The following is a 72089-nucleotide window of genomic DNA, read 5'->3' on the forward strand; positions in this document are numbered from 1 at the left end:
TACTCTAAAATATCTCTTATTTCAGCCCCATTTTCCAATGGTCAGCAAATACGTCCTATTTAGGTGGTGTTATGGGGGTGGGACACCCCATAGACAAAGGGGTGGGTCAAAAGAAATTTTCCATATAAAATTTTATGAACTAGCTGAACCCGGCCCGTTTTGCTCCGCCTTCTTTAACTTTATATTGAGCAAAATTTTCCTTTGAATATTTGTTTTCGACAATTACAGAGCTTATAGTGAAATGCACATAATACGAAAATAGTATATCGCTTGACTAACAGTTTAACAATATAAGTGCCTTTATCTGAATTCCATATGATCTTTATTGGGAGTCAGAATTTAAGTTTGGATGTAGGATGTACTCCATTCTTCAAATACTTTATTTCAGCCCGATATTCTCATGATGTCTGATTTAGGGGTGTCTTTGGGGTGAGGCGGTACCCCTACACATGGCCCGGAAAAAATATCAGCATCGTGCTCTTATCTCAAATTCCATTTATTTAAACCCCATATTGCCATTGGTTTTAAGGGGGAGTTTAGAGGATGAGTCGTCCCCCAAACACACAGTAATAAAATTGGTTATCAAATTCGTTTTCTAATCTCAAATACCTTTCATGTGAGTCACATATTGGAATGGTAAAAAAATTTTTACCCTTTGGGGTGTTTTGGGTAATAGTGATGCCCTAAATACATGGTCCTACATTTAGATCTCAAATTCGTATTCTACTCCCAAATACCTTTATTTTCTACTCCCAAATACCTTTATTTTTTATGTTTGTTTTTATAGAACTTTTAGACTATTTGAAAGTTTGTCCCAGGGTAGAAGGGTTAAACAAATAATACCGAAAACAGTCAAAGGTTAGTTCCTTTTTTTTATTTTTTCGAAGGACAGACAACTGGTCAAAACAGTAGTGAAAAGCATATGATCTACTTTGAACACACCCTCCTGTACCTCTCGGGTTCTTTTTCTTTGTTCAGTTTGGTTTTGCTATTCAAATAATTTCTACACCCAATAGATGGCGCTGAATTTGTTGTTGGTGATGCTCCCTGTTGATTCCCATCGCATTGTTATCATTTTGTCTAATTTTGAATTCAGTCGAATTTCCACTTATGTCGGTCTATCTAATGTCACCGTTGCGCATGGGTAAGTATCTTCGGCTTACCCATGGCATAAATATCAGAAAAAATGTTCGTCACTGGATATTCCTTCAATAAAAGTTGCGACAACAATCATTATCCATTGAAGACTTCAGAACAAAAACTTACGGCCTAGACCACTAAATTTGTTTTTTCTCTTTATACCCTTCACCATAATCTAATTTCCTCATTCCGTTTGAAAAGCATCGAAATAGTATATATGTATATTTATGATCTTCTTTGCATTCCAAGTCGATTTAGCCATGTCGGTCCGTCCATCCGTCGAAAGCATGCTAACTTTCGAAGGGATAAAGCAAGGCGCATTAAAATTTTGCACAAATACTTCCCATTAGTGTAGGTCAGTTGGGATTTTAAATGGGACATATTGGTCTATGTTTTGATATAGCTGACATATAAACCGATTTCGAATCTTGACCTAAACGCCTCAATTCTTTTCCGAATTGTCTCAAATTTTGTATGAGAGATTTTATTATGACTTCCAACATTTGTGCTAAGTATGATTCAAACCGGTTAAAAACTTGATGTAGCTCCCATATAAACCGATCTCCTAATTTCTCCCTCTCTCTGGGCTTCTAGAGGGCGCAATTCTTATGCGATTTGGCTAAATATTATTTTAACGAATTCTCCTATGACCTTCCACAGACGTGCCAAATATGGTCTGTATGAGTCCATAACCTGATATAGCTCCCATATGAACCGATCTCCCGATTTTAATTCTTAAGCCACTATAGAGCTCAATTCTAATCCAATTTTTACTGACATTTTGCAATGACATTTACTATGGTCTCCAACAGCCAAACCATGCATGTTCCGAATTGGTTGATAACCTGAAATAGCTCCATAGCTTTGCTATTTTTATCCATTATCCTTTGTTTGCCTATAAAGAGATGATAAATGAGAGCCATGGTAGAGGGTACGTAAGATTAAGCCCGGCCGAACTTTACACGCTTTTACTTGTTGTCACTCGATTCGTTCATCAAGTCATTGAAAACAGCTATTTTCCCTCTATAAAATAAGCTATTTTCAATGACTTGGCGAGCGACAAAACGAAAAAAATGTGTGTTCATCGGCATGCCACTTGGGTTCGGCTATAAAAAGGAGGCTTCTTTTTCAATCAAACCGGATCCTCGATATAACGTAGCCTACTCTCCAATAGTTCTGATTCTGTGTACGTTCGTTGAGCCTTCCCCTCTAACAGTTTAACACAAATTTGGATATTCGCACTCTACTAAATATGTTTTTATCTATGGCAAAGATAGCCACATAAGCTACCTGAATTATCTATCTTGCAAAAATAATACAGCAAACAAACGCAGCGAAATTCCTAGACTTTATTTTTCTTTATTTTACGGACCGATAGGTTGCCATAACAGAGATAAATGCTGCATGATCAATTTTTACCACTCTGCACCCTCTCTGTTCGTAGTGGCGTCTCCATTCAGTTGATCTATTTGCAAACGGAATAGATGGCGTTTATTTAAATGTTAGTGCTGCCATCGATACCCAAAATGTTAACAAAATAACTTAAAAGTTCTCCGTTCCATGCCGCCCTGGATGCTTGCGCAATCACATATAAACGACTGAGAAATGTACATTTCTCCCATCTGTTCGAGCTTTTTTGAACATGTGTTATAAATCTGTAAATTTCCTTTGTTTATGCTGCTACTCGCTTGGAGCGGCTCAGCGCCTACAACATTGATCATCATGTGTTAGTTGTCTATAACTGACTATACGGCTACCTGTTGTATAGTCATTACTTAGTCTTTTTATACCCTCCACCATAAGATGGGGGGTATACTAATTTCGTCATTCTGATTGTAACTACTCGAAATATTCGTCTGAGACCCCATAAAGTATATATATTCTTGATCGTCGTGAAATTTTATGTCGATCTAGCCATGTCCGTCCGTCTGTCCGTCCGTCCGTCCGTCCGTCCGTCTGTCTGTCGAAAGCACGCTAACTTCCGAAGGAGTAAAGCTAGCCTCTTGAAATTTTGCACAAATACTTCTTATTAGTGTAGGTCGGTTGGTATTGTAAATTCGCCATATCGGTCCATGTTTTGATATAGCTGCCATATAAACCGATCTTAGGACTTGACTTCTTGAGCCTCTAGAGTGCGCAATTCTTATCCGATTGGGATGAAATTTTGCACGACGTGTTTTGTTATTATATCCAACAACTGTGCCAAGTATGGTTCAAATCGGTTTATAACCAGATATAGCTGCCATATAAACCGATCTTGGGTCTTGACTTCTCGAGCCTCTAGAGTGCGCAATTCTTATCCGATTGAAATGAAATCTTGCACAACGTGTTTTGTTACGATATCCAACAACTGTGCCAAGTATGGTTCAAATCGGTCTATAACCTGATATAGCTGCCATATAAACCGATCTTGGGTCTTGAATTCTTGAGCCTCTAGAGTGCGCAATTCTTATCCGATTGGAATGAAATTTTGCACGACGTGTTTGGTTATGATATCTAACAACTGTGCCAAGTATGGTTCAAATCGGTCCATAACCTGATATAGCTGCCATATAAACCGATCGTGGGTCTTGACTTCTTAAGCCTCTAGAGTGCGCAATTCTTATCCGATTGGGATGAAATTTTGCACGACGTGTTTGGTTATGATATCCAATAACTGTGCCAAGTATGGTTCAAATCGGTCCATAACCTGATATAGGTGCCATATAAACCGATCGTGGGTCTTGACTTCTTAAGCCTCTAGAGTGCGCAATTCTTATCCGATTGGAATGAAATGTTGCACGACGTGTTTTGTTATTATATCCAACAACTGTGCCAAGTATGGTTCAAATCGGTTCATAACCTGATATAGCTGCCATATAAACCGATCTGGGGTCTTGACTTCTTGAGCCTATAGAGTGCGCAATTCTTATCCGATTGGAATGAAATTTTGCACGACGTGTTTTGTTACGATATACAACAACTGTGCCAAGTATGGTTCAAATCGGTCCATAACCTTATATAGCTGTCATATAAACCAATCTTGGGTCTTGACTTCTTGAGCCTCTAGAGGTCGCAATTATTATCCGATTTGCCTGAAATTTTGTACGACGGATTCTCTCATGACCATTAACATACGTGTTTATTATGGTCTGAATCGGTATATAGCCCGATACAGCTCCCATATAAATCGATCTCTCTATTTTACTTCTTGAGCCCACAAAGGGCGCAATTCTTATTCGAATTGGCTGACATTTTACACAGGCCTCCAACATATAATTTAATTCTGGTCCAAACCGGACCATATCTTGATATCGTTTTAATAGCAAATCTTTTCTTATATCCTTTTTTGCCTAAGAAGAAATGCCGGGAAAAGAACTCGACAAATGCGATCCATGGTGGAGGGTATATAAGATTCGGCCCGGCCGAACTTAGCACGCTTTTACTTGTTTTTAATCAAATCAAATTGCCATATTAAACGATTCTCAGTGGTAAAGAACTAATTTGCCAGTCTTTATATTAGGTGGGGTGCGACAGTTCTTAGTAATTTACGCATATAAAACTTTTGAACAAGAATGTGTTGCCCAGCAGCAAGTTGTTTGGACTTGTCTAGGAAAAGTAGGCTCTTGTCGATGAGCTAAATATGGCGGCTACCTTGACATAAGGTTTGCAACTGCTCTTATCACACTGAACGTCATAACTTTGGGGGTACAGTGGCAGTGTCCTGTTAGGTCATTATAATTGATCAACTGTTTCGAGGTGAGGTGGTCCGCTAGATATATAAGCAGAATAAAGATATCATATTCGCAGTCCACAACCTTATACTGTGAATTTAACCCCATATTGTCCTAATTGATGCACACAGCCGTTTCGTGGGGGACGCCTCACTCCATCTGCCACTTGAGCATAAATTTAAATGACGCACTCCACTTAAAAATATCTATTTCTTGATCCCCCATTGTTTCGATAGGGAGGTAAAGCACCACCTAGATTCTTGGACACAAAGTTTAATGTCATATTCGATATATGCTACCAAATGCCTTTAATTTGAGGCTCATCTAGCTAGGATCGAATTATACTCCCATTTGAGAGTGGGGCGACCCCCAATTACTTGGAACTCATTTTTTATGTCATATGCGTAATCTAGTCATGAATATCTTTAATTTGAGTCCCATATTAATATTTACGTCCAATATGTTTGTTTGGGGGAGTTTTTAGGGTTGGACGACCCCTCGCTTACTTCATCACAATTTTTAATACCTTCATCACAATTTTTAATACCTTTCATTTGATACCCATATTGTTCCTATTGGTCCACTTTTGATTTTAGGTGGTGCTTTTGGGGTAACGGTAAGGGGGGTCCGCCCTCTTCCAACATCAACACACTAAAAAGCCTTTTCCTCATTCCTGACCATTTTCGTAATCTGCTCCCACATACCTTTCGTTCGAGTTCCATATTGTCATTATAGCCCAATAAACCTATCTTAGGGGGTTTTGGGATCGGGGCGGCCCCCAAGTTACTTGGATCCAATTTTTAATATGAAATTCGTAGTCTAGTCTTGAATACCTTTCATTTGAATAGCATATTGTCCCGATCGGTTCACTTTTATTTTGGGGTCGTACTTTTAGGGTAAGGGGGAGGGTCAGCCCCCTACCGATATCAATAAATTATATAGCCTATGGCTCCTTTCCTACCACTCCCCTCAATCTGCGAAAATTTGAAAGAAATCGGTTCAGCCGTTTTTGAGTCTATACGGAACAAACAAATTGACAAACCCACAAACAAACATACAAACAAATAAACACAAATTGATTTTTATACCCTCCACCATAAGATGGGGGGTATACTAATTTCGTCATTCTGTTTGTAACTACTCGAAATATTCGTCTGAGACCCCATAAAGAATATATATTCTTGATCGTCGTGAAATTTTATGTCGATCTAGCCATGTCCGTCCGTCTGTCCGTCCGTCCGTCCGTCCGTCCGTCTGTCTGTCGAAAGCACGCTAACTTCCGAAGGAGTAAAGCTAGCCGCTTGAAATTTTGCACAAATACTTCTTATTAGTGTAGGTCGGTTGGTATTGTAAATGGGCCATATCGGTCCATGTTTTGATATAGCTGCCATATAAACCGATCTTGGGTCTTGACTTCTTGAGCCTCTAGAGTGCGCAATTCTTATCCGATAGGGATGAAATTTTGCACGACGTGTTTTGTTATGACATCCAACAACTGTGCCAAGTATGGTTCAAATCGGTCCATAACCTGATACAGCTGCCATATAAACCGATCTTGGGTCTTGACTTCTTGAGCCTATAGAGTGCGCAATTCTTATCCGATTGGAATGAAATTTTGCACGACGTGTTTTGTTATGATATTCAACAACTGTGCCAAGTATAGTTCAAATCGGTCCATAATCTGATACAGCTGCCATATAAACCGATCTTGGGTCTTGACTTCTTGAGCCTCTGGAGTGCGCAATTGTTATCCCATTGGAATGAAATTTTGCACGACGTGTTTTGTTACGATATCCAACAACTGTGCCAAGTATGGTTCAAATCGGTCCATAACCTGATATAGCTGTCATATAAACCGATCTTGGGTCTTGACTTCTTGAGCCTCTAGAGTGCGCAATTCTTATCCGATTGGAATGAAACTTTGCACGACGTGTTTTGTTATGACATCCAACAACTGTGCCAAGTATGGTTCAAATCGGTCCATAACCTGATACAGCTGCCATATAAACCGATCTTGGGTCTTGACTTCTTGTTATATATATATATTTTTAGATTAACAATGAAATAGAATTTAGTTCATGAGCTCTAGTGAGTATGAAAGTTTTCTTAATCTTGGGATATTCTCCTTTTCTATTTTCGCAATACATAAATTTAAGACATTTGTAATGTCATGTCCTTTTTTTCGGGCACGGGTACATATAAGACTGTTCCAATATCAACAAACTAAAAAGCCTTTTCCTCATTCCTGACCATTTTCGTAATCTACTCCCAAATACCTTTCATTCGAGTCACAATATGGTCCAATAAACCTATTTCAAAGGGTTTTGTGTTTGGGGCGGCCCCCAGTTACTTGGATCCAATATTCAAGAGTAGACTACTTGGATCCAAGTAGTCTACTCTTGAATATCTTTCATTTGAATCCCATATTGTTCCGATAGGTTCACTTTCATTTTGGGATCGTACTTTTATGGTATGGGGGAGGGTCCGGCCCCTACCGATATCAATAAATTATATAGCCTATTGCTCCTTCCGAACCACTCCATACAATCTGTGAAAATTTTAAAGAAATCGGTTAAGCTCTTTCTGAGTCTATACGGAACAAACAAATTTACAAACCCACAAACATACAAACAAACACAAATTAATTTTTATATATATAGATTTGTCACCATTGAACAGAAATCTTTGAGTATTATATATTGGGTTGCCAAAAAGTAATTGCGGATTTTTCATATAGTCGGCGTTGACAAATTTTTTCACAGCTTGTGACTCTGTAATTGCATTCTTTCTTCTGTCAGTTATCGGCTGTTACTTTTAGCTTGCTTTAGAAAAAAAGTGTAAAAAAAGTAAATTTGATTAAAGTTCATTCTAAGTTTTATTAAAAATGCATTTACTTTCTTTTAAAAAATCCGCAATTACTTTTTGAGCAACCCAATATATCAGTAAAATATCAATAACAATTGGGTACAAAATAAAATAAAAATTTCTTAATTTTTCGAGCATGTCAGCAAAAAATTTGCCGAATTCGAAAAAGTTTTGTAAAGGAATGTTAACCAACTTAGCCCTACTGGTGATTATAATGCACTAGTCCGGTTCTGCAGGGACGCAGGATCTCTTTCTAGGAGGGCGGTTTTCTGCGATTGGGGTAATCTTGCAACATGGACTGAACAGGATTCCTTGGACGGGGACTGCAATGGGATCCGGCGAAGGCACATACGTGCTTACGTGAGGGATAGGAGTTCACCCCTAAGCTTTTGCTCCCTATTCTTCTTTTCTTCATTTATGTACATCCTCTATTATGATCCGAGGTCTCACCTCTTCTTCTCTATCCCTTCTCTCTAGGGTATCACAATGGGCCAAACTGGCGTCCGAGTGAAATCACCTATGGTGGGTAATCCATTGAACCTAACCCACACAGACAAATGTTTTTCTTTTCCAAATATCAAAGATTCGAGCCAAAGATGAGCTAACTTCATTCAAAGATGATTAGTTTTCCAACTTCATAAGGCGAAAGATATTTTCCTTGATATTGATGATTTTTTATTTAAATGGTAGGTTAATAGATTCTTAACTTTGCGTCTTGTTTTTAAAGACAATAATCTTATATATAACAAGTAAAAGCATGCTAAGTTCGGCCGGGCCGAATCTTAGAATCGCATGTGTCGAGTTCTTTACCCGGCATCTCTTCTTAGGCAAAAAAAAGATATAAGAAAAGATTTGCTCTGCTATTAGAGCGATATCATGATATGGTCCGGTATGAACCACAATTAAATTCTATATGAATTGCGCCCTTTGGGGACCCAAGAAGTAAAATAGAGAGATCGATTTATATGGGAGCTGTATCAGGCTATAGACCGATTCAGACCATAAAAAACACGTATGTTGACGGTCATGAGAGGATCCGTCGTACAAACTCGGTAAATCAGGCAAATCGGATAGGAATTGTGCCCTCTAGAAGCTCAAGAAGTCAAGACCCAAGATCGGTTTATATGGCAGCTATATCAAAACATGGACCGATATGGCCCATTTACAATACCAACCGACCTACACTAATAAGAAGTATTTGTGCAAAATTTCAAGCGGCTAGCTTTACTCTTTTGGAAGTTAGCGTGCTTCCGACGGACGGACATGACTAGATCGACATAAAATGTCACGACGATCAAGAATATATATACTTTATGGGGTCTCAGACGTATATTTCGAGTAGTTACAAACAGAATGACGTAATTAGTATACCCCCAGCCTATGGTGGAGGGTATAAAAATCAATTTGTATTTGTTTGTTTGTCAGTTTGTTTGTATGTTTGTGTGTTCCTTATAGACTCAGAAACGGCTGAACCGATTTTCTTGAAATTTTCACAGATGGTGCATAATGACCCCGTGGTGAAAATGGGGTACTACATTTTTTGATATCTGAAGGGGGAGCGGACCCTCCCCCTTACCCTAATTTTCAGAAACGCCAAATCTCGGAGATGAGTGGTGCGATTTAAGCGAAATTTTGTAGGCTCTCATATAGTACCCTAAAAATAAAAATTTTGTATCCAAATTTCGGATGGGGTACCTAGGGGGGCTGCCCCACCCTAAAACCTTCCAAACATATATTTAGACCAACCACGACAATATGGGACTCAAATGAAAGGTATAAAGGATAAGAAAACGTATCTGATATCCAATGGTCGGACCAAGTGCAAGGGGGACCACCCCAAGCCCCAAAACACCCCTAAATCGGACATATTTACCGACCATGGCAATATTGGACTCAAATGATAGGTATTTGCGAGTAGAATACGAATCTGATAAACAAATGTGGGGCCACGTTTCTGGGGGTCCACCCCTACCCCAAAACACCCCCCACACAGGACTTATTTACTGACCATGGGAATATGGGGCTTAAATAAGAGGTATTTTAACGTAGAATACGAATCTGATATCCAAAAATGGGACCAAGATTTTGGGGGGCTGCCTCTCACTAAAAACATCCCCCCAAAGGGTACAAATTTACAACCATAGCAATATGGGGCTCAAATGAAAGGTCTTTAGGAGTAAAGCATGGGGGGCATATGGGGCCACGCCACCCCGCAACACAACCCAAATAGTAAGTATTTTTTGACTATTGCAATATGAGGCTCAAATAAGAGGATTTTTAAAGTGGAACACGAATCCGATCAAGGCCAACATCACTTAGTGGTCGCCAATGCCGGTCTTGTTTGCAGACTATGGAAATATGGAGCTCAAATTAAAGGTATGTGGGAGTAGACCACGTATCTGATATCAACATTAGGGGCCAACTGTCTAGGGGACGTCCCACCACCATAACAACCCCCAAATAAGACGTATTTGCTCGCCAAGACAATTTGGGTCTTAAAGAGAGTGGAACTAAATATTTTTAGTTTTTAGGGCCAATACCCCAAACCGGACATATTTGCTGACTTTTGCAAAAAGTTGTTTAAATGAAATTGGAAAACAAATTTGATATCCAATTTTGAGGGCAATGGCAATAGAGCACGTCGCTGATATATTTTCCGGGCTTAGTGTTTGGGGGACCAATCTTATTCCCAAAACACCCATAATTCTGACATATTTACCGACTATATCAATGTGGAGCTTAAATGAAAGGTATTGGGGGGTAGAGCAAGAATTGATACCCATTGTCGGGACCAATTTTCTGGGGGTCTACCCCTTTCCCGAAATACCCCACAAACAGCATTTCTTTTTTGTGACCATCGCAATATGGGGCTCACATAAAGGTATTTGGGAGTAGAATACAAATTTGATATCCAAATGTAGGACCATGTATTTAGGGCATCACCCCTTCCCCAAAGGGTTAAAATTTTTCGACCATGCCAATATGTGGCTTAAATGAAAGGTATTTGAGATTAGAAAACGAATTTGATAACCTTTTTTTGGGGCCATGTGTTTGGGGGACACCTCATCCTATAAACTCCTCTTAAGCCAATGGCAATATGGGGTTTAAATAAATGGTATTTTAGAGAAGAGCACGATGCTGATATTTTTTCAGAGCCAAGTATCTGGGGGAAACACCACTTAATCATGAGAATATCGGGCTGAAATGAAGTATTTTAAGAATGGAGTACACCTTACATCCAAACTTAAATTCGTAGACCAATAAAGATCATATGGGATTCAGACAAAGGCACTTATATTGTTAAACTGTTAGTCAAGTTAGCATGGTATTTCACTAAAAGATCTTTAATTGTCGAAAATAAATAATCCAAGGACACTATTGTTCCATATAAAGTAAAAGAAGGCGCAGCGGAGCGGGCCCGGTTCAGCTAGTCTTATATAAAGGTCCAAATACCGTTGAAAGTTAGGAAATTAAATTTGGGACAAGACCTTAGTTAGAGACGCAAAATGGTCTTACAAATAGGAGGGTCTCTAAATAGTTAGCTTTTATACCCACCACCGAAGGATGGGGGTATATTCATTTTATCATTGCGTTTGCAACACATCGAAATATCGTTTTCCGACTTTATAACATATACATATTCTTCGTCATTGTTCAAATGTAAGACCATCTAGTCATGTCCGTCCGTCTATCTGTTGAAATTACGCTACAGTCTTTAAAAATTAAGGAACATTGAGCTGAAACTTTGCACAGATTCTATTTTGTCCATAGGCAAGTTATATTCGAAGATGAGCTATAAGGGACTATATCTTGATATAGCCCCATATAGACCGATCTGCCGATTTAAGTCCTTAGGCGCATTAAAGCTACATTTAAAGGCTGATTTTTTTAATCCGTCTACTGTCGAAAGAACGCTAACTTTCGGGGGTGCAAAGCTAGGCGCTGGAAGTTTCGCACACAAACATCCTAGAAGTGTAGGTTACTTCAGATTGTTAAAGGGCCAATCGGCTCTTTGATATAGCTGAAGTATAAACCAATCTTGGGTCTTGACTTCTTGAGCTTCTATAGGGCGCAATTTTTATCAGATTTGACTGAAATTTTGCACGTGGTGTTTTGGTATCACATCGAACAATTTTGCCAAGCTTGGTTCAAATCGGTTAATAACCTGATATAGCTGCCATATAAACCGATCTCCCGATTAGACGTCTTGAGCTTGTAGAAAGCGTAATTCGATCTGGCTGCTATTTTGCACGTGTTTTGTTATCACATCCAACAATTGTGATAAGTATGGTAAAATCGGTTTAAAACCTGACATAGCCGCCAGATAAGCCGATCCCCAGATTAGATTTCCTGAGCTTTTAGAGAGCGCAATTCCTATCCAATTTTGGTTTAAGGTATTGATTATACCGTTTTGGTATGCTTCCTACAATTGTGCTAAGTATTTTAAAATCGGTTGATAACCTGATATAGCTGCCATATAAACCGATCTTCCAATTTGACTTTCGGAGCATGTGGAGGCCGCAATTAATAGTTTTTTTATGACTTCTAACAGCCATGAAAAGTACGGCCCATATCGGTCAATAATTTGATATAGCTCATATATATTTAAACAAGTAAAAGCGTGCTAAGTTCGGCCAGGCCGAATACCCTCCACCGTGGATCGGATGTGTCGAGTTCTTTACCCGGCATCTCTTCTTAGGCAAAAAAAAGATATAAGAAAAGATTTGCTCTGCTATTATAGCGATATCAAGATATGGTCCGGTTTGAACCACAATTAAATTCTATATAGGAGACCTGCGTAAAATGTCAGCCAATTCGAATACGAATTGCGCTCTTTGGGGACCCAAGAAGTAAAATAGAGAGATCGATTTATATGGGAGTTGTATCAGGCTTTAGACCGATTCAGACCATAAAAAACACGTATGTTGACGGTCATGAGAGGATCCGTCGAACAAAATCGGCAAATCAGGCAAATCGGATAGGAATTGTGCCCTCTAGAAGCTCAAGAAGTCAAGTCCCCATATCTGTTTATATGACAGCTAAATCAGGTTAAGAACCGATTTTTTTGACACAGTTGTGCCAAAATTCACTCAAAACGGATAAGAATTGCGCCCTCTAGAGGCTCAAGAAGTCAAGACCCAAGATCGGTTTATATGGCAGCTATATGAGGTTATGGACCGATTTGAACCATACTTGGCACAGTTATTGGATATCATAACAAAACACTTCGCGCCAATTTCATTCCAATCGGATAAGAATTGCGCACTCTAGAGGCTCAAGAAGTCAAGACCCAAGATCGGTTTATATGACAGCTTTATCAAAACAAGGACCGATTTGAACCATACTTGGCACAGTTGTTGGATATCATAACAAAACACGTTGTGCAAAAATTCATTCCAATCGGATAAGAATTGCGCAGTCTAGACGCTCAAGAAGTCAAGACCAAAGATCGGTTTATATGGCGGCTATATCAAAACATGGACCGATGTGGCCAGTTACAATACCAACCGACCTACACTAAGAAGAAGTATTTGTGCAAAATTTCAAGCGGCTAGCTTTACTCTTTCGGAAGTTAGCGTGCTTTCGACAGACAGACGGACGGACGGACAGGCGGACGGACGGACAAACGGACGGACGGATGGACATGGCTAGATCGACATAAAATGTCACGACGATCAAGAATATATATACTTTATGGGGTCTCAGACGAATATTTCGAGTAGTTACAAACAGAATGACGAAATTAGTATACCCCCCATCCTATGGTGGAGGGTATAAAAAGTCATTCAAAGAATTTGACAAATGCGATCCATGGGCCGTACAAATGCGATTCATGGGCCGTATATGATACAGCCCTGCCGAACATAGTACGCTTTTACTTGTTTTATCTCATTAATGTTGTTACACCTTTTGTTTCTTCTTTCTCTCACTCTTCTTCACAGATACTTATTATATTATATTGGTAGTTGGGGATTGCAAATGGGCCATATCGGTTCAGATTTGGATATAGCTCCCATATAATTTGTCTTCTTGAGCTCCTGGAAGCCGTAATTTTCATTCGATTTGGATAAAATTTTGCACAAAGCATTCTGTTATGACCTTCAACAACTGTGTCAAGTACGGTTCAAATTAGTCAAATCAGTAACCTGGAATAGCTCCCATATGAACCGATATCCCGAATTCATTTCTTGAGCCCCTGGAAGCCACAATTTTCATCAGATTTGGCTTAAATTTTGCACATTGCATTCTATTATGACCTCCAACAACGGTGTTAATTACTGTCCAAATAGGTCTGTAACCTGGAATAGCTCCCATATAAATCGATCTCCCGATTTGACTTCTTGAGCCCCGGGAAGCCGAAATTTTCATTCCATTTGGCTGAAATTTTGCACATTCAATTATGTTATGACCCCTAACAACTGTGTTAGGAACGGTTCAAATCGCTATGTAACCTAGTATAACTCCCATATGATCCGATCTCCCGATTTGACTGCTTGAGCCCCTGGAAGCCACAACTTTTGTCCGATTTGGCTGAAATTGTATATGCGGTGTTCTGTTTTAAATTTCAACAACAGTACCAAGTATGTTCTAAATCAGTCTATAACCTGATATAGCTCCCATATATAACGCTCTTCCGATTATCCTTGCTGGTTTGAGAGAAGTTTGGTATGTACAATAAAATTATGCCCATCAACTAAATTTAATTTGTATACATTTTTAGTAGACTCCATGGTAGTGGGTTCCCGAGATTCGGCCCGGCCGAAGTTAGCATGCTTTTACTTGTTTATTATATTTTTTCTTTAAAACGTTCCATGTTGAATTGCTTTATGTGGGTTTTCAGTTTTGTCTTGGACACGATGATGGAATGTTCCACCCCTGAAATCGTAATAACTCCAGGTGTTGCACTTTTAGGAATGTAGCTATTAGAAATCTAAGAAATAGGCAAAAATTTAAAAAATCAATTAAACGTCATGTTGAGGGTGAAATTCTTAACCGTGCATCGATTCCGATTTGGATATAGTTCCCATACAAACTGGTCCTTCGGCTTAATTTCTTGAGCCCCTAGAACCCGAAATAGTTGTCCTATTAGGCTGAAACTTTGAACGTTGTGTTCTGTTACGGCTTCCAACAACCGTGTCAAGACGGTCCAATTCGGTGTATAATCTGATATAGCTCCCATGTAAGCCTATCTCCCGATTTCACGTCTAGTGTCTTTGTAACATTTTCAATTCGGGTGTTCGTTTCGTTATCTTTATATTTACATTGATCTTAGTTTCCGAAGCATAATACATTATTTTATATACATTTCCACATTAGAATTTGATCTTGAATAATACAGGTATAATTATGTACATATTTGTGTTGCAGTTTCCGTATGATAATATAAATTCTATTTTAATCTGATTTATAATTTATTATTTTTCGAAACTTTGCCAGGCATTCGCGCAATGTATCATTTTTCGTTTCGGGCATGGCAACTATGGCCAATGCGAAAAAGACCAACGACAGCGCCCCGACGGTGTAAAAGTAATCGGACAGGTCGTACACATTAAATCGCCAAGGCTCTGAATGTACAGCAATGATCACTATATGAATAGCCATTTCCGCGATGAAGGCAAGCGCCACATAGAAAGATTTAACTGCCAATGGAAAAGCTTCGGTTAGGTACACCGCTGACGATGCTGTGGACAAGCCAGCAAAGAACTGATAGGCCATCAATAGGTACATAACAGCTGTCATAATATCCTTATCTCGTACATTTTTCTGGTTATGCAAGAGACCGCCCAGGATGAAAGCAATAGAGCATGTGAAGAAAAAGCCCACAATCATTGGTGGTTTGCGTCCCTTCGAGTCTAAGGTGAATAAAACCAGCATAGGCCCAAGCCAAGCACACAATCCGTATATGTACATAGGCCAAAAATCATCGGGTGTGTATATGACGCTACTGGCATAAGATACTGCGAAAAATGAGTAAAATGAATAGCTGGCCGCCGTAAAAACGCGATAGAAGCTGAGCTTAATCAAGGCAGGCAAACCGATTAAGGCACTCTTGAGTAGCGTATCTTCTGCACTTTCAGCCACATAAAGTTTATGCTCTGCCAATTGTTCGTAGGTCTCATGCGTTATAGTAAACGGTCTTTGAAGGCGTCGCAACACATCAATTGCCATCTCTTCCTGGCCTCGCTGCAAATAGAAAACGGGCGATTCCAGTTGCAATGTAAAAGCAATGATGAAACTGATGAAGCCCCAAAAAATTGATAAAGTGCCCATCATTTGTGTACCGTCGAACGAACCTTCGGGCCAGATGTACATGTAACAGATCTGCAAAAATATGCCCAGACTCAGACACATGGAGGCCATAGCAGCTGCATTCATTCCACGCATATATTTCACAGTTTCTTCGCTTATCAAGACCATTGTCAAGGGGAATACGAGGCCCAAAGCTCCACCATTCAAATAACGAGCTGCAAGCAGTGCATCATACGAATCGGAGTCCGCAATTAGTAGTATTCCTGATATTGTGACCAGAAGCGAAGCGAAGCACTGTAAAAACGATATCGTTATATCAGATTTTGTTTTTTGTAGATTGCTATACATCCACCACTTACGGTTATCAATTTCTTGTAAATTTTATTGCAGAGCACTGACCCAATAACGGCACCTATTATAGCGCCAATAAACCAACTCATTGCTAAATGTTTACATGTGAAGTATTCAGGTTTGCCCTGATCTGCCAAAAACATTCCTCCAGAGACGAACACCATTGCCGCTGAAAACAAAAACATATTACTCAATAAAATTTTAATTTAAGTAGATGAAAATATTTTAACACTTATCACCAGATTTTTTCAAAATCGAAAAATTGCCAACAATTTTTCTGTTACTGTGAAATTGGCAACGATACATTTTACACTACATTTTTTATTGATTGGTCGCTACTGGGTGCAAGTAGTGACCCATCGGCGTTGATACTGCTTGTCAGCACTCTATTTAGAGGCCGACACTAATCTTTCAAATTCTTCAAATGAGCTTGTCTTTGTGAATATAGAATCGGCTTCAATATTGGATTTTTTATACCCCCCACCATAGGATAGGGGGTATATTCATTTAGCCATTCCGTTTGCAACACATCGAAACATCAATTCTAAGACGATTTAACGATGTCCGTGTGTCTATCCGTCCGTTCATCTATATCTAATTGTCATATAGACCGATCTCCTGATTAAGGGGCTTGAGCCCATAAAAACCGCAATTATTATCCGATTTCACTGAAATTTTAAATAGTGAATAGGACAACTACCTTGGAAAGACTCCACCAGTGCAGTCGTTATCCTGTTGACATTGTCGTGAACGTCTTCTATGCTTGGAGAATATGAATTATCTTGCCCAAGTCTTCGTCTGAGTCGTCTTCCGAATTTGGCCAGTTGGTTTTCTAATCGGATTCGGCACTGGCCATGCTATTCTAAACCTAATGCAGCGATTGTCTGAGAAGAAATGCTCCATGCAGACCCTCCAATCCTGAACCTAATCGATAAGATTTTCCGAACATATTGTCACATCTAATTCCTCCTCCCTAATCCTAATAACAAAGGTAGCGGTGTTACCAATACTAAGTGTTATTAGGTCGTTAGTGTTCAAGAACTCGGCCCATGCTTGGTCCAGCTGATTAGTGTTGGTACTACCCCACGAAATGTGGTGAGAGTTCACATCGCACCCAATTAGTACCTTATTTTCTGTGTGTTTATCCACTCCTCACTAGACGTTACAGCTGCGTATTACCGCTTTTGATAGGTTCCTACCAAAATTGGTAGGTTTTTACTCTCTTGGTAGTTTGGTAGGCTGACCTCAGTTTTTGGTTTGTTTTTCCAACATAAGTAGTACTCAAAATCATTTTACTTTCCGTACTTTAAACCATGGATGTCGAGAAAATGGCGTAATTCCTGATATTGACTGTAGCTGGTACGAATGTTAAGGGAACTCTTTCAAATTTCGTAAATTTTGAATAAGAAATAAGGCTTTTGAGCGTTCAATGCCTTCAGTCGGACAACAGGGCTATATGGCAACAGCATGCAGATCTGGTCCATACTCATATTTGGAAGGGTTAATGCAACTCACTGTAACGACGAAAATGGGTAGTAAAGGTTCATTTCTGAGCTCACACTATTAAATCGCGAGATGGCTGTATTCCCACTCGGCACGTTTGTTCATGCAAATCAAGGCAATAAGATGACTTTTATGAATTCAAGATTTCTTATTGGGAGATCGGTATAAAGGATGCAACATCAAGATATAGGTCATCTTTGAGCTTTAGGCTGCATAGCTATTTCCACAAACAAACGGACGGACAAGTCTAGATCGTCTATGAGTATAACGACAATCTAGTTTGTGTACGTTGTAGGGTTGAGGATGTATAATTAGATGTGTTTTAATTCCATCCATAAATGCTCCACTGTCTCCCTGTTTCATCACCGTTGCATCCGACGTTGACAACTCTGAAAAATAACGCAGTTCATCGGACGACTACCAGTATTAGCAGAGAATAATTGGTAGTTGATATTGTAAAGTCCTGAAAATTTGTTCCGGGTAGTCCATGTCTCCTAAATTAAGGCAATAAGACCGCATTGAGTTACCCCTCACAGCACTGCCAGATGTGTCCTTTTCGCTAGGCTGTATTGAGTTTTATGTTCGTAAGGCGGCATTGAGTCACCTGCCACTGCACGGTATTATGTCTCAATAAGAGGATCCTTGCCTATATTAGTCTTCCAAATTTTAAGTATATGGGCTGCTTGGGAGTAGGTGATGGTTTCATCGTCGGCTCGGTAAGGCTGCATTGAGATTACTGTCAGTGCACTGCCTGATGTTTCAATATTAGGATCTTTGCCTATCCTAGCCTCCGAACCTTGAGAAAGTCAGTGATGGTTCCATTGTTGGGTCCCCGTCAGGCTGTGTTGCTTATCCTAGTCTTCTCAATATTAATGGAGTCGGTCTTGTCGCCAGCCCCCTATTTGTTAGGCGGTATTGAGTAACCTGCCACTGCTTGGCATGATGTCCCAATATGAGGATCTTTGCCTATTGTAGTCTTCACAATCTTGAAGAATTTTCTGACCCATCTCTCGATGAGGACCGTTGCCCTTGTGAGTTGGGAGATGTCCATCTTTCTCAGCAGGTCGAGATTTGCGCAGCAGGGAGTGTGGATACTTTTGACAGCATCAATACATTCCGCCTACGCAAAGCGCAGCATTGATATGTCCCCTCTATACTCTCAGCACATCATTTGCATGGGTGGACCTTCTTCAGAGTTCCACATATGTTCGAAAATCCGTTAACCAGATCTCCCACTTCGGACCGATGATTTGGGAGAATTCAACCGGGTGCACTGTCCATACCGATGACTGCATAAGTCTGCTCATCTCTGTTATGCTTCATTGCCACTCTGGCGTAAGAGGACGGCGGCTTAACTTTTCCAGTGATCATCTTCCCTTTCCGTCTTGGCTGTGGCGTCCCATTGGAAGTCACAGTCCTCCATGAACACTCAAGGGCCGTGCGCGCTTCCTTCGACTTTGTTTCCCTCCGCAAGACACTGTCTGGGGTCTCCATTGCGGAAGGGCTGGCTTGGTCTTTCCACAGTTGTTGAAAGCGGGGAGCTCTTTTTCTTCATCAGTATTTTAGCATTGTTCGGGAGATCTGATTCTCTTTCGAGCTTCCGTCGAAGTGCTTGGAATCTCACTTCTATCCCTACCAGCAACATTCACTTAAGCTCGATTGCGCTGCCGGTGCGTACTCCTCAGTCTGCTTCGTTGTGCCCCGGATTGCTCTCTCGGGGCTTAGCAAAGCCCTCGCTTACTACTGCCGTCATGCCGCTGTCGTCATCTCTCGATTCGGCTGCGATGACTGCCTAATTGACACTATCGCTGTCTGAATCTAAAATACCATATTTATTTAAAAGCTGCGCAGTTCGTCAGCGCATCCCTCTGTTTTATCCGTTCCTTCCTCATTTGTATGTCTGACGACTGGTTTTGCGCTTGAAGAATTACTCTCCACTACAGGTGCCAACGTAGCGGAGAAGTTAGCATGTCCGCCTATGACCCTGAACGCCTGGGTTCGAGTCCTGGCAAGACCATCAGAAAAATTTTTCAGCGGTGGTTTTCCCCTCCTAATGCTGGCAACATTTGTGAGGTACTTTGCAATGAAGGACTTCTCTCCAAAAAGGAGAGAAGAGGAGAGGAGGAAGCACTATGGCACGCCGTTCGGACTCGGCTATAAAATGGAGGCCCTTATCATTGAGCTCCTTATTGGAATTTTCATGGGCAAAATTTGCAATTGCATTTACAGGTGCCTTGGAGGGTCGTAGAACACACACCACCACAGATGTTGGGTCCTTGGAGCCATGTTGAGCCTACTGTTGAATGGCTTTAAAATTTGATTTTTTTCTTTGTGGAGCGAATTGGAAACACGTCCGCTCTGCTCAATGGTTTCTTCTTTACAATAGTTAATACTATCTTATTTTAATAGTGTTTTTTTTTTAATCCATATAGATATTATTAAACTGCGCCGAGGGGAAGATAACATATGTGGATCTAGATTTCGTTGTTTTGTATGCAAAATGCTAAGATAGGTATTTGTTACGACTAATTGTAAATATACATGAATTTCTTTATAATACTCTTCACAGACCATGTCCCCGTCAATAATGTAACGCAATTTGATCCAATTTATTTTTATAAAAAAGTAAAAAGAAAATTGAAGCTTGCAAATAATTGGTTTGTGGAGGTTATACGAGGGTTGAATTTAAAATTTCGTGATTGGACAGCTCTTGTGTTGCAATTTGCCAACGGACATCTCTATCGTAAAGCTTGACATTTTTGAGGCTGTACGTATTTAGAATGTTTTAACATACGAGGGTTTCATTTTATATTGCGGGATTGGACAACCCTTCTGTTGCAATCTGCCAACTGGCAGCTCCATCGTAAGGATTGACATACGAGCGCTATTTGTGTTGTTTACAGTAACTTAAAAGATTTATCTCGCCCAAAAAAATAGAACTAAATCGGGAACATTTTCGGGCGATTATTTTTTACAACTTTCGACGTGGTTTAACTCAATAGCAGTGGATCGACGGACTTAATTTAATTTTTGGCGATGAAGCTCCATCAAGGACCAGTGTTTATCGATGGTATGGTGAATTCAACCGAGGTCGTGGTTCACTCCAAAAAGAATTTCAAGAAGGTCGCCCAAAATCAGTTTTTGCTACAAAAACCATTGATGCTGTGCGCCAACTGATATTGCAAGATCGTCATGCAGACAATCTTAGGCATTAGTGGGACCAGCATACCCACACAACTTGTCATTCACTCTAAAAAGGCTAGTATCGATTAGTCGAAAGGAATGCTCTAAAAATACGATGGCGGTGCTTCGATGCGTTTGGAATGCATGTTTAGGAGATACCTCAATCAGAGCGGCAAAAGCGCTTCGTCAATTGATTCAAACGCATGCAAAAGTGTAAGATCTATACTGGGGAATATTTGAAAAACAAAAAAACTATTTTCGATGATTAATATTTGTTTTTGGTTTTTAATCCCTAAATATGAAAGGCAACCCTCATATTGCATTTTGTTTGTTTTATATTGTACATATTAACTGGACATTGCAATTGCAAATTTTGCCACCGAAACGCAGAGGTTAGCATGTCCGCCTATTACGATGAACGCCTGGGTTCGAATCCTGGCGAGACCATCAGAAAAAATTTTCGGCGTTGGTTTTCCCCTCCAAATGCTGGCATCACTTGTGAGGTACTATGCCATGTAAAACTTCTCCAAAGAGTTGTCGCACTGCGGGCACGCTGTTCGGACTCCGATATGAAAAGGAGGCTCCTTATCATTGAAGTTAAACTTCAATCGGACTGCACTCATTAATATGTGAGAAGTTTGCCCCTGTTCCTTAGTAGAATGTTTATAAGCAAAATTTGCATTACCATCAAAAGTAGTAGGCTTATTGCCATAAATTTATTATGTTTTTTTTTTTTTTTTTGTATAAAAACTATCAAATGCAACAAGCCACTTAAACGGTTTCAAAAAATTTCGCTCCTAAGAATTTTGAGAAAAATTTTTGTATGATTTTTTTGGATATAAACAATTGCCGACTTTAAAATTTTTTTTCTAAGCTTCATTCGTCTACTTTGCGCCAATCTAAACTTCTTTAGGGTACCTAATTGGAGCTAGAATTGTTCTAAGACAGCGCTTTTATTGGGTATCTACCATATCTATCTACCCATTCATCGTTAATGGGTTAAGTGTATGTGTAGGGTATTAATTAATCAGCACCACCCCTATTTTGCCTTCTGTTACTTGTTTAATTTATACTTCGTGATCTCAATATGAACAAGAGAGACTCCTGAGGCCTGCCACACATAAAGCAAATAGTGACAGTGTCATAATAGAACGCTTTCTTTCCTTTCATAGAGTGTACAATAGTAGTGAAATGCTTGATCACTAAAATGTACATCAACTCACAGCATTATCTTGGCTCCTTGTGCGCTGCATGATATCTTGGGAATTGTTCGTTCATGAAGACTAGCAGGACTTTTTGAGTGCTACTTTAAGGCAAGAATGCGTCATACAGACACACACATTGTATTGTAATTAGATGCTTTTGCTGTACTCTAGGATTACGTTTTCCAAGAAATATCCCTATCCATATCAATTTTCATATACCTCAATTTCTCTGTCTCTCAATGCCTTTTTATGGTCGGAGTTGGATGGTTTGATCTTAACAACGTTTACTTTCAACAAGACGGTGCAACACACTACAAAAGCAATAAAACAGTTGCTCTATTACGGGAGAAGTTTCCGGGCCGTGTTATCTCTACAAGAGGTGATCACAATTGGCCACCGAGATCTTGTACGTAATTTAACACATTGGGGCCACGGGAAAGATAAGGTGTACGCCAACAGGCCAGCGTCGATCCGAGACCCAAAAGATAGAATTCATGGAAAATTTCATGAAAATGATATGGTGCTGTAAATGTATCCGATTTGAGCCCCTTTTTACCATAATCCACAAATACGTCCAGTTTGAGGGGTATGTAAGGCATTTTACTATACTTCTAAATACGTTCGTTTTATACCCATATTGCCCAAAGCGGAGAAAGAGTCCTTTTGGTGGCTTTTTGGGTGTGGAGGACCCCCCGAACTCTTAGGGTGAAATTTATATACCATGATCATACTCTAAATACCTTTCGTTTGATACTCATATTGTCCCAATCGGTACACATGTCCGTTCGAGTGGGTTTTGGGATAGGGTGTCCCCCATGTTATATGATTATATGACCCTAAAATTGTATACCAATTTCGTGTTTTTGGGGTACCATAATGTGGTAAACACAATTTCGCATAAATAGTTGGACCCATCCCCGAGATCTGGCATTTTTGAACATTGTGGTAAGGGAGAGGGTCCGCGCCCCCTTCCTTTTCAATTAATCTTCTTAGTTTTTATAGAACTTTTAGACTATTGTAAAAGCTGGTCACTGGGTAGGAGGGTTAAAAAATACAACCGAAAACAGTCAAAGAGTAGTTCCTTTTTTATTTATTCGAAGGACAGACAACTTGTCAAAACAGTAGTAGAAAGCATATGATCAACTCAGCACACCCTCCTGTACCACTCGCGCTCTTTTTCTTTGTTCGCGTTGGCTTTGCTATTCAAATAAATGGTTTTTTTATACCCTCCATCATAAACTACTTTCGTCATTCCGTTTGTAGAGCATCGAATTCTTATTCTTAATTCTGATCCGATTTGATATTTTGATATAGCTCCCATATCAACCGATCTCCTAATTTGACTCTTTGAACAATTCTTATGCGATTTGGCTAAACATATGTGCCAAATATGGTCTGAATGGGTCCATAACCTGATATAGCTCCCATATGAACCGATCTTCCGATTTTAATTCGTAAGTCACTATAGGGCTCAATTCTTATTCAGTTTTTGCTGACATTTTGCACAATGGTCCGAATTGGTTCATAACCTGAAATAGCTCCAATAGCTTTGAAATTTTTATCCATTATCCATTATAAAAAAATGGTAAATGAGATCAATGGTAGAGGGTATGTAAGATTCGGCTAGGCCGAACTTTTCACGCTTTTACTTGTTGTCGCTCGATTTGTTCGCTAAGTTATTAAAAACTGCTATTTCCCTGTTTTCAAAGACTTGGCTAACGAATCGAGTGACAAAACGAAAAAAGTATGTGCTTATCGGCACGCTACATGGGCTCGACTATAGAAAGGAGCTAAATTTTCAAACAAACCCGCTCTACTGAGCTTTCGCTTTCAAGACGTAGAAAAACATCACCTCCGTAAAGTAACCTACTCTCCAATAGCTCTGATTCTGTGTCCGTTAATTGAGCCTTCCCCTCTTACAGTTTAACACAAACTTGGATATTCGCACTCTACTAATTAAATTTTTATCCTGAATCACCCTATGGCCCGTCTTAGGGTGCGAAATTTAAAAAATAATACAGCAAACAACCGCAACGAAATTCCTGTACATTAGTTTTCTTTATTTTACGGATCGATAGGTTGCCATAACAAAGATAAATGCTGCATGATAAAATTTAACCACTCTGCCCTCTCCCTGTTCGTGGTGGCGTCTCCATTCAGTTGATTCATTTGCAAACAGAATAGATGGCGCTTATTTAGATGTTAGTGCTAAGTGCTGCCATCGATACCGATTTGGCCGCACTAAAAATGACGGCCACTTCAAGTTGAGATTTGCAACTGCTCCTATCACACTAAACGTCATAACTTTGGGGGTATGTCAGCAGTGTCCTGTTAAGTCATTATAATTGATCAACTGTTTTGAGGTGTGGTGGTCCGCTAGATATATGAGCAGCACATTGTCATAATTGGTGTATACAGCCGTTTAATGGGAGGCGCCTCACTCCAATAAACTATTGGAGACGATTTTAAGAGGTAAAGCACCACCTAGACTCTTGGACACAAAGTTTAATGTCATATACGTAAGCTAGCTAGGATCGAATTATATTCCCATTTGAGGGTGGGGAGACCCCCAATTACTTAGACCTCATTTTGTAGGACATATTCATAGTCTAGTTCCGAATACCTTTCATTTCAGTCCCATATTGATATTTACGTCTAAAATGTTTGTTTTGGGGGAGTTTTTGGGGTTCGACGACCCCTCGCTTACTTGTTCCGAATTTTTAATACCATATTCATATTCTACTCCCCAAAACCTTTCATTTGATACCCATATTGTCCCTGTCGGTCTACTTTTGATTTTAAGTGGTGTATTTGAGGTAACGAGGGAGGGTCCGCCTCCTTCCAATATCAACAAACTAAAAAACCTTTTCCTCCTTCCAGACTATTTTCGTAATCTACTCCCGAATACCTTTCATTCGAGTCCCATATTTTGATTATCGTAAAATAAACCTATTTTAGGGGTTTTGTCTTTGCCTCTCTTCTTAGGCAAAAAAGGATATAAGAAAAGAGCTATTAAAACGATATCAAGATATGGTCCGGTTCGGACCAAAATTAAATTATATGTTGGAGACCTGTATAAAATTTCAGCCAATTCGTATAAGAATTGCGCCCATTGGGGCTCACGAAGTAAAATAGAGAGAACGATTTATATGGAATCTGCATCGGAATACAGACCGATTCAGACCATAATAAACACGTATGTTGATGGTCAAGAGAGAATCCGTGGTACAAATTTTCAGGCAAATCGGATAATAATTGCGACCTCTAGAGGATCAAGAAGTCAAGATCCCAGATCGGTTTATATGGCAGCTATATCAGGTTATGGACCGATTTCAACCATACTTGGCACAGTTGTTGGGTATCATAACAAAACACGTCGTGCGAAATTCCATTCCAATCGGATAAGAATTGCGCCCTCTAAAGGCTCAAGAAGTCAAGACCCAAGATCGGTTTTTATGGCAGCTATATCAGGTTATGGACCGATTTGAACCATACTTGGCACAGTTATTGGATATCATAACAAAACATGTTATGTATCATGTTGTATCAGGCTTTAGACCGATTCAGACCATAAAAAACACGTATGTTGACGGTCATGAGAGGATCCGTCGAACAAAATCGGCAAATCAGGCAAATCGGATAGGAATTGTGCCCTCTAGAAGCTCAAGAAGTCAAGTCCCCATATCTGTTTATATGACAGCTAAATCAGGTTATGAACCGATTTTTTTGACACAGTTGTGCCAAAATTCACTCAAAACGGATAAGAATTGCGCCCTCTAGAGGCTCAAGAAGTCAAGACCCAAGATCGGTTTATATGGCAGCTATATGAGGTTATGGACCGATTTGAACCATACTTGGAACAGTTGTTGGATATCATAACAAAACACTTCGCGCCAATTTCATTCCAATCGGATAAGAATTGCGCACTCTAGACGCTCAAGAAGTCAAGACCCAAGATCGGTTTATATGGCGACTATATCAAAACATGGACCGATGTGGCCAGTTACAATACCAACCGACCTACACTAAGAAGAAGTATTTGTGCAAAATTTCAAGCGGCTAGCTTTACTCTTTCGGAAGTTAGCGTGCTTTCGACAGACAGACGGACGGACGGACAGGCGGACGGACGGACAAACGGACGGACGGATGGACATGGCTAGATCGACATAAAATGTCACGACGATCAAGAATATATATACTTTATGGGGTCTCAGACGAATATTTCGAGTAGTTACAAACAGAATGACGAAATTAGTATACCCCCCATCCTATGGTGGAGGGTATAAAAAGTCATTCAAAGAATTTGACAAATGCGATCCATGGGCCGTACAAATGCGATTCATGGGCCGTATATGATACAGCCCTGCCGAACATAGTACGCTTTTACTTGTTTTATCTCATTAATGTTGTTACACCTTTTGTTTCTTCTTTCTCTCACTCTTCTTCACAGATACTTATTATATTATATTGGTAGTTGGGGATTGCAAATGGGCCATATCGGTTCAGATTTGGATATAGCTCCCATATAATTTGTCTTCTTGAGCTCCTGGAAGCCGTAATTTTCATTCGATTTGGATAAAATTTTGCACAAAGCATTCTGTTATGACCTTCAACAACTGTGTCAAGTACGGTTCAAATTAGTCAAATCAGTAACCTGGAATAGCTCCCATATGAACCGATATCCCGAATTCATTTCTTGAGCCCCTGGAAGCCACAATTTTCATCAGATTTGGCTTAAATTTTGCACATTGCATTCTATTATGACCTCCAACAACGGTGTTAATTACTGTCCAAATAGGTCTGTAACCTGGAATAGCTCCCATATAAATCGATCTCCCGATTTGACTTCTTGAGCCCCGGGAAGCCGAAATTTTCATTCCATTTGGCTGAAATTTTGCACATTCAATTATGTTATGACCCCTAACAACTGTGTTAGGAACGGTTCAAATCGCTATGTAACCTAGTATAACTCCCATATGATCCGATCTCCCGATTTGACTGCTTGAGCCCCTGGAAGCCACAACTTTTGTCCGATTTGGCTGAAATTGTATATGCGGTGTTTTGTTTTAAATTTTAACAACAGTACCAAGTATGTTCTAAATCAGTCTATAACCTGATATAGCTCCCATATATAACGCTCTTCCGATTATCCTTGCTGGTTTGACAGAAGTTTGGTATGTACAATAAAATTATGCCCATCAGCTAAATTTAGTTTGTATACATTTTTAGTAGACTCCATGGTAGTGGGTTCCCGAGATTCGGCCCGGCCGAAGTTAGCATGCTTTTACTTGTTTATTATATTTTTTCTTTAAAACGTTCCATGTTGAATTGCTTTATGTGGGTTTTCAGTTTTGTCTTGGACACGATGATGGAATGCTCCACCCCTGAAATCGTAATAACTCCAGGTGTTGCACTTTTAGGAATGTAGCTATTAGAAATCTAAGTAATAGCCAAAAATTTAAAAATCAATTAAGCGTCATGTTGACGGTGAAATTCTCAACCGTGCATCGATTCCGATTTGGATATAGCTCCCATACAAACTGGTCCTTCGGCTTAATTTCTTGAGCCCCTAGAACCCGAAATAGTTGTCCTATTAGGCTGAAACTTTGAACGTTGTGTTCTGTTACGGCTTCCAACAACCGTGTCAAGACGGTCCAATTCGGTGTATAATCTGATATAGCTCCCATGTAAGCCTATCTCCCGATTTCACGTCTAGTGTCTTTGTAACATTTTCAATTCGGGTGTTCGTTTCGTTATCTTTATATTTATATTGATCTTAGTTTCCGAAGTATAATACATTATTTTATATACATTTCCACATTAGAATTTGATCTTGAATAATACAGGTATAATTATGTACATATTTGTGTTGCAGTTTCCGTATGATAATATAAATTCTATTTTAATCTGATTTATAATTTATTATTTTTCGAAACTTTGCCAGGCATTCGCGCAATGTATCATTTTTCGTTTCGGGCATGGCAACTATGGCCAATGCGAAAAAGACCAACGACAGCGCCCCGACGGTGTAAAAGTAATCGGACAGGTCGTACACATTAAATCGCCAAGGCTCTGAATGTACAGCAATGATCACTATATGAATAGCCATTTCCGCGATGAAGGCAAGCGCCACATAGAAAGATTTAACTGCCAATGGAAAAGCTTCGGTTAGGTACACCGCTGACGATGCTGTGGACAAGCCAGCAAAGAACTGATAGGCCATCAATAGGTACATAACAGCTGTCATAATATCCTTATCTCGTACATTTTTCTGGTTATGCAAGAGACCGCCCAGGATGAAAGCAATAGAGCATGTGAAGAAAAAGCCCACAATCATTGGTGGTTTGCGTCCCTTCGAGTCTAAGGTGAATAAAACCAGCATAGGCCCAAGCCAAGCACACAATCCGTATATGTACATAGGCCAAAAATCATCGGGTGTGTATATGACGCTACTGGCATAAGATACTGCGAAAAATGAGTAAAATGAATAGCTGGCCGCCGTAAAAACGCGATAGAAGCTGAGCTTAATCAAGGCAGGCAAACCGATTAAGGCACTCTTGAGTAGCGTATCTTCTGCACTTTCAGCCACATAAAGTTTATGCTCTGCCAATTGTTCGTAGGTCTCATGCGTTATAGTAAACGGTCTTTGAAGGCGTCGCAACACATCAATTGCCATCTCTTCCTGGCCTCGCTGCAAATAGAAAACGGGCGATTCCAGTTGCAATGTAAAAGCAATGATGAAACTGATGAAGCCCCAAAAAATTGATAAAGTGCCCATCATTTGTGTACCGTCGAACGAACCTTCTGGCCAGATGTACATGTAACAGATCTGCAAAAATATGCCCAGACTCAGACACATGGAGGCCATAGCAGCTGCATTCATTCCACGCATATATTTCACAGTTTCTTCGCTTATCAAGACCATTGTCAAGGGGAATACGAGGCCCAAAGCTCCACCATTCAAATAACGAGCTGCAAGCAGTGCATCATACGAATCGGAGTCCGCAATTAGTAGTATTCCTGATATTGTGACCAGAAGCGAAGCGAAGCACTGTAAAAACGATATCGTTATATGAGATTTTGTTTTTTGTAGATTGCTATACATCCACCACTTACGGTTATCAATTTCTTGTAAATTTTATTGCAGAGCACTGACCCAATAACGGCACCTATTATAGCGCCAATAAACCAACTCATTGCTAAATGTTTACATGTGAAGTATTCAGGTTTGCCCTGGTCTGCCAAAAACATTCCTCCAGAGACGAACACCATTGCCGCTGAAAACAAAAACATATTACTCAATAAAATTTTAATTTAAGTAGATGAAAATATTTTAACACTTATCACCAGATTTTTTCAAAATCGAAAAATCGCCAACAATTTTTCTGTTACTGTGAAATTGGCAATGATACATTTTACACTACATTTTTTATTGATTGGTCGCTACTGGGTGCAAGTAGTGACCCATCGGCGTTGATACTGATTGTCAGCACTCTATTTAGAGGCCGACCCTAATCTTTCAAATTCTTCAAATGAGCTTGTCTTTGTGAATCGGCTTCAATATTGGATTTTTTTATACCCCCCACCATAGGATAGGGGGTATATTCATTTAGTCATTCCGTTTGCAACACATCGAAACATCAATTCTAAGACGATTTAACGATGTCCGTGTGTCTATCCGTCCGTTCATCTATATCTAATTGTCATATAGACCGATCTGCTGATTAAGGGTCTTGAGCCCATAAAAACCGCAATTATTATCCGATTTCACTGAAATTTTAAATAGTGAATAGGACAACTATCTTGGAAAGACTCCACCAGTGCAGTCGTTATCCTGTTGACATTGTCGTGAACGTCTTCTATGTTTGGAGAATATGAATTATATTGCCCAAGTCTTCTTCTGAGTCGTCTTCCAAATTTGGCCAGTTGGTTTTCTAATCGGATTCGGCACTGGCCATGCTATTCTAAACCTAATGCATCGATTGTCTGAGAAGAAATGCTCCATGCAGACCCTCCAATCCTGAACCTAATCGATAAGATTTTCCGAACATATTGTCACATCTAATTCCTCCTCCCTAATCCTAATAACAAAGGTAGCGGTGTTACCAATACTAAGTGTTATTAGGTCGTTAGTGTTCAAGAACTCGGCCCATGCTTGGTCCAGCTGATTAGTGTTGGTACTACCCCACGAAATGTGGTGAGAGTTCACATCGCACCCAATTAGTACCTTATTTTCTGTGTGTTTATCCACTCCTCACCAGACGTTGCAGCTGCGTATTGCCGCTTGTGGTAGGTTCCTACCAAAATTGGTAGGTTTTTATTCTCTTGGTAGTTTGGTAGGCTGACCTCAGTTTTTGGTTTGTTTTTCCAACATAAGTAGTACTCAAAATCATTTTACTTTCCGTACTTTAAACCATGGATGTCGAGAAAATGGCGTAATTCCTGATATTGACTGTAACTGGTACGAATGTTAAGGGAACTCTTTAAAATTTCGTAAATTTTGAATAAGAAATAAGGCTTTTGAGCGTTCAATGCCTTCAGTCGGACAACAGGGCTATATGGCAACAGCATGCAGATCTGGTCCATACTCATATTTGGAAGGGTTAATGCAACTCACTGTAACGACGAAAATGGGTAGTAAAGGTTCATTTCTGAGCTCACACTATTAAATCGCGAGATGGCTGTATTCCCACTCGGCACGTTTGTTCATGCAAATCAAGGCAATAAGATGACTTTTATGAATTCAAGATTTCTTATTGGGAGATCGGTATAAAGGATGCAACATCAAGATATAGGTCATCTTTGAGCTTTAGGCTGCATAGCTATTTCCACAAACAAACGGACGGACAAGTCTAGATCGTCTATGAGTATAACGACAATCTAGTTTGTGTACGTTGTAGGGTTGAGGATGTATAATTAGATGTGTTTTAATTCCATCCATAAATGCTCCACTGTCTCCCTGTTTCATCACCGTTGCATCCGACGTTGACAACTCTGAAAAATAACGCAGTTCATCGGACGAGTACCAGTATTAGCAGAGAATAATTGGTAGTTGATATGGTTAAGTCCTGAAAATTTGTTCCGGGTAGTCCATGTCTCCTAAATTAAGGCAATAAGACTGCATTGAGTTACCCGTCACAGCACTGCCAGATGTGTCCTTTTCGCTAGGCTGTATTGAGTTTTATGTTCGTAAGGCGGCATTGAGTCACCTGCCACTGCACGGTATTATGTCTCAATAAGAGAATCCTTGCCTATATTAGTCTTCCAAATTTTAAGTATATGGGCTGCTTGGGAGTATTGAGAATATTGTCAGTGCACTGCCTGATGTTTCAATATTAGGATCTTTGCCTATCCTAGCCTCCGAACCTTGAGAAAGTCAGTGATGGTTCCATTGTTGGGTCCCCGTCAGGCTGTGTTGCTTATCCTAGTCTTCTCAATATTAATGGAGTCGGTCTTGTCGCCAGCCCCCTATTGGTTAGGCGGTATTGAGTAACCTGCCACTGCTTGGCATGATGTCCCAATATGAGGATCTTTGCCTATTGTAGTCTTCACAATCTTGAAGAATTTTCTGACCCATCTCTCGATGAGGACCGTTGCCCTTGTGAGCTGGGAGATGTCCATCTTTCTCAGCAGGTCGAGATTTGCGCAGCAGGGAGTGTGGATACTTTTGACAGCATCAATACATTCCGCCTACGCAAAGCGCAGCATTGATATGTCCCCTCTATACTCTCAGCACATCATTTGCATGGGTGGAACTTCTTCAGAGTTCCACATATGTTCGAAAATCCGTTAACCAGATCTCCCACTTCGGACCGATGATTTGGGAGAATTCAACCGGGTGCACTGTCCATACCGATGACTGCATAAGTCTGCTCATCTCTGTTATGCTTCATTGCCACTCTGGCGTAAGAGGACGGCGGCTTAACTTTTCCAGTGATCATCTTCCCTTTCCGTCTTGGCTGTGGCGTCCCATTGGAAGTCACAGTCCTCCATGAACACTCAAGGGCCGTGCGCGCTTCCTTCGACTTTGTCTCCCTCCGCAAGACACTGTCTGGGGTCTCCATTGCGGAAGGGCTGGCTTGGTCTTTCCACAGTTGTCTTTTTCTTCATCAGCATTTTAGCATTGTTCGGGAGATCTGATTCTCTTTCGAGCTTCCGTCGAAGTGCTTGGAATCTCACTTCTATCCCTACCAGCAACATTCACTTAAGCTCGATTGCGCTGCCGGTGCGTACTCCTCAGTCTGCTTCGTTGTGCCCCGGATTGCTCTCTCGGGGCTTAGCAAAGCCCTCGCTTACTACTGCCGTCATGCCGCTGTCGTCATCTCTCGATTCGGCTGCGATGACTGCCTAATTGACACTATCGCTGTCTGAATCTAAAATACCATATTTATTTAAAAGCTGCGCAGTTCGTCAGCGCATCCCTCTGTTTTATCCGTTCCTTCCTTATTTGTATGTCTGACGACTGGTTTTGCGCTTGAAGAATTACTCTCCACTACAGGTGCCAACGTAGCGGAGAAGTTAGCATGTCCGCCTATGACCCTGAACGCCTGGGTTCGAGTCCTGGCAAGACCATCAGAAAAATTTTTCAGCGGTGGTTTTCCCCTCCTAATGCTGGCAACATTTGTGAGGTACTTTGCAATGAAGGACTTCTCTCCAAAAAGGAGAGAAGAGGAGAGGAGGAAGCACTATGGCACGCCGTTCGGACTCGGCTATAAAATGGAGGCCCTTATCATTGAGCTCCTTATTGGAATGTTCATGGGCAAAATTTGCATTTGCATTTACAGGTGCCTTGGAGGGTCGTAGAACATACACCACCACAGATGTTGGGTCCTTGGAGCCATGTTGAGCCTACTGTTGAATGGCTTTAAAATTTTATTTTTTTCTTTGTGGAGCGAATTGGAAACACGTCCGTTCTGCTCAATGGTTTCTTCTTTACAATAGTTAATTAATTATAAATATTATTAATACTATCTTATTGTAATAGTGTTTTTTTTTTTTAATCCATATAGATATTATTAAACTGCGCCGAGGGGAAGATAACATATGTGGATCTAGATTTCGTTGTTTTGTATGCAAAATGCTAAGATAGGTATTTGTTACGACTAATTGTGAATATACATGAATTTCTTTATAATACTCTTCACAGACCATGTCCCCGTCAATAATTAAACGCAATTTGATCCAATTTATTTTTATAAAAAAGTAAAAAGGTAATTGAAGCTTGCAAATAATTGGTTTGTGGAGGTTATACGAGGGTTGAATTTAAAATTTCGTGATTGGACAGCTCTTGTGTTGCAATTTGCCAACTGACATCTCTATCGTAAAGCTTGACATTTTTGAGGCTGTACGTATTTAGAATGTTTTAACATACGAGGGTTTCATTTTATATTTCGGGATTGGACAACCCTTGTGTTGCAATCTGCCAACTGGCAGCTCCATCGTAAGGATTGACATACGAGCGCGAGAGTGTTGTTTACAGTAACTTAAAAGATTCATCTCGCCCAACAAAATAGAACTAAATCGTGAACATTTTCGGGCGATTATTTTTTACAACTTTCGACGTGGTTTAACTCAATAGCAGTGCATCGACGGACTTAATTTAATTTTTGGCGATGAAGCTCCATCAAGGACCAGTGTTTATCGATGGTATGGTGAATTCAACCGAGGTCGTGGTTCACTCCAAAAAGAATTTCAAGAAGGTCGCCCAAAATCAGTTTTTGCTACAAAAACCATTGATGCTGTGCGCCAACTGATATTGGAAGATCGTCATGCAGACAATCTTAGGCACTAGTGGACCAGCATACCCACACACCCACAACTTGTCATTCACTCTAAAAAGGCTAGTATCGATTAGTCGAAAGGAATGCTCCAAAAATACGATGGCGGTGCTTCGATGCGTTTGGAATGCATGTTTAGGAGATACCTCAATCAGAGCGGCAAAAGCGCTTCGTCAATTGATTCAAACGCATGCAAAAGTGTAAGATCTATACTGGGGAATATTTGAAAAACAAAAAAACTATTTTCGATGATTAATATTTGTTTTTGGTTTTTAATCCCGAAATATGAAAGGCAACCCTCATATTGCATTTTGTTTGTTTTATATTGTACATATTAACTGGACATTGCAATTGCAAATTTTGCCACCGAAACGCAGAGGTTAGCATGTCCGCCTATTACGATGAACGCCTGGGTTCGAATCCTGGCGAGACCATCAGAAAAAATTTTCGGCGTTGGTTTTCCCCTCCAAATGCTGGCATCACTTGTGAGGTACTATGCCATGTAAAACTTCTCCAAAGAGTTGTCGCACTGCGGGCACGCTGTTCGGACTCCGATATAAAAAGGAGGCTCCTCATTGAAGTTAAACTTCAATCGGACTGCACTCATTAATATGTGAGAAGTTTGCCCCTGTTCCTTAGTAGAATGTTTATAAGCAAAATTTGCATTACCATCAAAAGTAGTAGGCTTATTGCCATAAATTTATTATGTTTTTTTTTTGTATAAAAACTATCAAATGCAACAAGCCACTTAAACGGTTTCAAGAAATTTCACTCCTAAGAATTTTGAGAAAATTTTTTGTATGATTTTTTTTGGATATAAACAATTGCCGACTTTAAAATTTTTTTTCTAAGCTTCATTCGTCTACTTTGCGCCAATCTAAACTTCTTTAGGGTACCTAATTGGAGCTAGAATTGTTCTAAGACAGCGCTTTTCTTGGGTATCTATCTACCCATTCATCGTTAATGGGTTAAGTGTATGTGTAGGGTATTAATTAATCAGCACCACCCCTATTTTGCCTTCTGTTACTTGTTTAATTTATACTTCGTGATCTCAATATGAACAAGAGAGACTCCTGAGGCCTGCCACACATAAAGCAAATAGTGACAGTGTCATAATAGAACGCTTTCTTTCCTTTCATAGAGTGTACAATAGTAGTGAAATGCTTGATCATTAAAATGTACATCAACTCACAGTATTATCTTGGCTCCTTGTGCGCTGCATGATATCTTGGGAATTGTTCGTTCATGAAGACTAGCAGGACTTTTTGAGTGCTACTTTAAGGCAAGAATGCGTCATACAGACACACACATTGTATTGTAATTAGATGCTTTTGCTGTACTCTAGGATTACGTTTTCCAAGAAATATCCTTATCCATATCAATTTTCATATACCTCAATTTCTCTGTCTTTCAATGCCTTTTTATGGTCGGAGTTGGATGGTTTGATCTTAAACGTTTACTTTCAACAAGACGGTGCAACACACTACAAAAGCAATAAAACAATTGCTCTATTACGGGAGAAGTTTCCGGGCCGTGTTATCTCTACAAGAGGTGATCACAATTGGCCACCGAGATCTTGTACGTAATTTAACACCTTGTGACTTCTTTCTTTGGGGCCACGGGAAAGATAAGGTGTACGCCAACATGCCAGCGTCGATCCGAGACCCAAAAGATAGAATTCATGGAAAATTTCATGAAAATGATATGGTGCTGTAAATGTATTCGATTTGAGCCCCTTTTTACCATAATCCACAAATACGTCCAGTTTGAGGGGTATGTAAGGCATTTTACTATACTTCTAAATACGTTCGTTTTATACCCATATTGCCCAAAGCGGAGAAAGAGTCCTTTTGGGGGCTTTTGGGTGTGGAGGACCCCCCGAACTCTTAGGGTGAAATTTATATACCATGATCATACTCTAAATACCTTTCGTTTGATACTCATATTGTCCCAATCGGTACACATGTCCGTTCGAGTGGGTTTTGGGATAGGGTGTCCCCCATGTTATATGATTATATGACCCTAAAATTGTATACCAATTTCGTGTTTTTGGGGTACCATAATGTGGCAAACACAATTTCGCATAAATAGTTGGACCCATCCCCGAGATCTGGCATTTTTGAACATTGTGGTAAGGGAGAGGGTCCGCGCCCCCTTCCTTTTCAATTAATCTTCTTAGTTTTTATAGAACTTTTAGACTATTGTAAAAGCTGGTCACTGGGTAGGAGGGTTAAAAAATACAACCGAAAACAGTCAAAGGGTAGTTCCTTTTTTATTTATTCGAAGGACAGACAACTTGTCAAAATAGTAGTAGAAAGCATATGATCAACTTAGCACACCCTCCTGTACCACTCGCGCTCTTTTTCTTTGTTCGCGTTGGCTTTGCTATTCAAATAATTGGTTTTTTTATACCCTCCATCATAAACTACTTTCGTCATTCCGTTTGTAAAGCATCGAAATATTCATCTGAGACCCAACAAAGTATATATGTATATTTTTGATCATCTTGACATTCTAAGTCGATTAAGCCATGTCGGTCCGTCCATCTGTCGAAAGCACGCTAACTTTCGAAGGGATAAAGCTAGGCGCATAGAGTAGGTCAATTGGGATTTTAAACGGGTCATATTGGTCTATGTTTTGAAATAGCTGCCATATAAACCGATTTTGGATCTTGACCTCTTGAGCCTAAACGTCTCAATTCTGATCCGATTTGATATTTTGATATAGCTCCCATAACGGGTCATATTGGTCTATGTTTTGAAATAGCTGCCATATAAACCGATTTTGGATCTTGACCTCTTGAGCCTAAACGCCTCAATTCTGATCCGATTTGATATTTTGATATAGCTCCCATATCAACCGATCTCCTAATTTGACTCTTTGAACAATTCTTATGCGATTTGGCTAAACATATGTGCCAAATATGGTCTGAATGGGTCCATAACCTGATATAGCTCCCATATGAACCGATCTTCCAATTTTAATTCGTAAGTCACTATAGGACTCAATTCTTATTCAGTTTTTGCTGACATTTTGCACAATGGTCCGAATTGGTTCATAACCTGAAATAGCTCCAATAGCTTTGAAATTTTTATCCATTATCCTTTGTTAGCCTATAAAAAGATATTGGGTAAAAAATGGTAAATGAGATCAATGGTAGAGGGTATGTAAGATTCGGCTAGGCCGAACTTTTCACGCTTTTACTTGTTGTCGCTCGATTTGTTCGCTAAGTTATTAAAAACTGCTATTTCCCTGTTTTCAAAGACTTGGCTAACGAATCGAGTGACAAAACGAAAAAAATATGTGCATATCGGCACGCTACATGGGCTCGACTATAGAAAGGAGCTAAATTTTCAATCAAACCCGCTCCACTGAGCTTTCGCTTTCAAGACGTAGAAAAAAATCACCTCCGTAAAGTAACCTACTCTCCAATAGCTCTGATTCTGTGTCCGTTAATTGAGCCTTCCCCTCTTACAGTTTAACACAAACTTGGATATTCGCACTCTACTAATTAAACTTTTATCCTGAATCACCCTATGGCCCGTCTTAGGGTGCGAAATTTAAAAAATAATACAGCAAACAACCGCAACGAAATTCCTGTACATTAGTTTTCTTTATTTTACGGATCGATAGGTTGCCATAACAAAGATAAATGCTGCATGATAAAATTTAACCACTCTGCCCTCTCTCTGTTCGTGGTGGCGTCTCCATTCAGTTGATTCATTTGCAAACAGAATATATGGCGCTTATTTAAATGTTAGTGCTAAGTGCTGCCATCGATACCGATTTGGCCGCACTAAAAATGACGGCCACTTGAAGTTGAGATTTGCAACTGCTCCTATCACACTGAACGTCATAACTTTGGGGGTATGTCAGCAGTGTCCTGTTAAGTCATTATAATTGATCAACTGTTTTGAGGTGTGGTAGTCCGCTAGATATATGAGCAGCACATTGTCATAATTGGTGTATACAGCCGTTTAATGGGAGGCGCCTCACTCCAATAAACTATTGGAGACGATTTTAAGAGGTAAAGCACCACCTAGACTCTTGGACACAAAGTTTAATGTCATATACGTAAGCTAGCTAGGATCGAATTATATTCCCATTTGAGGGTGGGGAGACCCCCAATTACTTGGACCTCATTTTGTAGGACATATCCATAGTCTAGTTCCGAATACCTTTCATTTCAGTCCCATATTGATATTTACGTCTAATATGTTTGTTTTGGGGGAGTTTTTGGGGTTCGACGACCCCTCGCTTACTTGATCCGAATTTTTAATACCATATTCATATTCTACTCCCCAAAACCTTTCATTTGATACCCATATTGTCCCTGTCGGTCTACTTTTGATTTTAAGTGGTGTTTTTGAGGTAACGAGGGAGGGTCCGCCTCCTTCCAATATCAACAAACTAAAAAACCTTTTCCTCCTTCCAGACTATTTTCGTAATCTACTCCCGAATACCTTTCATTCCAGTCCCATATTTTGATTATCGTAAAATAAACCTATTTTAGGGGTATTGTCTTTGCCTCTCTTCTTAGGCAAAAAAGGATATTAGATAAGAGTTGCTCTGCTATTAAAACGATATCAAGATATGGTCCGGTTCGGACCACAATTAAATTATATGTTGGAGACCTGTATAAAATTTCAGCCAATTCGTATAAGAATTGCGCCCATTGGGGCTCACGAAGTAAAATAGAGAGAACGATTTATATGGATCTGCATCGGGCTACAGACCGATTCAGACCATAATAAACACGTATGTTGATGGTCAAGAGAGGATCCGTGGTACAAATTTTCAGGCAAATCGGATAATAATTGCGACCTCTAGAGGCTCAAGAAGTCAAAATCCCAGATCGGTTTATATGGCAGCTATATCAGGTTATGGACCGATTTCAACCATACTTGGCACAGTTGTTGGGTATCATAACAAAACACGTCGTGCGAAATTTCATTCCAATCAGATAATAATTGCGCACTCTAGAGGCTAAAATAGTCAAGACCCAAGATCGGTTTATATGGCAGCTATAATCAAACATGGACCGATATGGCGAATTTACAATACCAACCGACCCACACTTATAAGAAGATTTCAAGCGGCTAGCTTTACTCCTTCGGAAGTTAGCGTGCTTTCGACAGACAGACAGACGGACAGATGGACGGACGGACATGGCTAGATCGACATAAAATGTCGCGACGATCAAGAATATATATACTTTATGGGGTCTCAGACGAATATTTCGAGTAGTTACAAACAGAATGACTAAATTAGTATACCCCCCATCTTATGGTGGATGGTATAAAAATTACAATAATACTCTTGGCTTTAAAAACAAATAATCAAGAATTATAAACAAAACAGCTTGAAAAAAATAATTAAAAAAGATCACTTAACAATAAAACAGAATTAAACAAAATGGGAAAAAGGTAATACTAAAATCAATAAATAAATAAATTACCAATAATACGCACGATAAAAAACAATCCGTAAGACTATATAACATAGTTAAAGTTGTTGACAATTTGACACAAAAACAAGTAAAAGCGTGCTAAGTTCGGCCGGGCCGAATCTTATATACCCTCTAGCATGGATCGCATTTGTCGAGTTCTTTTCCCGGCATCTCTTCTTAGGCAAAAAAAAAGGATATAAGAAAAGATTTGCTCTGCTATTAGAGCGATATTAAGATATGGTCCGGTATGGACCACAATTAAATTATATTTATGTTGGAGACCTGTGTAAAATGTCAGCCAATTCGAATAAGAATTGCGCCCTTTGTGGGCTCAAGAAGTAAAATAGAGAGATCGATTTATATGGGAGCTGTATCGGGCTATAGACCGATTTAGACCATAATAAACACGTATGTTAATGGTCATGAGAGAATACGTCGTACAAAATTTCAGGCAAATCGGATAATAATTGCGACCTCTAGAGGCTCAAGAAGTCAAGATCCCAGATCGGTTTATATGGCAGCTAAATCAGGTTATGAACCGACTTGTACTTTATTTGACATAGTTGTTGAAAGTAACAATAAAAAAACGTCTTGCGAAATTTCAGCCAAATCGGATAGGAATTGCGCCCTCTAGAAGCTCAAGAAGTCAAGTCCCCAGATCTGTTTATATGACAGCTATATCAGGTTATGAATCGATTTGAACCATATTTGACACAGTTGTTGGATATCATAGCAAAATACTACGTGCCAAAATTTATTAAAATTGGGTAAGAATTGCGCCCTCTAGAGGCTCAAGAAGTCAAGACCCAAGATCGGTTTATATGACAGCTATATAAGGTTATGAACCGATTTTAGCCATACTTGGCACAGTTGTTGGGTATCATAACAAAACACGTCGTGCAAAATCTCATTCCAATCGGATAAGAATTGCGCACTCTAGAGGCTCAAGAAGTCAAAACCCCAGATCGGTTTATATGGCAACTATATCAGGTTATGGACCGATTTGAACTATACTTGGCACAGTTGTTGGATATAATAACGAAACAAGTCGTGCTAAATTTCATTCCAATCGGATAAGAATTGCGCACTCTAGAGGCTCAAGAAGTCAAGACCCAAGATCGGTTTATATGGGAGCTATATCAGGTTATAAACCGATTTGAACCATACTTGGCACAGTTGTTGGATATCAGAACAAAATACGTCGTGCAAAATTTCATCCCAATTGGATAAGAATTGCGCACTCTAGAGGCTCAAGAAGTCAAGACGCAAGATCGGTTGATATGGCAGCTATATCAAAACATAGACCGATATGGCCCATTTACAATACCAACCGACCTACACTAATAAGAAGTATTTGTGCAAAATTTCAAGCGGCTAGCTTTACTCGTTCGGAAGGACGGACGGACGGACAGACATGGCTAAATCGACATAAAATTTCTCGACAATCAAGAATATATATACTTTATGGGGTCTCAGACGAATATTTCGAGTAGTTACAATCAGAATGACGAAATTAGTATACCCCCCATCTTATGGTGGAGGGTATAATTAGAAGCACTGAAAGTGTAGACGAAGACGATTTGATAAAGATCTTGTTGAAAAACTGAAATCTTTTATATCCGTAGGCAACGAGTTGTACAAACGTGCAACTCTTACAAAAAAAGTACTACTCAAAAAATTATCTACCCTCGGAAGAACCAACTGATTAGTTCTGGTAGAATGACAAAAAGTAAATTCATTAACAAGAAAAATGGGAGACCGACATTTCAATAACTTAAAAAGAAACAAAAGCAAACGATAATTAACATACGACAGGAAATCACAACCGACGACCTACACCGTAAACAAAACGAATCATATTGTTAAAAGCGACCTGAATACGATGCATGCTCGCTTGCGACGCACTCCAGACAATATAAAATGGCCGGCAAAACTAATGCATGCGCCATGCGCTTCCACCTCCTCCTCCGCCACAAAGAGCGGTAAATATAAACTCGTGGTATACAGGCTTCTTAAAGAAAAGTTAACCTTAAACACCACGGAACTAATGTGCCGATCAAACCGAAGCCTGCCATCCAGCTGAACACCAAGGCAATCAATGCTTTGCACAAATTCTATATCTACATTATTATATCTAACACTAACATTATTGTGACAGCCCGAAGATAAAAAGGGCTTTAGTTTTAGACGCGTTAACACTGAACCTATTCTCCGCAACCCACTCACGTAACGACTCCATCGCAAAATTAATTTTCGTCTGAAAAACATTCAAAAATCGGTTATCACCCTTAAAAAGCAATTGGATGTCATCAGCATATGCAAATGGAGTGCACCAACAATCCAGACGAGAAAAAACATCATTGACAAATAACACAAAAAGAAGCGGACCTAATACTGAACCCTGAGGAACACCGCTTCTTACAGAAAGAACACTACTGCATTTACCATCAACACAAACAAACTGGCTCCTACCTGTGAGATACGAGCATAACAATATGCATGCAATGGTCGAAAACTAATAAACGGACTTTAATTTACTAAGAAAAAGGCCATAATCCACTCTGTCAAATGCCTTTTCCAAATCTAAAGACAATAGCACGCAAAATCGTGATCCACCCATGTTTGACAAATAAAACGATTACTTTAGAAATAGCCAGACATTTGACATATAATAACATGCTCGACAATCTTTGAACAAATAGGTAAAATAGAAATCGGACGGAACTCCTTCAGAGCGTGATAAGACTGTTTTTTCCCAAAGGGCACCATTTTGGCTAATTTCCAATCGGACGGAAATGAAGAAGTTAACAAAATAGAATTTACAAGATGTAACAGATGACATGACACAAGAGGATAGACTTTCTTAAGAAATTTTAATGAGAAACCATCTACACCTGCTGCATTGGACTTAATGGCAGGAAATGCCCTATCAAACTCCCACAACTCCACACGTTGGCATTGTCCCGATCGGTTCACTTTTATTTTGGGCTTGTACTTTTAGGGTAAGGGGAAGGTCCGCCCACTACCGATATCAATAAATTATACAGCCTATTGCTCCTTCCGGACCACTCTCCACAATCTGTGAAAATTTGGAAGAAATCGGTTCAGCCGTTTTTAAGTTTATACGGAACAAACAGATTTACAAACCCACAAACAAACAAACACAAATTAATTTTATATATATATATATATATATATATATATATATATATATATATATAGGTAGATAAACACCCGATTATTCATCTCAAAAAACAAAATTTTTCTTTGAACACAAAAGTAACACCTCTTATTGGAAAGCCATTTGGCTGTCATATGAAACCCATCGCCCTATGGTACTTCTTGAGCCCCTAAAGTTCGTAATTCCCACCTGGTTTTGGAATTATATTATGTTCAATGACTTCTTCTATGACCTCCAATATCCGTGTCTAGCATGGTCTGTATCAGTTCATAACCTGATATAGCTCCCATATGAGCCAATCTCTTGATTTGATTTATGAAGCACCTCAGTAAGCAAATCTTATTCATTACTGAACTCCCATTATTATCTCTTTTAGTTTCTGCCTATTCAAAGAAAACGTGCAAAGAACTTGACAAATGCTACCAATTCAATGGTGGAGGTAGTTTCAAAGGTTACTGTATAATACTAAAAGTAAACAACATTTGATCGCAAATAAACAGATTTTATTTTCGCCAAGCATTATGAGCAGTAAATTTGAAACGAAAAAAAACTGATTCTAATTTTTAGGTAAACAGATTCATTAGTGACTCATTCGTGAGTCACAACTTATAGCTCATGTTTAATTTAGTACCCTCAATATTAAAATCCGTAATTGCCCACCAAAGCATTTTTATTGCGAATTGAAACACTCCAGGTCATACAAATAGTGACATATAAAATGAGATAAAAAGCGGCCTGATAAATATAAATTTCACTTAAATAGTGCATGTAGGGTGAAAATTGTGGCATATTGCACGAGTTACTCAAAAATACTTATCGAGAGATAAGTCTCAGCAGTTAAAACTCTATCTTTATTAAGATAGCTAACAAATTGATATACGACACATGCTGGTTCAATGCTATTTGTCATTTCATAAAAATGTATTGATAAATAAATCATTTAGGTTTTCCTTATCCCAATTTTCAAAAATGCCAGATCTTGGAGGTATTTAAACAACTTACTTGAACAAAGACTAATCAATAAAAAAAACTTTTTTTAACCAAAAATGCAAAAATACACTTTTTATACCCTCCACCATAGGATGGGGGTATACTAATTTCGTCATTCAGTTTGTAACACCTCGAAATATGCGCCTAAGACCACATAAAGTATATATATTCTTGATCGTCATGCACGTAGTGTTTTGGTATCATTTTCAACAACTGTGCTAAGTATGATTCAAATCGGTTCATAATCTCGTATAGCTGTCAAATAAACCGATCTTGGATCTTGACTTCTTGGGCCAATAGAGCGCCCAATTCTCATCCGATTTGGCATGAGGTGTTTTGTTATGACTTCCAATAACTGTGATAAGTATGGCGTAAATCGGTATAGAACCTGATATAGCTGCCATATAAACCGATCTGGGATTTTGACTTCTTGAGCCTCTAGAGGGCGGAATTCTCACCCGATTTGGCAGAAATTTTGTACAACGGCTTTTCTCATGACCTTCAACATACGTGTCTAATAAGTTCGGAATCGGTCAATAGCTTGATACAGCTCTCATATAAACTTATCTCTCGATTTTGCCTCTTGAGCCCCTACAAGACGCAGTTTTTGTCCGAATGAACTGAAATATTACACAATGACTTCTACAATGTTCGGCATTCATTTATGGTCCGAATCGGACTACAACTTGATATAGCTCCAATAGCATAACAGTTCTTATTCAATATTCTATGTTTGTCTAAAAAGAGATACCGCGCATAGAACTCGACATATGCGATCAATGGTGGAGGGTATATAAGATTCGACCCGCCCGAACTTAACACGCTCTTTCTTGTTCACATTTGTATAACTTCTATCATTTAAAAACTGTATAACTTCTAACTGAATCAGATATGGACACTTTGTTTATTTTGTCACAAATCAAAATCATGCATAACCAATGAGGAAAGGCAAAAGTCGAGCGGTGCCGACTGTAATATAATCTTTTATATAAAAATCAATTTGTGTTTGTTTGTAAGTTAGTTTGTTTGTTTGTAAGTTAGTTTGTTTGTTTGTATGTTTGTGTGTTTGTGTGTTCCTCATAGACTCAGAAACGGCTGAACCGATTTTCTTGAAATTTTTCACAGATGGTGCATAATGATCCCGTGGTAAAAATAGCGTACTACATATTTGGATATCTGAAGGGGGGGCGGACCCACCCCCTTACCCTAATTTTCAGAAACGCCAGATCTCGGAGATGGGTCGTGCGATTTAAGCGAAATTTTGTGTGATCTCATATAGTACCCTAAAAATAAAAATTTGGTATCCAAATTTCGGATGGGGTACCTTGGGGGGCAGCCCCACCCTGAACCTTCCAAACATATATTTAGACCAATCGCGACAATATGGGACTCAAATGAAGGGTATATAAGATAAGAAAACGTATCTGATATCCAATTGTCGAACCAAGTTCTAGGGGGACCACCCCAACCCCCAAAACACCCCTAAATCGGACATATTTACCGATCATGGCAATATGGGACTCAAATACAAGTTATTTGCGAGCAGAATACAAATCTGATATCCAAATGTGGGACCACGTTTCTGGGGGCCCACCCCTTCCCCAAAACACCCTCCAAACAGGACTTATTTACTGACCATGGGAATATGGGGCTTAAATAAAAGGTATTTGAATTAGAATCTGATATCCAAATATGGGACCAAGTGCTGGGGGGCCGCCTCTCACAAAAAACATCCCCCAAAGGGGACAATTTTACGATTATAGCAATATGAGGCTCAAATGAAAGGTCTTTGAGAGTAAAGCACGAATCTGATATCAATATTCCGGAAAAGTGCCTATGGGACCACGCCACCCCCACAGCAACACCCAAATAGTAAGTATTTTCTGACTATTGCAATATGAGGCTCAAATAAGAGGGTTTTTAGAGTGGAACGCGAATCCGATATATATTTTCAAGGCCAATTCACTGAGTCGCCGCCCATCCCCCAAAACAGCCCCCAAGCCGGTCATGTTTGCCGACTATGGAAATATGCGGCTCACATAAAAGGTATGTGGGAGTAGACCACGTATCTGATATAAACTTTAGGGGCCAAGTGTCTAGCGGACGTCCCACCACCATAACAACCCCCAAATAGGACGTATTTGCTCACCAAGACAATTTGGGTCTTAAAGAGAGTGGAACTGAATATTTATAGTTCTTAGGGCCAATACCCCAAACCGGACATATTTGCTGACTTTTGCAATAAGGAGTTTAAATGAGATTAGAAAACGAATTTGATATCCAATTTTGAAGCCAGTGGCAATATAGGGGTTCGAATAAATTATATATAGATATTTGAGAATAGAGCACGTTGCTGATATATTTTCCGGGCTTGGCATTTTCCAATCACCAAAACACCCCTAAATCGGGCATATTAACCGACCATGTCAATGTGGAGCTTCAACGAAAGGTATTGGGGGGTACAGCAAGAATTGATACTCACTTTCGGGACCAATTTTTTGGGGGTCTACCACTTTCCCAAAATACCCCACAAACAGCAATTCTTTACTGACCATCGCAATATGGGACTCAAATAAAAGTATATGGGAGTAGAATACGAATTTGATATCGAAATATAGGACCATATTTTTTCAGGGCCAAGTGTCTGGTGGACCACCTCACCACCGAAAACACCCCTAGATCAGATATCATGAGAATATCGGGCTGAAGTAAAGTATTTTAAGAATGGAGTACACCCTATATCCAAACTTAAATTCGTAGACCAATATATATCATATGGGATTCAGATAAAGGCACTTATATTGTTAAACTGTTAGTCAAGCGATATACTACTTTTGTAGCATGATATTTCACTAAAAGTTCTTTAATTGTCGGAAATAAATATTGCAAGGAAATTTTTGTTCCATATAAAGTAAAAGAAGTAGCAGCGGAGCGGGCCCGGGTCAGCTAGTACCCTATAAGTACAAGGTGGGTGCTATATCTAATTCTGATGGCTTATTAAACAGTCCGTATCAAATTTCGAGCAAATTTGCTCAAACTATAAAAACTACGGCTGACAAATGACAGTATTATTGCAAATTACCGAAAAACTGACGAACATATTAATGGGAGCTATATTTAAATCTGAACTGATTTCGACAAAACTTTTTAGATATTTTGGTAGTCGTCGAGGAAAGTGTTGTACAAAATTTTGGCAAGATTGGTCAATAAATGCGCTTGTAGTGGCTCTAGAAGTAAAAATCGGGCGATATACATATATGGCAGCTATATCTAAATCTGAACCGATTTCTTTGAAATTCACATGTAATATTAAGAGTCATAAGAAAATCCTTCCTGTCAAATTCCGACAGAATCTGAACCGATTGTTTCAACTTCAATAGGCTTCGCCTCTACGCCAAAAAAATGTATGTGCCAAATTTGAAGACGATTGTAGCCAATCGTGACCTGTAGTTTGTACACAAATTAACATGGACAGCCAGACAGACGGACTGACCAACAGACAAGCAAACAGACAGACAGACATAGCTAAATCGAATCAGAAAGTGATTTTGAGTCGATCGGTATACTCTTCCTTCTGGGTGTTACAAATAAATGCACTAAGTTATAATACCCCGTACCATAATGGTGGTGTAGTGTATAACAATTGATGCCTTTGCAAGCTCTCGGTCAAAATTGTAAAAAAAAATTAAAAGGCAAATATCCCAGAAACAAGTGCAGATAAAATCAATTTTGGAAATCGGAACACAAACGAAGATTTGGCAGCACCAACAAATTTTCGAAATGCTGAGGTGATCAAATTTAGGGCCCTGCCGAAAGGCGCCCGGACAACCTAGGCCCCTGCAAACGAACTCGCTAACATCTCAGCTCTAACCATTCCAAATTTCAAAGAGATATATTTAGCCCTTCTCACACGGCATATGTTTTACCAGTTTTTTTCGATTTTCTCCCACTGTGGATCAGTGCATATGGCAGCAATATGGTATCCAAATCTGAACCGATCCGGGTCATATTCAACAAGGTTGTTGAAAATCGGTATTTCTGATATTGTGGGATCATTATAAAGGTTACAAAATTCTACGAATCTCTAAAACAAAATTATGCAAAATGTCCATTCCTGCAAAAAGTTATTCGCTTCAGAGTCTAAAATTTCCAAAAAAATCACCACTTTACGTATTTTTTTGTAAAAAATATTAACTTAATATTGGGTTGCCCAAAAAGTAATTGAGGATTTTTCATATAGTCGACGTTGACAAATTTTTTCACAGCTTGTGACTCTGTAATTGCATTCTTTCTTCTGTCAGTTATCAGCTGTTACTTTTAGCTTGCTTTAGAAAAAAAATGTAAAAGAAGTATATTTGATTAAAGTTAATTTTAAGTTTTATTAAAAATGCATTTACTTTCTTTTAAAAAATCCGCAATTACTTTTTGGGCAACCCAATATTTCCTTTGTAACTTTTTTCTCTTAGAGTAGATGTTATTTTCTTTTTCATGTTTTACTGAGGACTAAATGTAGATGCGAATAATGTTGCATAAATCCCGATTTGTCCAACCAATGTATATATTAAGGCCAAAGATGACAATTTTTAGAAAATTTTGTTGTGAAAGAATTATGATGATATCCCATTCGTTCCGATTTTATTGTTCCTCAAAGTTACACATCATTAAAAAGCAAGTAAAAAGGCGTTAAATTCGGCCGGGCCGAGCTTTAAATTCCCACCATCTCGAGTATATATGTAAACGACCTTTCGTCATAATCTGGTCATAATCCGGTGAAACGCCCGCATATCGGAATATGGTCCGATTAGGACCAAATTCAACGCGGATATTGAAATTTTGCACAAATACTTCTTATTAATGTAGGCCGGTTGGTATTGTAAATGGGCCATATCGGTCCATGTTTTGATATAGCTGCCATATAAACCGATCTTGGGTCTTGACTTCTTGAGCCTCTAGAGTGCGCAATTCTTATCCGATTGGAATGAATTTTTGCACGAAGTATTTTGTTATGATATCCAACAACTGTGCCAAGTATGGTTCAAATCGGTCCATAACCTGATATAGCTGCCATATAAACCGATCTTGGGTCTTGACTTCTTGAGCCTCTAGAGTGCGCAATTCTTATCCGATTGGAATGAAAATTTGTACCATGGATCCTCTCTTGACCATCAACTTACGTGTTTATTATGGTCTGAATCGACCTATAGCCTGATACAGCTCCCATATAAATCGATCTCTCTATTTTACTTCTTAAGCCCCCAAAGGGCGCAATTCTTATTCGAATTGACTGACATTTTACACAGGTCTCCAACATATAGTTTAATTGTGGTCCAAACCGGACCATATCTTGATATCTTTCTAACACCAGAGCAAACCTTTTCTTATATCCTTTTTTGCCTAAGAAGAGATGCCGGGAAAAGAACTCGACAAATGCGATCCATGGTGGAGGGTATGTAAGATTCGGCCCGGCCGAACTTAGCACGCTTTTACTTGTTTCCTATAATTTTTATGAAATTTGGTATATTATGTTCTATTACCTCTTCCGACATCTGCGCCAAACAGCCGCAGTACAATATTATCAAGTACCTTACTTTCCATATTTTAATGTTCTTGAGTGTAGTTGTTCGTCTATATTTCTGCCAATAAAATTATTAAAAACATATATTCCCGACTACACAATAAAACTTTCAGAGCTACATCGATATGTCTATGTATGTACCACACTTTCCGCAGAGATTTGCCTGGTATGCAAAGCTGAAGCCATAATAGAACGAATACAAATTCCAATGAATTCGAACTACATGGAAATTAGACTTCTGTGGGTTACTGAAAGGCAATCTAAAGATCGATCTGTATAAGGGTTATATCAAAATAAAGTTTGATATCGTCCGCCTTCAAAGTTAACCAGCTTGGGAAAAAATAAATGTTTTCTCACAAGTTTATTTAAAAAAAAAAAACTTTTGGGTGTTTTGATGTCCAGGATTATGTGAAGCTAATGAACAGGCCTGTGCTTGCGTTTGATTTCAATTTTAACAATCATACCTGCTCCAGCTGAATTTGATTGGGGTTTATTTCGGTGGTTCCTCCTACACCATCCATCAGAGTTTTCTGCCCTTTCCAAAGCTGGATAAGTTGGAATCGACGATGGTGCCGGATATGTGGGAGTAGCGTTTTGTTTTGTATCGTTCCACATAGTTAAGGTATTTTTAGAATAATATCCACTTAACTGGCAATGCCTCGTTGAACGACTTACTTAATGTTTCGTTTATTGAGAACTCTCCCATACAACGTTTGATTAAGTACTGATTAAAGCGGGTATTGTTGTTGTTTAACAGAACGCATTTTCATAAACGTAATCAGCTAGTCAACATGAGCTCTTATCAATCAATAAATTTTTATACTGACTACCATAGATTGAGAGGTATATTCAATTCGCTATTTCGTTTGCTGCATTCTTAAATGTTGTTAAGTGCTAAATATGTAATGCTTCGATGATGCCATGTCAGCCCATTTGTCGTATATAATGTTTGATACCAAGTAACTACATACTGTAATTTCAACTTTTAGGGTACACCCAAAACAAAAATTTCTCAAAATAATGCATTTTTATACTCAACACCGAAGGATGGGGGTATATTAATTTTGTCAATTCATTTGCAACACATCGAAATATCCATTTCCGACCCTATAAAGTATATTTATTCTTGATCAGCGTCAAAATCTAAGACGATCTAGCCATGTCCGTCCGTCTGTCTGTTGAAATCACGCTACAGTCTTTAAAAATAAAGATATTGAGCTAAAACTTTGCGCAGGTTCTTTTTTTGCCCATAAGCAGGTTAAGTTTGAAGATGGGCTGTATCGGACTATATCTTGATATAGCCCCCATATAGACCGATCTGCCGATTTATGGTCTTAAGCCCATAAAAGCCACATTAATTATCCGATTTTGCTGAAATTTGGGACAGTGAGATGTGTTATGCCCTAGAACATTCTTCTTCAATTTGGCCCACAGTGGTCCAGATATGGATATAGATGTCATATAGACCGATCCGCCGATTTAGGGTCTTAGGCCCATAAAAGCCACCTTTATTATCCGATTTTGCTGAATTTTAAGACAGTGAGTTGTGTTAGGCCACTAGATATTTTTCTTCAATTTGGCCCAGATCGGTTCAGATTTGAATATAGCTGCCATATAGACAGATCTCTCGATTTAAGGTCTTGCCCCCATAAAAGGCGCATTTATTGTCCGATGTCGCCAAATTTTGGGACAGTGAGTAAAGTCAAGCTCTCGACATACTTCTGCAATATGGCACAGATCGGTCCAGATTTGCATAAAGCTGCCATTTGGACCGATCTCTCGATTTAAGGTTTTGAGCCCATAGAAAGACGCATTTATTGTCCGATGTCGCCGAAATTTGGGACAGTGAGTTGTGTTGGGCCCTTCGACATTTTTCTTCAATTTGGCTCAGATCGGTCCAGATTTGAATATAGCTGCCATATAGACCGATCTCTCGATTTAAGGTATTGGCCCCATAAAAGGCGCATTTATTGTCCGATGTCGCTGAAATTTGGGACAGTGAGTAAAGTAAAGCCCTTCGACATCCTTCTTCAATTTGGCCCAGATTTGGATATAGCTGCCATATAGACCGATATCTCGATTTAAAATCCTGGCCCCATAAAGGCGCGTTTATAATCCGATTTCACTGAAATTTGACACTGTGACTTATGCTAGGCTTTTCGACATCCGTGTCATATATGATTCAGATCGGTTTATTTTTAGATATGCTACTAAAAAGACCAATATTTTGTTATAGACAATTAAACAATGACTTGTATTTATTAGTATTTGGTCCAAATCGGAACATGTTTCGATATAGCTGCTATGCATTTTTCACCGGATTTTGGCGAAAACATAAGATAAACTTTTCAGTGGTGGTTATCCCCTCCCAATGCTAACGACATTTGTTGTGTACTTCGTAAAAACTTCTCCCCAAAGAGTTGTCGTACTGAGGCACGTCATTCCGACTCGGCTATGAAATGAGATCCTTTATCATTGAGTTTAAAACTTGAATCGGACAGCAAGAGTTTTTCCCTGTTCTTAAATGGAATTTTCATGGGCAAATTTGCATAGGTATTTGCTGTTTTGCCATATCCAATATAGAAAATCGTTATACAAATTAAAATATTTTAAATGTCTCAATTTTAATAAGTTTTTAATATGAAACAAATTTGATTTTCTTATAAAACATGTAACAAGTAAACATGAAAAATAAAACGTTTGGGTTATTTTCACCACAAACAAAGTACTTTTATTATGAAGTATTTATTTTATTGTTACTGTGAAATATTTCGCTTCATAATGTTAAACGTTAAAAGGTTGTTGTAAAACCAATGACACAAGTGTCTCGAAAGCTCAATCGATTCGTCGTTAATCGGACCAATAATTATTCTCTTGTGAAAATGGGTGATCATTTGAGCGCATAGACCAGTTTTGGCCAAAAATACTTAAACTATTGAACATTAATGTCTACGTATACAAGAAAATAATCCCAAGCAAGCCTTGCTCATATTTGCAACTAAGAGCTCATATCAAAGAGTGCAGTCCTATTCAAATTTGAACTCAATGATACGGAACCTCCTTTTTATGCCGAGTCCAAACGTCGTGCCGCTTAGAGACACCAATTGTTAGGGAAGTTTAAAAATGGCTGGATACCGTACAAATGTTGCCAGCATTTTGTTTTCTTTGTTGGTTATATTTATATATAAAGGGTGATTCTTTAAGTGCTATAGGAAAATATTTCAAAAAATACTCAAAAATTCAGAAAAATGCAAAAATGCAATCTTTATTTGAATCGATAGTACGGTCCATATAATTTAATGTTTGAAGATTATTTCATGCAAATGTTGGACGTGACTGCGCCTCAAATGGTCAGTCCATCCGTTTAGTCCAATTTTGGCATACTTTTTCCAACATTTCATCCGATATCTCAAGAATAAATGCTTCAATGTTGTCATTTCCAATGCGTCAATTCAAGCGGGCTTGTCTGTATAGACATGAGCCCACAAAATAGTCTAAAGGCGTTAAATCGCACTATCTTGACGGCCAATTGACCGGTACCGAACATTATATAAAATGTTCACCGAACTTGCAAATGCAAATTTTGCCCATGAACATTCCACTAAGGAACAGGGGCAAACTTCTCACATATCAATGAGTGCAGTCCTATTCAAGTTTTAAGCTCAATGATAAGGGGCCTTCTATTTATAGCCGAGTCCGAACGGCGTGCCACAGTGCGACACCTGTTTGGAGAGAAGTTTTACATGGCGTTGTACCTCACAAATGTTGCCAGCATTAGGAGGGGAAAACCACCGCTGACAATTTTTTCTGATGGTCTCGCCAGGATTCGAACCCAGGCGATCAGCGTCATAGGCGGACATGCTAACCTCTGCGCTACGGTGACCTCCGGTGACCGAACTTGGTTTTCAATAAGTCCACGCGAGCTGTGTTGCATGTGGCACCGTCTTGTTGAAACCACATGTATTTTGGAGAAAAAAAAGTTCGATGTCATCTTACGATAGCACTCACCATTCGAAGTTACGTTACGATTCGCATCATCTTTGAAGAAGTACGGTCAAATAATGCCACCAGCCCATAAACCGCACCAAACTGTGACTTTTTATATCCACCACCGAAGGATGGGGGTATATTCATTTTGTCATTCCGTTTGCAACATCGAAATATCAATTTCCGACCCTATAAAGTTTATATATTCTTGATCAGCGTAAAAATCTAAGACGATCTAGCTTTGACCGTCTGTCTGTCCGTATGTCTGTTGAAATCACACTAGTCTTCAAAAATAGAGATGTTGAGCTGAAACTTTGCACAGATTATTTTTTTGTCCATAAGCAGGTTAAGTTTGAAGATGGGCTGTATCGGACTATATCTTGATATAGCCCCTCTATAGACCGGTCCGCCGGTTAGGGTCTTAGGCCAATAAAAGCCACATTTATTATCCGATTTTGCTGAAATTTGTGACAGTGAGTTGTGTTAGGCCCTTCGACATCCTTCGTCAATTTGGCTCAGATCGCTCAAGATTTGGATATAGATGCCATATAGACTGATCCTCCGATTTAGGGTCTTAGGCCCATAAAAGGCGCTTTTATTGTCCGATGTCGCCGATTTTAGGACAGTGAGTTAAGATAAGCCCCTTGACATAATTCTGCATTATGGCACAGATCGGTCCAGATTTGGATATAGCAGTCATATAGACCGATCTCTCGATTCAATGTTTTAGGCCCATAAAAGGCGCATTTATTGTGCGTTAATGCCGAAATTTGGGACAGAGATTTAAGTTAAGCCCCACCACATATTTCTGCAATTTGGTCTTGATCGATCACGATTTGCATGTAGCTGCCATATAGACCGATATCTCGATTTAAAGTCTTGGCCCAAAAAAAAGCTCATTTATAATCCGATTTAACTGAAATTGGACACATTGACTTATATTAGGCTTTTCGACATCGATGCTACTAAAAAGACCAATATTTTGTAATACACAATTAAACAATGACTTGTACTTATATGTATTTGGTCCAAATCGGATCATATTTCGATATAACTGCTATGGGACATAAGGTATGCAATTTTCACCGTATTTTGACGAAAGGTGGTTGACATATATACCCGAGGTGGTGGGTATCCAAAGTTCGGCCCGGCCGAACTTAATGCCTTTTTACTTGTTTTTCTATAAGCAGGTTAAATTCGAAGATGGGCTATATCGGACTATGTCTTGATATAGCCCCCATATAGACCGGCCGGCCGATTAAAGGTCTTAGACCCATAAAAGCCACATTTATTATCCGATTTTGCTGACATTTGGGACAGTGGGTTATGCTAGGCCACTCGATATCCTTCTTCAATTTAGCTCCAAAAGGTCCAGATTGGGATATAGCTGCCATATAGACCAACCTCTCGATTTAAAGTTTTGGGCCCATAAGAAGTGCATTTATTGTCGGATGTCGCCGAAATTTGAGTGAGTGAGTGAGTGAGTTGTGTCAGTCGCCTCGAAATCTTTCTTTGATTTTGCCCAGATCGGTCCAGATTTGAATATAGCTGCCATATAGACCGATCTTTCGATTTATGGTCTTGGGTCCATAAAATACGCACTTATTGTCCGATTTCGCCGAAATTCGCGACAGTCAGTTGTTTTAGGCTCTTCGACATTCCTTTTCAATTTGGTCCAGATCGGTCCAGATATGGATATAGCTGCCATTTAGACCGATCTCTCGATCTATGGTCTTGGTCCCACAAAAGCCGTATTTATAATACGCTTTCGCTTAAATTTGACACAGTGGCTTATGTTGGGCTTTTCGACATCCGTGTCGATCTATTTTTGGATAAAACTACCAAAAATGTCAATATTTTGTTCTACAAAATTGAACAGTGACTTGTGCTTATTGAACTACTTTATGTCCGTGCCGAATTTGGTCCAAATCGGACCATATTTCGATATAGCTACTATGGCGGCATAAATTGTGCATTCTTCACCGGATTATGACGAAAGGTGGCTGGACGTAACGCCTTTTAACTTGTTTCTTGATGCATTTGTGGCTCTTGCAATGCTTCTGGCTGATCTTCACTCCAAAATCGAGAATTCTGCTTATTTACGTACCCATTGAGCCAAAGTTTAGTTTTGTCGTTAAATGGAAAAGGCGCGCGATGAACTTTCTTAACAAAGCACTAATATTGATAATAAAATTCAATAATTTGCAAGCGTTGTTCCTTTGTAAGACGATTCATGGTTAAATTATAGACCAAACTGAAGATGTTTGGTTTATAATTTAGCTGTTTAAACCAGTGTTGCCAAAAAGATAATAGCTAAAAAATCACCCTTTATATATATATATATATATTACAAGATAAAAATCTTATAAATTACTTAAACTAAATAAACCTTTAGAGCACAAAGGACATTATTTTAGTAAATATAAAATATATATAAACAAGTTCTAACTTGCGCGCTAAGTTCGGCCGGGCCGAATCTTATATACCCTCCACCATTGATCGCATTTGTCGAGTTCTATGCGCTGTATCTCTTTTTAGACAAACATAGAGTATTGAGTAAGAACTGTTATGCCATTGGAGCTATATCAAGTTATAGTCCGATTCGGGGCATAAATGAATGCTGAACATTGTCGAAGTCATTGTGTGATATTTCAGTTCATTCGGATAAGAATTACCACTTGTAGGAGCTCAAGAAGCAAAATCGGGAGATAGGTTTATATGGGAGCTGCATCAAGCTATTGATCGATTCGGACCATATTAGACACGTATGTTGAAGATGATGAGAGAAACCGTTGTACAAAATGCAGCCAAATCGGATAAGAATTGCGCCCTCTAGAGGTTCAAGAAGTCAAGATCCCAGATCGGTTTATATGGCAGCTATACCAAAACAAGGACCGATGAGAACCATACTTAGCGTAGTTGTTGGAAGTGCTACCAAAACACCACGTGCAAAATATATATATATATATATATATATATATATATATAAATATATATATATATGTATATATATATATATATATGTATATATATATTTATATATGTATATGTATATGTATATATATATATATATATATATATATATATATATATATATATATATATATATATATATATATATATATAGATCAATTCTTATTCTTACCCCCAATACCTTTCATTTAAGCTCCACATTGACATCGTCGGTAAATATGCCCGATTTGGGAGTGTTTTGGGTTGGTCCCCCAAACTCTATGCCCGGAAAATATATCAGCAACGTATTCTATTCTCATATATCTATATACCATTTATATGAACTCCATTTTGCCATTGGTCTCAAAATTGGATATCAAATTCGTTTTCTAATCTCATTTAAACTCCTTATTGCAAAAGTGAGCAAAAATGTCCGGTTTGGGGTATTGGCCCTAAAAACTATATATATTTAGTTCCACTCTCTTTAAGACCCAAATTGACTTGGTGAGCAAATTCGTCTTATTTGGGGGTTGTTATAGTTGTGGGACGTCCCCTAGACAGTTGGTATCAGACACGTGGTCAACTCCCAAATTTCCATTCGCGGCAAACATGACCGGTTTGAGGGGTGTTTTGGGGGATGGGCGGCCACTCAGTGAGTTGGCCTTGTAAATATATATCGGATTCGTGTTCTACCTAAAAACCCTCTTATTTGAGCCTCTTATTGCAATAGTCAGCCAATACTTCCTTTGTGGGTGGTGTTGTGGGGGTGGGATGGCCCCATAGACACTTTTCCCGAATATTGATATCAGATTCGTGCTTTACTACCAAAGACCTTTCATATTGGTATAGTCGTAAATTTGTTCCCTTTTGGGGAATGGTGTTGGGGGGAGGCGGCCCCCCCAAAACACTTGGTCCCATATTTGGATATCAGATTCTAATTCTACACTCAAATATCTTTTATTTAAGCCCCATATTCCCATGGTCAGTAAATAAGTCCTGTTTGGGGGTATTTTGGGGAAGGGGTCCACCCCCCCAGAAACGTGGTCCCACATTTGGATATCATATTCGTATTCTACCCGCAAATACCTTTCATTTGACTCCCATATTGCCATGGTCGGTAAATATGTCCGATTTAGGGGTGTTTTAGGGGTTGGGGTGGTCCCCCTAGTACTTGGTTCGACAAATGGATATCAGATACGTTTTCTTATCCTAAATACCTTTCATTTGAGTCCCATATTGTCATGATTGGTCTAAATATGTGTTTGATAGGTTTTAGGGTGGGGCGGCCTACCTAGGTACCCCATCCGAAATTTGGATACCAAATTTTTATTTTTAGGGTACTATATGAGAGCACACAATATTTAATTTAAATCGCACCACCCATCTTTGAGATCTGGCGTTTTTAAAATTAGCGTAAGGGGGAGGGTCCGCTCCCCCTTCAGATATCATATTCACCACGGGATCATTATGCACCATCTGTGAAAATTTCAAGAAAATCGGTTCAGCCGTTTCTGAGTCTATAAGGAACACACAAACAAACAAACCTACAAACAAATACATATTGATTTATATATATAAGATATATATATGAAGTTATACAAATCGTGTCATTCCGTTTGTAACATCTCGAAATATTAATCTCAACATTCTGAGTCAATCTAGCCATGTCCGTCTGATAGCGGTCGAGCACGATAGCGGTCGAGCGCGTAAAGCTAGCCGCTTGCAATTTATTACAGATATTTGATATTGATATAGGTCGTTAGGATTGTAGGTCGTTAGGGATTGCAAATTGGCCATATAAACCACAGCCCATAAAAACCGATCTCCCAATTTGACTTCTTAAGCCCCTGCAATTTTTGTCCGACTTGGCTGATTTTTTGCACGTATTGTTCTGTTTTGTCTTTCAATCTGTGCCGAGCACGGTTCAAATCGGTCTATAACCTAATATATCGTTCATATAAACCTATCACCCGATTTTAATTCTTGAGCCCTTACAAGCCGCAATTTTTGTCCGATTTGGCTGAAATATTGCACGTAATGTTCTGTTAAGACTTTTAATAACTGTGTCATGTACGGTCCACAACGATCTTTAACCTGATATAGCTCCCATTTAAACCGATCTCCCGATTTGACTTTTTGTGCCCTTACAAGCCTCAATTTCTTCCGATTTGGCTAAAATATTGCACGCTGTGTTCTGTTGCAACTTCCAACAGCTGTGACAAGTACGGTTCAAATAGGTCTATAACCAGATGTGGCTCCCAAAAAACAGGTCTCTCGATTATCCTTGTTCGGTTCGAAGAAGCTTCAGCTTTTGCTGGTTTGACAGAAGTTTAGTATGTAGAATAAAATATACCCATTGACTAAATTTATTTTGCATAAATTTTTAGCAGAATCCATGGTGGTGGGTTCCCAAAATTCCGTCCGGTCAAACATAATACGATTTTAGTTGTTTCACCTCCCACCATAAGAGGGGGGTATACTTATTTCGTCATTCCGTTTGTAACACCTCGAAATTTGCGTCTAAGATCCCATCCGTCCGTCCGTCTGTCTAAAACAAGCTAACTTTCGAAGGAGTAAAGCCAGCCGCTTGAAAATGGGCCACATATAACTGCCATATAAATCGATCTTGGATCTTGACTTCTTGAGCCACTGGAGGGTGCAATTCTCATCCGGTTTGGCTGAAATTTTATATGAAGTGCTTAGTTATGACTTTCAAAAACTGTGTTAAGTGTGGTTCAAATCGGTACATAACCTGATATAGCTGCCAAATATACCGATCTTAAATCTTGAGTTCATGAGCCAATAGAGAGCGCAATTCTCATCCGATTTGGCTGAAATTTTGAATGCGGTGTTCTGTTATGACTTTAACAACTGTTCTTGGTATGGTTAAAATCGGTATATAACCTGATATAGCTGCCATATAAAACGATCTGGGATATTGATTTTTGGGCCTCTTGGATTTGGCTGAAATTTTGTACAACGACTTCTCCCATGACCTTCAACACACATGTCCAATGTGGTCTTAATCGATCTACAGCCTGATACAGCTCCATATCAAGCGATCTCCTGATTATGCTTCTTAAGCCCCTGCAAGGTGCAATTCTTGTCCGAATGGACTGAAATATTACCCAATGACTTCTACTATGGTCTTCAACATTCAATTCACTTAGGGTCCGAATCGGACTATAACTTGATATGAAGATATATCAAGTTTTAGCATAGCATAACAATTCTTATCCATTATTTTTTGTTTGCCTACAACGAGATATCACGCAAAGAACTCGGCAAATGCCATCCATATTGGAGGCTATATAAGATTCGACCCGGTCGAACTTAGCACGCTCTTACTGGTTTTTTAACTAAATGTTTAAATATTGTTTGTTTTTTTGAAAAGTGTAGCATTACTTATGGTTTGTATATTAAGGGGTAAATTGTTCCAAAGAACGAATGCTGTTGATAATAATATGTTTCTCAGACTTTGACGTTTGAAAGCGTTGTAAAATTTCCCTATTTGTTTGAGCATAACATAGATGATTAAAGAGATATTTAGGCTCTTTTAAAGAAATATTTTTTTGCAGTTCAATTATGCATTTCACTTTTAGCAGATTTACGAAGTTAATGTCAAATGCCTTGTTTTTCCTTTTCTTGTTAAATATATGGAGAGCAATATTGTTATAGCTTACGTTTAGCTTTTTGAAGACTTTCGAACCATAGTTTACGAAGACTGTCTTCACATCCATAAAGAAGTGTTGCTAGCTAAAAGCATACGAAGTTAGAAGAAGGTAGAAGTTATCAAGGAGCATAAACTTAGCAGCACTCCTTGAACTTTGCCAACAGTGTTATTGATATGATCTGTCCAAGTCAGTTTGGAAATAAATATTAGACCAAGGTTGCAGGATGAATCTACATTCTCGATGACAATGTTATTTAGAATAGCTCCGACTGTTATTTAGAATTTGTACAACTAAACACATTGAAATTGTTGTAAATTTACTTTTGGACGGATTGAGACAAATACTACTTGTAATAGCTCATTTTTGTATTTCGTTGAGATTGGAATTTATGGTTGTTAAAGTCGGATTTAGTACCTGTAAAAAATTTAAAATGCCCCAATATCAAGGGCCCAAGGCCCTATCTGGCTCCATGTCTGTTGATTGTCTATATCCAACGACTACACATTGGTGACGTCTTGTTAAGTATGACAGAATTTGCTTATAAGACGGATCGGAAAAAAGAAAAAGTTTTTCTAGCTTCGAGATAACGATATTATGATTGACAGTATCAAAGGCTTTACTGTGATTTAACAAAACCATTGTCCAAATTTTGTCTTAATTCTTCCACAACATCAATTCAAACAGTGTAGCAGTTTCTTTTGCTCTGAAATCCTAATTGATTATCTGTCAAAAAATTTTTCAATTTCAGGAAGGCTTCGATTTGCATACTCAAGATGCTTTCTTATACCTTTGAGAGAAATGACAGTACAGCTATTGGACGAAACTCGGAATTATTTTTGGGTATTGATACAATTTTTGTTAATTTCCAATCTTTTGGAAACGTTGAGTTTGTAAGGATGGTATGGAAAATGTGTGTAATTAAGGGTAGTATCTTCGTTATTAAACTGTGATATCTGCAAAGCTTCGCAGGACTTCTTCCAAATTAACACATCTAAAAGTGAAAGATTTGGGCTGAAGAGTATGCATTTGCGATAAGTTCCGAGCTATGTAACCTAAGAAATTTTCATTAATTTCGTCAATGTTGGAGTTGGAAAAAGGATCAGCAATGTGAGTATTATTAGACTCTGGGCCTATCCCAATATTTCTCACTTCCTTCTATTTGTGTTTACTTTCAACTGCATACTTGAGTTTTCTTTTATAATATTCATTTTAGTCGATTGTTGCCTTCCTTTAGTACATATGGCTCTAACAGGTACACATGTGTCGTAAATCGAACACAAGTTATAATTTAGGTGCTCATCAACACTTTCTATAAGATAAATGTCTTTACATGGTACATTATCCATCATTTGATACAAAAGAGACCTGTTAATGTTTTTAAAGTCTTGTCAAGATTATGTGGAATCAATGGGGCTTATCTGGATGTCATAAGTAACGAAGAGAAGATCATGCTTGGAAACCCCAGAAGAGAATAACTGGTTATAACGACGGATCTTGATCAGGTGGCTGACAAAAAGCACATCTCGACTACTTGAATTACTTCTAATAAAGTGAGTATGTTGGGAATTGTTGATAGAACGTTAGCCACAGAGCTGAATACAAGGCCGCGTTCCACAAGAATGTCACTATTGCAATCGCCTGCAATAAGAATATCGTCGTATATGACATCGATAGTTTCAATTACAGTCCACTGTCTATTGAGGAACTTGGATTTTTTTGATAATAGTTTGAGAAACAAATATTCAATTTCGGATTCAGTGTTCGACACGCATTCGAAATTGCAAAAAAAATATTTTCTGATGTTTGAACCCAAGCGTTCGGCTTCATAGGCGAACATGCAAACCCCTGCGCCACGGTGGCCTCCGGAATGAAAGCCATTGTCAAAAACATGTACTTTCATTGTAAGCAAAGTTCAACATTTACAACAAAAAAGTTTGCCTGTCGAATGTTTGCTTTATGTGAAACGAATTATTTTTTGCATTCTTAAATTCGGCCGAACTTTGGATACTCTGTAATATGTCTAAAGCCTAAGGCATTAAATTGAGATATCTCTATATGACAGCTATAAATCAAAATTTGTTCCGTTACAGATCAGCAAGGATTTCCATGTACCTAATACAACTGCCTGCTCTCAGTTTCGACGTATTCTGATCATTAATAAGAATTTCATGGGCGAAAGATTTTTAATTGGTAGACCGGTCTATATAGCAGCTATGTTCCATCTTGGTGCCATTAGGCCCATATTTGGCACGTCTATCGAGGAGTCTAATACAATATACTAATGACATAATAAATGCGCCTTTAAAAATCCCAAGAACTTAAATTAGGATGTCCGCATATAAATATCCACATGGCGTCAAGGTGTCTTATACAAATCACAGTTCCAAATTTACTAGAAATCGCGTAATAAATGCGCCTTTCATGGGTTCGAGACCCTTTACCGGGAGATTTATATTCTAATGTGGTTCGACCTGGATTATATTCAACAACAACGGCTAGGGGTCATGATCAGCTCAGACGCTAGATCAGAAGATAGGTCTGTATAGCAGCTATATCCTAATATGATCCGATTTAGCTCGTTCAAGAACTGAACTTAAAATATGAATTTGTAGCAATTTCAGCTAAATATTTATTATTTTAGAGGCTGACGCGTGATTGCAACTTCCGGGCCCACAGACATCATTACATCGTCCTGAAGTCGCTGAGGGTCCAGGAAGGAACTCAGCGGCGGTGACATGTGGTCATAAAACAAGAGATAAACTTTCTATTGCTTGCTAAAACTTAGTTTTATGGTGCAATTAGGGTACTCAACATTTTGTTAAACATTTCGACAAACTTGCTAGTATTTTGTCAGAAATTTTATATTTTTGTTCCCTGTTGCACAATATAATATTTTGTGCTAGTTTTAGTTTGTCTCAAATTGATTATATGATTTCAACAGGATCGATCTCGACAATCGGTTCTAAATGCTATTTATTTCCATTAAACACTACCTATACAAACTGAAAAGATTAGGATTAGGTTGCTTGTTATATTTCTGGATTAAAGATCAAAAACAAATATTAATCATCTGAGGGATTTGGACCCGTCTGCTTCTCAGACCATTGTTAAAATACTTCTAAGGGGTAAGGATCCGACCCAGCTATGCAGAAGGGCTGAAAGGCTCTTGCATATAGCAAATGACTGGGCTAGACCCAGGGATCTCAATGTTAACCCATAGAAGACTAAAATATGCCTGATCACGAGGAAGACAAAGGTGGGCCAATTTGACGCACCACGTTTCCTCATCGAAACAATTTCGAAATCTGACAAGGTCAAATACTTAAGTGTGATCTCGGACAGGAAACTGTATTGAAAGTGTCACATTCAAGAGCGTACTGAGAAGGCTCACAGATGTTGGGCCTGAACCCGAGGCTATGCAGGAGCGTGATTAGACCTATACTTACATACGCCTCAGTAGTTTGGTGGACTGCTATGGAGAAAAAGTTCAACATAAGGACCATACAACAGGTTCATAGAACATGTTGTCTTGGCTATGGGAGAATGGATTGAGGTTGGGAGCAGCTCATACCATCGCGGTATAATCGAGGCGACGACGGAAACCTGGAAGGAAGGAAAGAAAATTCCGATCGGATACCTGAGATGAACCTTGAAGTCAAGTGCGAGGCACTACTGCCATCGGCACAGTTTTGGATTGACGGAACCCTAGTGTTGCCACCTGGAAGATCATATTTCACGGATGGATCAAAGCTAGAGGACAGAGTGAGCCTGTACATTGAGAACCCAGGGACTGAGATCTGTTTTTGACTGTCCGACCATAATACGGTCCTGCAAGCGGAGATCCGGGCGATCACGGAATGCGTGAAGTGGTGTGGTGCTAACACGAGGACGTCGAGTGTGAAAATCTTTACAGACAGTAAAATTGTCATAAGGGCAATAACAACCAGGACGGTAAGGTCACGAACAGTCTTGGAGTGTAAAACGCCTTCTCCAAGGATGTCAAAATCTGCATCGTTTGGGTGCTGGTCCATAACGGAGTAAGGAGGAATGAAAAGGCAAATGCTTTAGCGGTGCAAGGCAGAGGACTGCCGTCAATAAACTTGGTTAACCCGAAGCCTTTCGGGTTGACACAGCCCGAGTTAAGGGCGTGGGCGATGAATGCGCATGTAATCCTATTGAACAACGAAACGGTCGGTAAGACGGCGAAAATCCTATGGGGTGATCCAGATCGTGAGAAGACGAGTATATAACTGAGAGGATGTAAGAAGTAGGTCAGTATAACTATTGGTATCGTGACGGGACACATAGGACTACGAGCTCATTTATGTAAAATCGGTGCGGCAAGTGATAGCAAGTATAGGGCATGCGGGGAAATTGATGAGACGTTGGAGCATTTCCTTTGTTATTGTCCTGCTTTCGCGTCTAACAGATAATTTGGTGGGTACACTATACCAGACATGAACCAACTTAGACGAGTGGCATTCGAGGTTACTTTTTTTTGTATTTAGAGCGCACAACAACCCGATTAATGGCTTAGGTGTATGTCCATAGTAGCATGGGCGTATTAATATCTGCACCCTCTTTTCAACCTAACCTCACTTAACCAAATCATCGAAAATCTCTTTATTGTTTTTCAAAATATTTCCCATTAAGATCTATACACTTTTGCCTGCGATTGATCCAATTGTCGGAGCACTTTTGCCACTCTGACTGAGGTATCTCCAAAACATGCATTCTGAACACATCAACCTCTTCTTCAGGTGTTGAAAGACGTTGAGCTCTCAGTTTATTTTTTACCTACGGGAATAAAAAGAAGTCATTGGGTGCCAAGTCACAACTATACGGCGGATGACTAATCAAATCGATGTTTTGAGTGCCCAAAAATGCATTTGTTTGAGCCGATGTGTGAGAGCTCGCATTATCATGGTGACGAGTGATCTTGATTTCTTGGAAGACAACTGGCAAACAAATGGTTGTGTACCACTCAGAATTGACGGTTCTGCGTTGTTCTAGTGGTACGATTGCGACATGCCCAGTTTTAAAAAAAAAAAAAACAGGCGATCATTTGCTTGGAAGTGCTTCGTGCGCTAGCAACTTTTGTTTGATTTGGCTCATCTTGAAACACCCATACAGTCGGACTCATACTCATAAATCCACGATTCATCACATGTCACATGTCACGATGTCATAGATGTGTTTCGGAGCACCGCGATGGTATTTTTGGGGCATTTCTTTCTACCAATCGACACAATCCTTTTTTGATAAAATGTGTGGGATCCAACGCGAACAAATTATTTTGACAGTCAAATGATCATGCAATATTGAATGTATGCTGGTCCCACTAATGCCTAAGGTTGCCTCAATCTCACGATAGGTCACATGACGATCTTGCAATATCAGTTGGCGCACAGCATCAATGGTTTTTGGATCAAAACGGATTTTGGACGACCTTCACGAAATTCGACTTGGAGTGAACTACGACCTCGGTTGAAATCACCATACCATCGATAAACACTGGTCCTTGATGGAGCCTCAACCCCAAGAATTGAATTAAGTTTATCGATGCACTGTTGTTGCGTTAATCCACGTCGAAAGTTGTAAAAAAATAATCGAACGAAAATGTTCACGATTTAATTCCATTTTTTGGGTGAGATCAATCTTTAAGTTACTGTAAACAACACAAATAGCGCTCGAATGTCAAAACGTTCTGAGTACGTACAACCTCAAAAATGTCAAGCTTTACAATAGAGCAGTCAGTTGGCAGATTGCAGCACAAGGGTTGTCGAATCCCGAAGTATAAAAGGCAACCTTCGTATTGATGTAGGTAATAGGGGATTGCAAATGGAACACATCGGTTCATGGGCTAAAGCTTCCTAAAAGCTTCCATATAAACCGATCTCCCGATTTGACTTCTTGAGGCCTTACAAGCTGCAATCTTTGTCCGATTTGGCTGACATTTTGCATGTAGTGTTCCGTTACTCTGCTATGTACGGTTCAAATAGGTCTATAATCTGATATAGCTCCCATAAAGCCACAATATTTGCCCTATTTGGCTGAAATTTTGCATGTGGTGTTCCGTTATGAATTCCAACAACTGTGCCGAGTACAGTTTAAATCGATCTATAACCTGATATAGCTCCCATATACACCGATCTCTTGAATTGACTTTTTGAGCCCAAACAGTCTCTCGATTATTCTTGTTCGGTTCCTAGAAGCTTTAAGTTATACTGACAAAATTAAAAAAAAAATTAACAAAATTATGCCCTGAACTAAATTTATTTTATATAAATTTTTAGCAAAATCTATGGTGGTGGGTTCCCAAGATTCGGCCCGGCCGAACCTAGCACGCTTTTTCATGTTTTGGATACTAGTCTTTAAAGCATAAAAACTCGCTGATTTCATTCAGTAGGGCATTCCGTCATTGCAAATTGGAAATGGGTTCATGAACATTTCGTTAAGGAACAGGGCAAAGTTTTTACATATTAATGAGGGCTGTTCGATTCAAGTTTAAGCTCAGTGTTAAGGGGCCTCCTTTTTATAGCCGAGTCCAAACGGCGTGCCGCAGTGCGACACCTCTTTGGAGAGAAGTCTTTACATGGCATAGTACCAATTCTGATAAATGTTATGAGAATAAGGAGGGGTTAACCACTGCTGAAAATTTTTCTTATGTTCTCGCAAGGATTCGAACCTAGGCGTTCAGCGTCATAGGCGGTGGCCTCCAGTCATTACTCATGGTTCAATTTTAATAAAATTGATATGGCGAAAAATATGGGATTTCAACGGTGAAACGCGAACTGTACCAGAGAAAATTTCATAAAATGTTGGGTGCAGAATTTTTTTTTTTTAATTTTTTTCTTTAGCATTGAAAATTTGTCTTTAGAACAAATTTAATTCCATAATGTGGTCAAAAAATTACTAACACTTTGGAATTTTTTTTTAAATTGTGTGTTTAGAAAAATAATTCTAGGGAATATAATGTATTGAAAATTTTCCTTTAGAACATTTTCCACTGAAATTTTAGCTGTATATAAAATTTCATTAAAATTTTGTCTTGAGTAATAATTTCATTAAAGTTTTTTTTGCCGTTGAAGTTGTGTCTACAAAAAAAATATATCAAGAATCTTAAAAATTCCTTTGAAATATTTTTTTTGGAATTTTGTGTTTAGAAAAATAAATTAGATGGCCGAGACAAATTTTGACTCTAGAGTATATTTTATTGAAATTTTCCCTTTAGAACATATTTCGTTGAAATTTTGCCTTTGGAAACTGAAAAAATTATTTTATATTTATATGACTTCTACTATGGTATACAACATTCAATTCAATTATGGCCCGAATCGGACCACAACTTTATATAGCTCCTATAGCATAGCAGTTCTTATCCATTATACTTTGTTTGCATAAAAATAAGCTACCGGGCAAATAACTCGGCAAATGCGACCCATGGTGGAGGGTATTTAAAATTCGGCCCGGCCGAACGCTTTTAGTTGTTTTTAATTGTTTTCTTTACTTTATTTTTGTAGTTGCCCCACAATAACAATGCGACCACAATATGACTACAAATCCAGATAAAAGTCAGAGCTGAATGCCTGCTGCAAGATTTTTGTGTGCCCAATATTTGTTGATTGTTTACAAACAAAGACAATATGCTGGCAGCTACGTCCTAAACTCCAAGAATTGAAGGATAATTTTAGATTATTAGAGTCAGCAATAACTTTATATTGAATGTGGGTTGGAGTGCCCTGGTAGGCGAGTTATTAGCTAGTTCAAATTACCAGTGTGGGGGTCGCGGGTGCGATTCCCACTAAAGGCTTTGGTCCATGGTTTCGCAATGGCCAACAATTTTCTAAGCTACGATACAAATCTAATCGAAGAGAAATTAAAGTAATGAATCAGTTCAAAATTGGCCAAAAGCAGATTGAGCCAGAAAACTATTGAACACTTTTATCATACTATGGACGCTTATGGGGCATAGTTGATGTGTAAGTAGATAAAACTTATCAACCACTGGTATTTGCTATTAATTTTTGTCATACATTGTTTTCAGACTTAACTTCTTCCTTTCTTATATTAAAGCGAAATTTCATTGAAAAAGCCAACATAATGGAGAAACTTATGAAAATGTGTACACCCGCATATAAATACGTATACTTTTTGCCAACACTTTTCTTGTCAGTTGGTGTTTTTGCCTATCCTTCACCACTACTTTGGAACAGGTTGTTATAAATTTGAGAATTTGTTTGTAACACTGAAAAAGGGTAAAGGTAGGCTCATTTTTGTATACCAATCGACTCAGAGTCATTTCAATATTGACTTTGTCATGTCCATCTGTAGGTGTAGTTTGTATCATACCCACCACCATAGGAAGGAGGGTGTTCTAAATTAATCATTCCGTTTGTAACAACCCGAAATATTGATCTGCAACCCAATAAAGTAAATATATTCTTGATCGTCTAGACATTTTGAGTCGATCTTGCCATGTCCGTCCGTGCGTTCGTCTGTCGAAATCACGATAGCGGTCAAACGCATACAGCTAGCCGCTTGAAATTGGAAATTGTAATTGGGCCATAACCGATCTGCCGATTTGATATATTTCTATATTTAGCCCCTAGAAGCCCATAGAAGTTTAGCATGTAGTGTTCTGTTACGACTTCCAACAACTGTGTACAGCTGGAATCGGTCTATAACTTGACATAGCTCCCATATAGGACGATCTCCTGATTTGACATCTTAAGCCAGTCCGTAATTATATCCACCACCGAAGGATGGGGGTATATTCATTTTGTCATTCCGTTCGCAAAACATCGAAATATCCATTTCCTACCCGATAAAGTATATATATTCTTGATCAGTGTACAAATCTAAGACGATCTAGCCATGTCCGACCGATCTCTCGATTTAAAGTTTTGAGCCCATAAAAGACGCACTTATTGTCCGATGTGACCGAAATTTGGGACAGTGAGTTGTGTTGGCCCCTTCGACATTCATCTTCAATTTGGTACAGATTTGAATATAGCTACCATATAGACCGATCTCTCGATTTAAGGTCTTGGGCCTATAAAAGAGGCATTTATTGTCCGATGACGCCGAAATTTGGGACAGTGAGTAAAAGGAAACCTCTAGACATCCTTCTTCAATTTCGGCCAAATCGGTCCATATTTGAATATAGCTGCCAATCTCTCGATTTAAGGTCTTGCGCCCATAAAAGGCGCATTTATTGTCCAATTTTGCCCAAATTTGGGATAGTAAGTTGTGTTAGGCTCTTCGACATTTGTCTGCACTTGGCCCAAATCGGTCCAGGTTTGGATATAGCTGCCATATAGACCGATATCTCGATTAAAAGTCTTTGCCCCATAATAGGCGCATTTATAATCCGATTTCACTGAAATTTGACACAGTGACTTATGTTAGGCTTGTCGACATCAGTGTCGTATATGGTTCAGATCGGTTTATTTTTAGATATAGCTACCAAAAAGACCAATATTTTGTTATACACAATTGAACAATGATTTGTACTTATAAGTATTTGGACCAAATCGGAACATATTTCGATAAACCTGCTGTGCATTTTTCACCGGATTATGACGAAAGGTGGTTTACGCATATATCCGAGGTGGTGGGTTCAAAGTTTGGCCCGGCCGAACTTAACACCTTTTTACTTGTTTTTGTAAATTTTATGTAGTGTTCTGTTACGACTTCCAACAACTGCTCCAAGTACGGTCCAAGTCGGACTCTAATATGATGTAGCTCCCATATAAACCAATCTTTCGATTATCCTCGATCGGTTCCAAGAAGCTTTAATTTTTGCCAGGTTTCGCAGAAATTTGGTGTGCCTTTCATCTAATTTTATTTGGTGTCAATTTTACGCAGGGGCAAACTTCTCACAGTTTGCCCCTGTTCCTTAATGGAATGTTCATGGGCAAAATTTGCAATTTTGTCAATTTTTCGCAGAATCCATGAATAGGACGTTTTTACTTGTTTTTGATTGGATTTTCTTAAAAATTAATACAAATGACTTTAGAAATTAAGCCTATTGAAATTGAAAGAAATCGGTTCAGATTTAGCTATAGCTTCTATAAGAAGGGTGATTTTTTAGGAGCTATAGGAAATTAAAAAAAAAACAAATAATTCAGAGAAATGCATGAAATTTTGATTTGAATCGATAGTACGATCCATATTATTTAATGTTTGAAGATTATTTCTTGCAAAAGTTGACCATGAATGCGCCTCAACTGGTCCATCCACTTAGTCCAATTTTGGCATACTCTTTCCAACATTTCGGCCGGTATCTCACGAATAAATGCTTCAATGTTGCGTTCCAATGCGTCAATTGAAAGTGCGCCCTCTAGAGGCTCAAGAAATCAAGACCCCAGGTCGGTTTATGTGACAGCTATATCTGGTTATGATCCTATTTCAACCACATTTAGCACAGTTGTTTGGAATCATAACAAAACACGTCATGCAAAAAAAAGCCAATCGAATAAAAATGGAACCCTCTAGTGCCCCAAAAAGTTAATATCCAGATCGGTTTATATGGCAACCAGGGACGTAGCCAGGATTTTAGTTCGGGGGGCCACATTTTTTCAGAATCGAAAATTGCCAAAATTTTTGTTTGCTTTTTTTCGAGAATGATCTCCGCCCTAACAGGCGAAAAACTTGAGGAATACCAAAATTCTTGTTACTATGAAATTGGTAAAGATACCTCATTTTTTTTTTATTTGAAAATTGTTGTAGCAATTGGGTGCAGGAACTGCCACATCGACGGTGACATTTGATCATAAAGTCAGAGCTGAATTTAACACTGATTGCCAACACAATGCAAATATCTTTTGGAAGTTGTGGCTTCGAACGCTAGACAACGGCAACGGCATTAACGTCAAAATATACCCAAGAATAGAGCCGCATTAGAAAAATTCTAGCTCGAGTTAGGAAAGAGGTATCGTAATGAAATTTGGGTTGGCGTAAAGTAGACGACTGAAGCCAGTTACAGTAACAAGTTTTTTCCCGTCATGTTTTGGGGGAAAATAGGCTTGTAAAATTTTCTCAAAACTCTTAGGAGTGAGATTTCTGGAATCCGTTTTAATGTCTTGTTCCATTTGATGGTTTCTAAAAAAAATTTATTTATGGCAGTAATCCTACTTCTTTTGACAGCAGGTTCTATTTTATGCCAAAATCATTAATTATTAATTCTCTTAATTAAATATACTAACACATGCCCGGTCGCTTCGCTGCCTCTGATGGTGCACCCAATGGTAATAGCTTTAGCTTTATCTGTAAAGAAGAAACAGTTTGAAAGTTTTAGTGCATAAATGTACGAATTAAAAAAAAAAATCTCTAGTCGGCCGATAAATACTGTCAAGGTGTAACTGACTCGCAATTTTGAGATCTTTAGCTCAATCCGTAAATAAAGTACCATTTTGAACGTTTTAGTCGCAGAATGCACAAATTTCAAAACAATCTTCTAGAATCCGTTCCATACTGCCAAGATGTGCCTGTATCCCAATTTCACAAATGTAGCTCAGTCTATAAATAAAGTACCATATTGTACGTTTTAGTACCAAAATGAACGAACATCAAAAAAATCTTCTACTCACTCAGTACATAGTGTACCAAAATGTGCGAATATCAATACAACCTTTAAGTCGTCCAGTACATACTGCCGAGATGTGCCTGTATCCCAAATTTCAGATCTGTAGCTCAATCTATAAAGAAAGTACTAAATAGTACCAATTACCGCACATAAGTACTTTTTATTCCACTCCTGGCACGATTTCAACATTTCATATTTGGTACAACTTATCGCATATTTGTCAAGGAGTCGATCATGTTTAATAATTTTTAAGTTTCCCTATCTCCGTTCACTGTAAAAGTAAATAAGCTATTTCGCACTCTTTGGTATCAAAATGTATGATTTGTTAAAAACGACCTAGTCAGCCAACATATATTTCTTAGTGGAATATACATGTTAATTTTCAGAGCTCTAGATCAATACGTAAAGAAAGTATAAAATGGTACCAAATACGGTACTAAATGTACGTGTCTTCCTTTTCCATTACTATTTTTCATATTTTGTCTATATAAATTGCAAATTTGCCCATGAACATTCCATTTAGGAACAGGGGTAAACTTCTCGCAAATCAATGAGTGCTGTCCGATTCAAGTTTTAAGCTCAATGATAAGGGGCCTCCTTTTTATAGCCGAGTCCGAACGGCGTGCCGCAGTGCGATACCTCTTTGTGGAGAAATTTTCACACGACTGCCATACCAAATGGTACAGAACCTCACAAATGTCGCC

General features: G+C 38.9%; 1 protein-coding gene across 2 annotated transcripts; it reads right to left on the reverse strand.

The window, feature by feature from the left end:
• Positions 1 to 14955: 14955 nt before the first annotated feature.
• Positions 14956 to 49907, reverse strand: LOC106090113 (galactose-proton symporter-like). Of its 2 annotated transcripts, none has more exons than XM_059360615.1 (3): positions 49647 to 49907; positions 16328 to 16488; positions 14956 to 16262 (listed from the first exon to the last, which is right to left on the reverse strand). In XM_059360615.1, exons 1-3 carry the CDS (start codon positions 49795 to 49797, stop codon positions 15114 to 15116), a joined length of 1461 nt encoding a protein of 486 aa, XP_059216598.1. In that variant the 5' UTR covers positions 49798 to 49907; the 3' UTR covers positions 14956 to 15113. The 2 variants fall into 2 exon arrangements, with proteins under 2 accessions (XP_059216598.1, XP_059216597.1); XM_059360614.1 differs by lacking the exons at positions 14956 to 16262; positions 16328 to 16488 and adding exons at positions 28024 to 29261; positions 29327 to 29487.
• Between the last annotated feature and the right edge of the window lie 22182 nt (positions 49908 to 72089).

Source organism: Stomoxys calcitrans, chromosome 1 (genome assembly GCF_963082655.1).
Source record: "Stomoxys calcitrans chromosome 1, idStoCalc2.1, whole genome shotgun sequence".
Lineage (NCBI taxonomy): Eukaryota > Metazoa > Arthropoda > Insecta > Diptera > Muscidae > Stomoxys > Stomoxys calcitrans.

Bases quoted from the DNA above. Each gene is read 5' to 3' on its own strand.
- LOC106090113 (XM_059360615.1), bottom strand. From the start codon at position 49,797: ATGTGGAACGATACAAAACAAAACGCTACTCCCACATATCCGGCACCA. The intron at 16,489-49,646 runs GTATGATTGTTA...TTTTGTTTTCAG, and splicing joins ATCAAATTCAGCTGGAGCAG to CGGCAATGGTGTTCGTCTCT. The intron at 16,263-16,327 runs GTAAGTGGTGGA...TCGTTTTTACAG, and splicing joins TTTACAAGAAATTGATAACC to TGCTTCGCTTCGCTTCTGGT.